Source organism: Ochotona curzoniae, unplaced genomic scaffold (genome assembly GCF_017591425.1).
Source record: "Ochotona curzoniae isolate NIBS_2020 unplaced genomic scaffold, NIBS_Ocur_1.0 contig_4105, whole genome shotgun sequence".
In the NCBI taxonomy this organism is placed as follows: domain Eukaryota; kingdom Metazoa; phylum Chordata; class Mammalia; order Lagomorpha; family Ochotonidae; genus Ochotona; species Ochotona curzoniae.
Window position 1 is genome coordinate 2,721,274 of NW_024466129.1, and position 66,510 is coordinate 2,787,783.

Consider the following 66,510-nt stretch of genomic DNA (forward strand, 5'->3'; position numbering starts at 1 on the left):
TTTCTAGTCCAGGATGAGTTGAGCTAGTGCAGATTTCCCAGGTACTCAAAAACTTGTGCTCCCAGACCAAGTACATGGGTCAGAGAGCCTAGAGTTTCTTGAGGCTTTAGTTGTGTATCTGTGGCAAGAGCGAGCCAAGGAAGAAGGAATGAGTTTGCCAGTCACATTTGAGACTCTGATGCCTCATTAGCTACCCACCACCCTCATTTTCCTTCATGGTTCAATGATGTCTACCCTATCATCTAGGGACAGAATGTCTTCTTAGAGATTCCATTGGAAAAATCCATCATAATGCAGTTTTTGCTAAAACCCAAAGCAGTTCTCTCATTTGCTTGTGGTTAATTGCAAAGGCAGAATGAGGTCATAAGGGAACCAGAGAAAACCCCCGAGTTTAAGTAAAAAGATCTGTAATAGTGGCTAGAAATTGGTAACTCCTTTCTTTGATGTAAATTGTGTTTTGTTTTTCCTGGTGGAGGGAGTGTGTTCTTTTGGAGAAAATGAGGTGACCTAAAGACCATCCAGGTCTGGGGCTTGGGATTCAGAGTCCATCCTCCTGACATGGCCAAGGTCATTCCAGAGAAGTCTTGGCGATGTTAGGGTTTAAGAAAACACTACAAGGCACCATTTATCCCTGACCTTTAGTGTGCCTCTGCCCTCCTTCTCACCCCTCTCCATCCCTCTCTAGCAGTCAGAATTAAATACATGATCAGCTTTAATAAAACCATGATTTTGGGGGATACTTGGGTTCCTGTTACCTTTATGTAAATGCCCTTCATCTTGCGCATTATGAATCTTTCACCCCGTTTTCTGGGAGAAACTCCTCGCTAGAGTCATCACCCCTCATGGGAAACACATTGTCCTGCATGTTTCTCCTATGAAATCTGGGGCTGTATGGACCCCTCGTGTCTCTCGCAGAGAGCAGCCTGTGGTGTACTGTGAATTGCAAAGGAGATGATGAAGTCATCTTTTCCTTAGGCTGGCAACCGGGAAAGTCTCTCCTGCCACGTGTTCCAGCGAGAGCCGGCGCCTGGCTCCTCACATTTGACCAAGAGTGTGGGGGATGTCCCTGTTCTCATCCTCTTTCGATCAATCACCTTGTCCAAGAAAGTCTGAGCTCAGAGGGTTGAATCTGAGAGACTAGCATTAATCGGGACATCTTGCTGCAATTAGGAAGCGCAAGCGGTCTCCAGGAGGACTTTTTCCAAGAGCTTCTGGAGTTTCTCATGTTCCAGTCCTCTTCAGGAAGACGGGGCTGTGGCAGCCTCACTGTGGTTTATGGCAGGGGTCTGTGGTATTCTGTATCCGCTCAGAACTTTTTCTGAAAACCATCTGCACTCCATTTATGTCTGAATGAGTGCGCCACAGGCTGGGGTTGGGGCTGGAGTGTAGGAAGGAATGCAAGAGCTCATTTCTTTGAGTCCTGTTGTTGCTTGGAAGGGGACCCTGAGCAGGGAGACTTGTGTGCTGCTGTGAACACAGCAGGCCCTTTAGAGAGCAGTGCTTGTTGTTAGTAAGGATGCAGGCACACAGAGCTGAGGCTGTGAATCTGCGGCCTCGCAACCAGTGGTAGTATGTTCAGAGTATGTTGTTCGCTGCCTGTGAACCTCAGTTCCCAGCCTGGGGACTAAGTGACATGGTTGTGTATGACTGTTTTGGAATGAACATTTTAGGTTGCAATATATCATGACTTTCTTTTTTTTTTTAAAAACATTTGTTTATTTTTATTACAAAGTCAGATATATAGAGAGGAGGAGAGATAGAGAGGAAGATCTTCTATCCGATGATTCACTCCCTAAGTGAGTGCAACGGCCAGTGCTGTGCCGATCTGGAGCCAGGAGCCAGGAACTTCCTCCAGGTCTCCCATGCAGGTGCAGGGTCCCAAGGCTGTGGGCTGTCCTCGACTGCTTTCCCAGGCCACAAGCAGGGAGCTGGATGGGAAGTGGAGCTGCTGGAATTAGAATCGGCGCCCATATGGGATCCCGGTGCGTTCAAGGCAAGGACTTTAGCTGCTAGGCCATGCCACTGGGCCTCATATCATGGCTTTTTAATGCTGTACTTACCTCTAATTCATTCAGTTGGTCTCTCATTGCTACATCCCATGACATAAATCTCAGATTCCTAAGCTTGGAGATTGGCTCCGGGGCAGCAGGCATGTGGCTCAGTCTATGGCTGGGCCTGAGTGTCTGGGTTGAGTCTTGACTCCTCCACTGCTTTAGCTTCCTGCTAATGTATCTAGGGAGTCAACAGATGATTGCTCAATTGTTGGGGTCCCTGACACCCACACCCACAACAGACTTGGATTCTGTTCTGGGCTTCTGGCTTGGGCTGGGCCCAACCCTGTCTGTTGCAGGATGAATGGAAGACCTCTCCCCATCTTTCTGTGTGTTTCTCCTGTGGGTCATAGATTTTCTTCTCTCTTGGCTCATGCCTGGTGCTGGAATTGCAGACAAGTACAGGGCAAGATCGGTGTTGAGGTGACTTCTTTTTGCTACTCCTCCCTGACTTGAACAGCTGCTTCAGTTGTCCCTAGCTGCTACCAGGGGTGGAATGAAGGTAGGGAAGATGGCAGAGCTGCTGGTGTATCTCTGATCCTGTGGCAGTTCCCTGTAGTCACCAGGTGCCTAGTGGCAGCAGTGGTCTTCCTAGTTGGTGCATCTTCCTTGTGGGAACCCTGTGTGGGGTCTTCAGGGATTCTGTATTCTAGTGTGGCATCTGTTGCTGTAAGCACAGTTTGCCGCTGAGGGAGCATACGCTTGCAGCTCTGGGAGCCTGCACTACAGCTTTAGCCCAGCCTTACTCTGGGTGCCTCATTTTTGTGGCACCCACTTGGCCTCACCAAACTCCGGGTGCAGGCCTTTCCTGCCATGGCCAAGTAGTTGCTGGGATCTGGTGAGCTCTCCTGTGGTCAGCATCAGTAGTAGCAGGAATTCACAGGAGTGGGAGGGTGAAGGGGTAATAGGAAGGATGCTGCCTGGTGCTGTCCTGCTGAGTTCACAGTGCTGGCACAGCCCTTGGGCGCAACATATGGCATTTTTTCCCCCAAATGATAGAATTGCCTATATATAGCTAACTCTACCAATTTGAAAAAATAAAAAAGAGGCAGCACTGGGTGGAGGCTTTTGGAAGTTTGTGCAAGAGACTGGCCATGTTCTATTGCATAATGCTGGTATGGTTATGTGGGTAAAGCTGTATGATTTATCTGTGTGCTCCTTTCACTCTGGGCATTGGAGAAGAAAATGAAGGAAAGGAAGACATTTTTAGCAATCGACTGAAGGCACAATAAACCTCAAGAGGTTTACTGAGCATTTACATGTGCAGGGCATGATGCCAAGTGCTGGTTACACACCTAAGCAGTGTCACCCCCACTTTGGAAGTAAGGAGGCTGTAAGGATATATTCAAGTCATCGCATGGATCTCGAGTTGCCATAGACCCATTGTCAAGGGACATCTGGGAGGACAGGTTTCTGGGCCTAGCTGTGTGAGCTTAGCTGGGTGTGCCTTTGTCACATAGGTTCCTATGAATAAACGCAAGGCAAAAATGAGGTAACTTGTGATCTGTCTTATCCTGGTTTGTTAGTGGTCAAAGAATGTGCCACACCAGGCAAAGATTCGGGGGACAAGGGAAATGGATTGAGGTTAGGAGTCCTTCTGCCCTTCCATAGTGGTAGAGACCCAAGTCTCCTGTTGGCCAGGGAGGCAGAACCTGACCTCCTGCCTGGCCCAGTCTCCTTGCCTGACTGTGGATCAGGAGTCCCTTTGTACCAAAGGATCTGAGGAGTGACTACGTGCTTTTGTCTTAGGACTAACGAACAACAAGAGAGGCTGATAACCTACAGGGGGACGAGCTATGGACAGGAGTAAGTGTGACAGGAGATGGATCATCAAGACACCAAGAGTGTGGGCTTGGCCAAGCAGCTGGATTTCTCTGCAGAGCAGGAGCTCTGGTTTATAACTGGAGCAAGGCAGGGAGACTGGAGACGAGGCTTCCTGGAGAAGACAACTTCATGAGAAACATTGCTGGTTCTTATATGGGGATTGTGAGCAGGACACTGGCCTTGGAGACTGTGGGTCTGGGGATGGGCCCTCCCTTACTGACGGTGTCGCCCCAAACACCTATGCATGTGCTGGTGGTTGCAATTGCTGGGTCAGTTCTGTGTCCAGCCCTGTCTTCCACTGGAACCAAATGGAGTTGCAGTCTGGCCTGATTCTGCCCAGCACACACTTGGCCCTCGCACAAACCAGTGGGAACTGTAGTCAGGTTGGAGAGACCCATAATAACCCCCATCAGGCCCACCCCCTGCCCTAGTTCCTGTGCTTGCCAGGATGTGCAGCACACTGGTCCATCTGTCCCACATCTCATTCAGCTCTTGTACATGTCAATGGGCATTGAAGCCTAGTTGAACCCAAACGGCTCCACTATGCAGCCCACACACATGCTGGCAGGTGCTGTTCTGTCTAGCCACCCCTGCGCCAGTTCTGGGTAACAAGAAACACTTTGAATGGTGGCATTCACATGTCAATGTTGTTATTTTTAAGGATCAGGATAATACTAGGGTTTATGTGAAGGTTACAGGCCACAAGGATCAGATCCTGACACACAGCAGGCCCTCAACACAGGACATTTGCTCTTCTTAGCGTGCAGGTGAACCTAGAAGCAGAAGTGAAGAGCATTCTAGGTGGTGTGAACAATATAGGCAAACAGGAGGCAGGGATGGTCAACTGTGAGGCAGAAGCAGGACATACTTCCTGAGGATCCAGGTATCAAGCCACACAGGATGTAATCCTCTCAGTATCTCATCTTCCTGTGGTTGTCTAGGGTCCAGCTTCCCCTAAATGGTCCCTGATTTGTCTTGCATTTGTTTGGGATACAGGTCTCCTGGAGCACCTGCTCCCTGTCTCTCCAATGATGGGCTCCCAGAGGATGTTCAGCCTCCCCTTGGGGCTCCTGCTTGGCTCTGTGCTCCTGGCGGCTTCGGCCCCAGCCACACCAGAGCCCCACAGCTGCAGCGGCAAAGAACAGCAGGTGACCCTCAGCCACACCTACAAGATCGACGTGCCCAAGTCAGCCCTGGTCCAGGTGGAGGCTGACCCTCAGCCTCTCAGTGATGAAGGGACTTCCCTGTTGGCCCTGGGGGAGGCTGGGGAGGAACAGAACATCATCTTCAGGCACAATATCCGCCTTCAGACGCCACAGAAGGACTGTGAGTTGGCGGACAGTGTCCAGGACCTCCTGGCCCGGGTGAAGAAGCTGGAGGAGGAGATGGCAGAGATGAAGGAACGGTGCAGTCCCCAGCACTGCTGCCAAGGAGCTTCTGGTGAGTTCCCCACCTGATATTCACTCAGCAAGCATGCAATGAGCACCTGTGTGTGCCAGGCGCTGCAGCAGCTCATGAACAGAGTCTGGAGCATTCGCCCTTCTCACCCTGGGCTTGTCCAGAGGTGGAGTTGGGTATGTTCCTGCTGTGTATCTGTTTATCCAGTAGTCCCAACTCCAGGAGGCTTCTGGAAGCCTGAGCAGTGAGGGACCAGGAACCCATGAGAAGAGCCTGGATTTCGGAGGCCAGCACTTCATGTGGGGCTACTAAGGACTCTAACTTATGGATCCAGAATGTATGCAGAGGGAACAAACAGAGGCTTTGGACAGGGACAGGACTGGGTTTGAATCCCAGTTCTGCTATTTTTGAGATGTGCCCTTGGACCAATCCTATAAGGGGATAATTGTATCAGTTACTGTAGTTCTGGAAACCACACATGGTGTATTTATGGGCTCCTAGCCCACAGTAGATGTTCAGCAAATTACAATCATCTTATAAACAATAAAGCACACAGTTTGATTTTACAAATTATGAGGGTTGCTTTTCTTCATTCTCATCTTTTTGAAAGCATAAGCTGCCCAGGCTGATGGCTGATCCAAATGGCCATGAGTGAAACTTTGGCATGGGTTTTTACACTGGAAGGAATCACAGAGGTTAAGAGTACTTCCTAAAAATGCAGACACAGCTTGGCACCACAGATGCTGCCATCTGTGGAATCGTCCTGGAGGAGGCCTCCACTTTCCCAAGTGTTTTTAGAAAGAAAAACTTTTCCAAGAAGTAAGAGAAAGGGTTGTTCTGGCCTGTGTTCCAGGTAGAAGCCGTTTGCTGTCTTGGGTTCAAGAAGGGAACCTGATCCAATCTCTTCTCCCACATTCGGGCCCACAGCAGAGCTGTGTGTTCTTCAGCTTGGCCTGTTGTTATTGTTATTGCTGTTTGAGATTTATTTATTTTCATTGGAAAGGCAAAGTCGCAGACACGAGGGATAGTGAGAAGGTCTTCCACCTGCTGATTCATTCCCCAGGTGGCCACCGGCAGGGAGCTGGATTGGAAATGGAATATCAGGGACATAAACGGGTGCCCATATGGGATGCCAGCATTGCAGATGGAAGATTAGGTCGCCATTCCCCTGCCCAGGCCTTCCACCAGCATATTTTGCAGACACCTGGCCTTTGTTTCCAGCTCCTGCCAGCCGGGATAAGGCCAACACTCCACCCACCCGGCAAAGGCGCGCTGTTCCTTAGTGTGGCCTGGCCAGCAGTCCACCAGGGTGGAGCTTCTAAGGCCGTTTCATAGAAAAATCAGTAGTAAAGGAAAGGAAAATGGCTTAGATAATGCAACCTGTCGGGTGGAGAAAGGAGGGAACATGTCTGGATCGCTCTCTCTGTGTGGTTTTCTCCCTTCCAGACCTGAGTCGCCATTGCAGCGGCCACGGCACCTTCTCCCTAGAGACCTGCACCTGCCGCTGCGACCAAGGCTGGGAAGGCTCAGACTGTGAGCGGCCTTCCTGCCCCGGAGCGTGCAGCGGCCACGGGCGCTGTGAGGACGGGCGCTGCCTGTGCGATGCGCCCTATGTGGGCGCCGACTGTGCCTACTCCGCCTGCCCCGAGAACTGCAGCGGGCACGGCGTCTGCGTGCAGGGCGTCTGCCAGTGCTACGAGGACTTCACGTCGGAAGACTGCAGCGAGCGGCGCTGTCCTGGCGACTGCAGCGGCCATGGCTTCTGCGACACGGGCGAGTGTTACTGCGAGGAGGGCTTCGTTGGCCCCGACTGCGCGCAGGGTGAGAAGCGCGTCTCCTACCTGTCATCTCTCTGAGATCCTGGTACCCAGTGCCCCAGCAACCGAGCGTCACGTCTAGGGGACTGGCCCCCTAAGCCCGCTCAGAATCTCCTCAAGTGCATGTTAACACAGCCACTGCAGGGCCCCATCCTGTGTCTGAGTCAGCAGGTCTGGGTGGGGGACAGAAGTGTGCTTTTATAATAAGTTCTGCAGTGATGCTTCTGCTGTTGGTTGGGGGCCTGACTTTTGAGGATCATTGGTATTTTTTGGGAGCTAATGGCTGTGTGTGTGTGTGTGGTCAGTTTTTATTCTCAACCAGAGAAGTTTGAGGGGTCAGAGGAGAGTAAGAATGGAGCCTTCCACAGGTCTGCATCCTCTACTCTCGCCATTACAGTGTTCAGTGACACTAGCAGCTCAGTGGATACTCGTCTGATTCCGGCCTCCCTCACCCTCTCCTTCTTGTCCTTCTGTAGTGATTGCCCCCCAGGGCCTGCAGCTACTCAAGAGCACGGAGAGTTCCCTGCTGGTGAGCTGGGAACCCACCAGCCAAGTGGACCACTACCTTCTCAGCTACTATCCCCTGGGAAAGGAGCTCTTGGCGAAGCAGCTCCAAGTGCCCAAGGAGCAGCACAGCTATGAGATTCCTGGTCTGCAGCCCGGAACCAAGTACATCGTCACCCTGCGTAACGTGAAGAAAGATGTGTCCAGCAACCCCCAGCACCTCCTTGCTGCCACAGGTGAGCAGGCAGCCAGGCACCCCATGTCATGTGCTTTCTCCCACATTCCCCAAAAATAATCCTTGCAAAAGTCAGTCTGTTGTCCCGCTTTGGGGGTTTGCAAATGTACAACTGCTGCAGTCCCAGGTTCTGGGGAGAAGTGCTTCTCCTCTCTCCTCCCCAGCTCCCTGACGTTGCCTGCTGGGTTGGGTTACAAGGATTCTTTCTGTCTCTGAGGTTAGGAAGGCCTCATTGCTTGCACTTACACTCAAGCAGCCACAGGGGACACTGGCATCTCCAGCTCCTCCCTGAACTTCTGAGGCCATTCAGCAGCAGATTTTAATCAAGAGGGGTGTGTGTGTGTGTGTGTGTGTGTGTGCTGCAGCTAGCTGGATCACTCTTATTTCGATAGGAATGACACAAATCGAATAATCAAAGAAAGTTTAGTGAGAAGGTTGTTAACAACAATGTGGGTTTGCCTGCTGGGACACTCTGCAACTGACTTCAGTAGAGACCCACACTAGCTTGAAGAGGGGTCCAGGATGGATGCTGATACTGGACTCAGAGAAGGCTGCAGGAATACATTGCCCAATGGGATGTTTTTGTTAGAGGCATGCAGATTTCACAATGCCCCTTGGGAGAATGCCGTCCTAGCTTCTGAACTGCTGGTGGCTGAGTCAGAACATGGCCGGGGACCCTGGCTGGCTCTGCTCCCAAACGTCATAGTCTGAGATATGGAGCAGAGCAGGGGGTGACGGAGGTTGCATGTGGAGAGGTTCTCCTGTATGCTACAAGGTGCTTGATGGAGAGGGTCTCCTGTACGCTACAAGGTGCTCAGTAGGACAAACATCACTACTTCCTCTTCAGAAAGGCTTGTTTGCTCATGGAAGCAGCTTGGGTCTGAATGGGTCTGGATAAACCTGATTCAGTGATCCATTCCCTTACTCAACGTATTTTGATTGACACCTGATGTGTGTCTGGCACAGCACTGAATGATGATGACAATTTGCTGCCATGTCACCATGTCATTTTGCCCTGGGCCCCTTGGGAAAGGTTCGGGGAGATCCAATGGATGGGCCTTTGGAATACATTGTCTTTGCAGGAAGATCAGCTCTCTCTCTCTCTCTCTCTCTCTCTCTCTCTCTCTCGGTGGTAGAAATGAGTACTGGAAATGGTCATGGGAGACTTGGCATCTTGGAATTATTGACTTTGTCAGTGTCCTTCAGCCTAAGAATGCCTTAGGAATGGCCCATGTCAGGTTTGTGGATTATTTAGCATGCCAGAACCCATACCATTGTGTGCCATGATGTGTCTAGTGAGAGGATGCCAGAGGGACTGGCTAGAGAATTTGGGACAATTTAGGGATGGTTTCAGGGGCAGGAGTTTGCTGGGGCTTGGACGCTGTCACAAAGCAGGAGTAGCTTTGTGATTGGTTGCCTGGTGATTTTTGGCTAGAATGAGGGTGAGCAAGAGGGGGCTCATCAGTTGGTGGGGAATGTTCAGTCCTCCCCGTGGCTTGGATGATGGTCCCCATGCTTTGGTCTGTATTCAGACATGGTCACAGAGAACTCTTATGTGTCTCTTGAGTTTCTGCGGTCAGAGTGGCTCACGGTGTTGACACTCTGTGAAATGCTTTCTATTCAACTGGAAGACATCAAGCCAGAGAGCTTGGCTGCTCCCGACTGGCCAGAGGTCCGTTTCTTGCTCTCCCTTTTGCCTGTGGCTGCTGGTGCCTACAGAGGGAATCAAGGCCAGTCTGCCAGGGGAGGACAGGGACATCTGTCTGAAAGTCCTAGCAACACTGTGGCATCTTGCTTTAGAGATGTACGAAATCCCACAAGTGTGAGGTTCCTCCTTGTCTCTGATTCCAGTAAAATCCATTCTTATATGCTCCCGATACTGAGAGACAATTATCTCTGTCATTATCCTGAACATTCTCAGTTCTTTAAAAGAATTCCCAATTCTTTAAAACCATATAAGCCCTCTTCTATATCCTAAGGTCACTTTCATTACCTGTTGACCTGTCCCCCAGGGATTCCCATTTTTGAAGAGAATCTAGAAGCAGAACCTAGGCACTGGCAGGTGGGTGCAAGCCAGCAGCAAAGTGTCTGTGGGCTGCTTTATCTGCTACAGATTAATGCAGGGGAGAGGGACCACCGGGCCGCTGAGCTCACAGCATCAGCATGTGTAAATTACTTGTCCCACATTTGCGACAAGTGCTGATCCCATCTGGAGCTGGAGGGTGTGAACAAGGAAGGGGTGAGGCGGAGAACCTGGGGCACTTGTCATTATTGTGTGAAACTGGAAGCCTGGCATCCAGCTTCTGTATTCAGAGTGCTTCCCAAAGATCCCAATCCTAGCATTTTCCTCTGGCATCCCTGCCCCCAGTTTCTTCCTCATTGTACTGTCACATCTCCTTTTTCTGAAGAAAGGTGATTGTTTCGCTGCTGATACGTTATTGGGAATAAGTGCACGCAGTGACTGCTTCCTCACAGAGATCCGGCAGCAGGAGACCCTCAGGTGCCTGGTGACGTCCTGAGATTGCACAGAAGGAGCAGCATAGAAGGATACTTGGAAGGACCTGGTTCATGGTTAAGATCCACCTACTTTAGAGCTCTGCTTTGAGCGAATACTTGGGGGACAACTTGAGAATCAGGGACTGGAAGGTGGGGGCTGGAGGAGAGAGCTGGTTGTACTATTACTGTTCCACTCCAGCAAACTGTAAATGCAGTTCCCAGCTTCACATGAAAGGGCCTAGGCCTCTTCTCCTAAGGTTGTCGGGGACCCTGGAGCTCAAAGGAGGAGTGTCTAGCTCAGTCCTAACTGACTGGTGTGCCCCACTGGCCCGAGCTGACTCAGTGTGGACAGGGAGGGCAGCGTGGCACCCAGCAGGAAGGGAGAACAGAGACTTTCCCAGTATGGCCTCCATGGAAAATTGAAAGCCGACGGCACGGGCGCCAGAGGAGTAGCTCTGAGAGCGGCAAGGACCGAGGCAGCTTGCAGCCAACGGCCTGTGACTGACCTGCGGGCCCCCTGCTCTTCACCATTCCGTTTTTCCCTTTCTGTCCCCGTCCCAGATCCTGCTGTGCTTGGCACTGCTTGGGTCACAGAAGAGACAGAGACCTCACTGGACGTGGAGTGGGAGAACCCGTTGACTGAGGTGGACTACTACAAGCTGCAGTACGGCCCCTTGACAGGGCACGAGGTGGATGAGGTCACCGTGCCCAAGAGCAGTGAGCCCAAGAGCCGATATGACATCACCGGTAAGGGCTGCCAAGGGGCTGGGAGACGCCTGCCGGGAATGCTGGGTGGGGACAGTGTGCCTCAGAGTCCTGGGGCTTCAGACATTGACCCCTGAAACTCGCAGACCTGAGCCAGCTCTGGAGGCCTGCAGACTGTGTCAGATCTAGAGCTGGAATCCCAGGGTGCCTTGGTAACAATAGATGACCATGTGCGATGTTCTGCCAGGTCCGCTAGTCGGTAGAAGACCCTGTGGGGGCCTTCGGAAGGACTGAATGGTATTCAGACATTGCTCTAGGATGAATTGTGTGTGTGCGTGTGGTGGGGATAGGTGTGTGGTGCTGGGGAGGTATACTGAGATTGGTTTGTTGTGTTAGGAGGCCTGGGGGCTCCCGGTCCCAGATGGCTAAACTAATGCTGTTGAGGCTGAAGAAACAGGCATGTGGACATGGACCAAGTTTTTCAGAGTTTAATAAAAGTTACACTCAATTGTGAATGCCTAACTAGGTATTGGACCGTGGGAAGAGGCCTGAGCAGGTTGCCTCCTCTGGACCCGGGTCCTGTGGTCCCACAGCCCGCATTGAGACATGGAGAGCGAGGTGGGGTTCTGTTTCTGGGCACCGGACAATGAGAACATGGTCCTCGTTTGTATTTGCCTGCGTTTGCCACTGGGGACAGGAGCAACAACCATTCAAACTGCTTCTACAGAGGAAGAAGTTTAAGGGATGTGGAGAAGGAAAAAAAAAATCTTGGAAAGAAATTTTTAAGGGAAAAGGACTGTTAGGGGCAGGAAGACATTGGGGGGCATAAATAAAGTCAGGAGACAAACATTAGGTACCCCAACAAAGGATGGGAGCTTTTTAGATACCACCTCGCATGCTCAGGCCCTTCCTCCCGATTAACCAGCCGCCTACCCAGTGTCTTGTGTTCCGTGGGTCCCTGGAGGCCTCCCGCGGGGAGCAGCAGGGCATCAGGGCTCAGAGCCTGACCTCTCATCCAGCTTTGATGCCTGCCTGCAGGTCTGCAGCCTGGGACAGAGTATAAGATTACAGTGATTCCTGTGAGAGGCGACCTGGAGGGCAAGCCCATTCTCCTGAGCGGCAGGACAGGTAAGAACTACCTGCAGGTGCGGGGGACTCAGCCCGTTTGCATGAGCACCTTTCCCACGGCTGACTCCTCTCGGGATAAAAATGTCAGGGATCGGCACACAGAGATTCCATCCCTTCATGTCGGAGGAACGGTTTGGGGGCGGGGGCAGGGAAGCAGGAGCTTCCAGGTGCCCGTCTCTGAACACGGCTCCGTTTCAGACTTTGGCGGCCGCTGAGTCAAGCAAAGGCCGTCTCTGTCTCCTTCCTGTTGCACTGCCAGGTTGTTAGGACATGCACTAGCTCGGACCCGGGCGCCCTCAGGTCCATATCATCCACACACGGGGAGTCTATGCTCTTCTCTGGCCACATCTGTGCTTTCCTCATGAACACAGCCAGGCAGTCAAAGGATATTAAAGACCTCATCCAGAGGAATGGTATTTTAAGTATTTATTTATTGAGAAAATATGCAATGACAAAACATTGTGAATCAGTAGTTTCTGACAGCAAATTGTGATTTATTAATAACAGAATTAAAAAATATTGTGGGCACATATTCAGGATCTCTTATGAACATTTGACATTTTAATAGTGGCCCGCTTGACCCACGTTGGGAACCCGAAGTGTAAAACCTAGCGCCTGTGGTGGACACTCATGCTGGGGACTGCAAAAAAGGGGCCTTGGCTGTTTGAGCCTTGTTCGAAAAGATTGTTCATGCTTTCCTACTCAGTTGTGCAGGCGACGGATCGGGGTGCTGGGGATAATGGGGTGGTGGCATGAGAGTTTAGTTCACTATTCCAACTGCTTAGGACTGCACCAACTGCATTCTGGTGCAAGAAGGTTGTTACTGGGCAATTACAAAGGGCAAAGTATGGTTCCACGTGTAAATGAAGTACCACAGACTGTAGCCTGGCCAAACATGAGACTGGTGAAACGCATTAGTCTGCCTCCGCTTCCCCCGTCTTTCTCTGCAGCTGGAAACTGAGTTTACTGTGTGTGAGGCATCGTAGGCGCTAAGCACTTTTCATGTATTCTTGACTGAGTTCTCCCAGCTGCCCCACGACACGGGTCCTTTTATATTGCTATGGCAACTACAGGATAGCTGAGAGACTCAGAATCATCTGGGAAGGAAGTGACTGAGTTCTTTCAGGACGCACAAGACGTCTGCTTTTCCGCTCTTGTAAGAGATAAGCGCTTTCTCTTCTACAGTCTATGCCACAAAGAACCTTTGCTCTCTGATCGCCGAATGCATGGGGAGTTTCTCCCCATGTCTCTCCATTGGAGTGTCCCAAGGTTCAATCCCACGTCACTCCATGGGTGCGTCCTCAGGTTCAGTTCTGGTTAGATATGATCTACCCGAAAAAAAAAATAGTGTGTGGTTCCACAGGGAGTGTCGCTCCCTTTGGACCTTCTTTGCTTCAGATGCCAGTGCTAAGCCCTAGGTTGGCACCTGTGCTTCTGATGAACCAGTTGCAGATGGGAAGTTTCTCGGATTTCCTTCCTGGCTCTATTTTGAGTACCTCACGCAGTGCAGAGGAACATTCTGCTGTGTTTACCCTTTATGAGAGGTCTTCACAGAGTTTGTGGAAAATATATATTGTGAACAAACTATGTGTCGACTTCTTTTGAGCCCAAACTTAATTTCATATAAAATTATGTATTTGAGTTTTTGGAAAGAGAGACCAAGAAAGAGACAGGCATACCAAGGCCTACCACCTGTTGGCTCGCTTTCCCAGCTGTGACAGCTGGGCTTGGGCAGGGCCGGGCTAGGGATTCAATGAGAGCCTCTCACATGAGTGTCAGGAAGCCAAGCACTGAGTCATCAACTGCTCCTGCTGTGCGAAGCTGGGCTCAGGAGCAGAGCCAAGACAGGGACACAGGCCCTCTGAAATGGGGTGTGGATGTCCCAGGCTACCAGTACCCCAATTGCTGCAACAAGCACATGGCACACGTGGAGGGCACTGAGCTTGCATGCCCTCTCTTCTGAATGTACCACCCAGCAGGAATCTCAACATGCCCATCTCTGAACACTGCTCCTTTAAAAAAAGTCCTGTTTATTTCATTTGGATAAAAAATTATTATGTATTTGTCTTAAATTTTGTGGAATGCAGAGTAAGAGAGAGAGCGCGCACTTCCATCCATTGGCTCTCTCCTTAAAAGCCTGTAATGGTCAGACTGAGACAGGCTGAAGTCATGAAGTTGGACCTCTTACTCAGGCCTATGGGTAGCAGGGTCCCAATTACCTGAGCCTTCATCCGCCTCCTTTTAGCAGGAAGCTGGGTTGAAGCGCACCAGGATCCAAAGCCAGGGATTCTGATGGGGGATCAATGTGTTAATCACTGAGCTAAATGCGTAACTGGAACACTGTCTGATTCTTCCCGGGGCTCTCACTGTGTGGACTTAGGAAATCATCAGCCCCGGGTGATTCCATCAGCCTGTGTCACGCTTGGCTCCTCTGGCAACCAGCCCTCCATCCTGAAGTTAGCCAGGAACCCTGAGCCATACAAAAAGAGCCTTTTGACTTCGCGGAGGTTAAGGGTTTTAGGAGCTATGTGCCAGGAAGCTGGTACTGAAACCACAAATATTGTCTTATTATACATTATACTATCACACACCTCCCAGACTGCTGGCTCGTGGTTTCCAGTTCATTTTCAGGCTGTTGACTTTCTAAGAAGTGTCTGCAACTCCTCAGTGCCTGACGAGAAGGTATACAGTCAGCCCGCTGGACCCACTGCTCCCACCTCTGCTAATTTGAAAAAATGTACAGAAACATGGACAGATGGTGCTTGTCCTTTTCTTAACAAAGAGGTACAGCAAACAATAGCTATTTGTATGGAATTTACATTGATTAGGTATTATAAGTAATACAGAGAAAATAGAATATACAGAAGGACATGTGTGGATTATATGAGTTCCATTCTACCTTAGGTTAGGACTTGCGTGTCCTTGATTTGGTATGCCTAGGGGTGCTGCACCAACCCACCGTGGGTGCTGAGGCAAAGCTTTAGCCTCAGTGGGCCTATCCAACCTGAGCTGCTTTTCACCTCACTTCTCCACAGCAGACTTTCCAATAATGAGACTGTTTTCTGGGGTTTCCCGAAATGGAAATTTTATTGATTCCCGTTGGGTTTGTGGTAGTGTGACCCTTGCCTAGAAAAAGCCTTGGCTAATATCTCTAGCTATTGACTAATTCAATTCAGCAAACACTTATTACAGGGTACAGTTGCACAAAAGAGACATTGGCCTTTAGGGACTCTGAAGATGGGCGGGCATGGTCTCCGTCCTTCAGTGGTTTCACAGTATTTATGGCATCCGGGTGTATAGGCTCAGATCTTAGCTTCTCCACTGGGGCCTTCCATAACCGCATTAAATGTTAGCCATCATTGCCTCAGAGTTCTTGGAGCATTTAATCACTTATGGCCTTGAACTTCTAGTAAAACTTTCAAGTGTATTATCTCATCTGGAAATGTTAACTCTCAAGAAGTAGTGCTTTTATTGTTAATTATATCCTAAAACCAAGATGGCATATTTTTTATTGAATTGCATATAAATTTGTGTCATATGTTCCACTCACAATGAAGAAAAAAAAGGAGAAAGACTGTGATTTCTAAGGTCAGAAAACACTCTCAAACAAGGCTAGACTGCTAATTAAAAAAAGCTGTGTCTGCTTTCTCCAACATTTTGCATTCTGTGAGGTGGAAAACATTGGAATTTAAGAACAGCACAGCACGAGCATACCACACTTTGGGTCTTTTCCACGCCGCCACAAGAGGGCAGGAGTCAGCTGGAAATCCGCACCCTGGTCACAGGCTCAGACTGGACCTTGGTCCTTTCTAAGTGCAGCAAGCACAGGCGAGGCCGGAGACGCCATGGTCTTCAGTGGGAAGAGCCCCTGGGTTTCTTCTTACGTCCTCACAACCACACTTCCTACTTCACAAGAAGTTCGGAAATATTCCATGCGTTATAATTTTCATGCTATAGATGAGAAAATGGAAGGCTACAAAGCTTAAGAGACTCAGGGTAAACTACTGAAGAGCTGGAACTGCCATTGGGTCCCAGGGTCATTTGGGACCAAAGTTAATGCCCTGTTCTGGAAGTACGTTGTATGATACTAAGCTGAGAGGGGTTGGTCTCTCTTACACATTCTGTGTAAGTGGCGCCTTTTGAGTAACTTTCCTGTTACCTTGGAATGACAATAGAGGAGGCCTATGAAATTGAGGACATCGGACACAGAGAAACTATGGCCCAAAGGCACCTCTTTGGTGAGCCCACTTTGAAACCAGTGGCAGTGGCCCTGGCCCCAGCTCTGCCCCCAAGTTCATGTCCCTGTAGGTTTTTCTCCTGTATCAACTGGGTGGCCGTTATGGGTGGAGAAATCTGTTCCTACTGCCTGTGGCCACGAGCTGCAGTGGGCACTTGCTGTCGGGTGTTGCAGCTGAGCCTGATGGCAACCACGCCCCACCTAATCCTCCGGGGAATCCTGTGACAAAGTGGAGGAAACTCCCATGGTGTGAGCAGAGCTTCCTATTAATCTCTTCTTTATGTTCAGAAGAGATTTGACGGGGGCTCCTGTTTAACGCAAGCCTTCTAAGGTGCGTCTCACCCATCAAGCTTTACCAGCAGCAGGTGGGGAATTGCGGCCCGCAGAGGAAGCGGAGTTCAGGGTGCAGACCTTGTTTTGTAGTTGAGGCCACAGCTGCGACTCATCTATGCTTTGGCCGCCTGCTGCAGCTACTGAAAGGCTTATTAATTGAATGGAAAAAAAACCTGCCTCTTGGTCCCCGTGTCCCTTCTTGGCAGAGGGAGGCTTTGGTCTTGCAAAGCTGGCCTCTCCAGCACTATGTTCCCAGCCCTGAGGCTCTGCTCTCATTTTTCTATTTTGGCATCTGTCTTCCATCCTAAGAGCCTTGAATGGGTCTCAGAAGCGCCCCCTTGTGGTTTCATTTATTATTGTCAGGGAATTGAGAGAAGGAGAAAGGCTTCCAAGAGCTGTCAACTCTGGGTGGCCTCGCCTCCCACGGACTCTGCGAACCTGGAGAAGCCCCATCTCCTTTCTGAGCTTAACCATCCAGGTCTCCTATAACCCAGCCACGATAGGATTCCCTTTTCCCTTTCTTATTGCTCAGAGCCAAGGCAGCCTTTTGCAGGTTCAGCTCCATCCTTAAGTGTTCTGGAACTGCTGGGGAACGGAACTGCAAGAATAGTTGCGGTTTTGTCCATGAACTCATGTGGATGTCATGGAGCTCTCAGCACACACAGGCAGCACCAGCTCTGCTTGTTTAAAATACTTGTTTATTTATTTTTATTTGCCTGAAAGGGAGAGGGAGATAAGAGACTGATTTTCTATATATCAGTTCATCCCAGGGATGCCCACAAAAGCCAGGGTTGGGCCATGATGAAGGCAGTAACCCAGAGCCCCATCTGGGTCTGTGGGTGGCAGGGGCCTACATGTTTGAGTTGCCCTGTGCTGACTTCCTGGATGCATTAGTGGGGAGCTCTTTGGGAGACGAGCAGCTGGGGCTTGGCACTCTAATAGAGGATGCCAGGGTCTCAAACAGTGGTTTATCCCACTGTGTCACAGTGTCAGCCCCTCAACATCTTTTTTTTTTAAGATTTATTTATTTATTGGAAAGTCAAGATACACAGAGAGGAGGAGAGACAGAGAGGAAGATCTTCCGTCTGATGATTCACTCCCCAAGTGAGCGCAACGGCCGATGCTATGCCGAGCCGAAGCCAGGATCCAGGAACTTCTTCCAGGTATCCCACACAGGTGCAGGGTCCCAAAGCTTTGGGCTATCCTTGACTGCTTTCCCAGGCCACAAGCAGGGAGCTGGATGGGAAGTGGAGCTGCTGGGATTAGAACCGGCGCCCATATGGGATCCCGACGCTTTAAAGATGAGGACTTTAGCTGCTAGGCCACGCCGCCGGGCCCTCAACATCTTTTTTTGACAACACGATTCTATCCATGACGTGGGTGATCCCACAGCTTTAGGCAAGAACTCAACAGGTGTTTGTGAGACGAACCAGTGACCGCCATCTGCTGGCTCAGTGAACTCTGGAACTTTATCTGACCTCTTTGACTAACATATAGCGGATACCTTAAAAATGACAACCTGATAGTCCTTATTAAAGTTGCAAGCTTGTACATAGGAGATCTGACGAATGCCTTGTGTTGTGACTGTGAGATTTGATAAATTAACTTACAGAGAACACCTGACAGTATGTGTTCAGTAAGCGGCAGTTCATGTACTAAGTAGGATGTACTCTGGCCCTGGTGATGGAATATGCATGCTGCACCCGAGCAAGGTGCGTTGCAGCTGACAGTAGAGAATGAGACTCCGTGAAGCTGTGACTTCTCTTTGGAGAACTCTGGATGAAGAGAACAAGAGACACATGGGGAAGAATGGTGAATGTCTAGGAAATCTTCACCCAAAGCGCGCCATCTGTGTGTGGGTGGGTCTGGGGGCACCCTGCTTAATCTATGCTGTGCCCTCATTGCTGACCTTGGTAGAGGTACCCAGATGGTCTTTGCTTGTGTCTTCTCAAAAGATAAGATATTGGAAAGGAAGATTGGCATGCGGGGCCACAGACCAGGTAAAGAATAGGATTTGCAACATGAAAACAAAGCAAGGACAGATGTTGGGTGCAGTAAATGCATTATACATGCAAAGAAATGGGGACAGATGTGGTTCGCCATGGATGGCCTCAGCTTTTGGAGTGCACAGGTACTATTTGGAAAGCTTTATTTCTTTAAAATGTGAGGTCACTTCCAAAAGTTCATGGAACATGGAATTAGAAGCTAAATTTGTTTTTATGTAAAATAGTTTGAAATCCATGCATATGAGAGGCCTTTAAAAAGTTTGTGAAAGATCACATTATGAACATCTTTGTATGAATTTAGAACTTTTGCATGAAAACAAGCATACGCTTTCATTCGTTTTCTGTGAGCTCTTTGAAATACTCTTTGAAGAGGCACGTGGGCTCATCTGAGACCTCCTGAAGTGGGATCTGGTGGAATCATACAAAGTACCTAGGATTGACAAAGGTTAAACTCTGGGGTCAGCAGGGACAGGAACTCAGGGGTCATAACAGACAGGAACTCAGGGGTCAGCAGGGACAGGAACGGAACAAATGCAGGATTTCTGAGACCTTCCGGATGTGCGATTGGGAAGCATACCATCTGGGATAGCGTAACAAGTTGGCATGGATTTCTTTTTTTGTCTTTCCTTCCTTTTTCTTCTCTCTCTCTCTCTCTCTCTTTTCTTTCCTTTATTCCCTGGAGAGAGAGACAGAGAGAGAGAGAGAGAGAGAGAGAGAGAGAGAGAGAGAGAGAGAGAGAATCCACCTGTTGATTGATTCCACAAATGGTCACAGGGATGGGGCTATGCCAGGCTTAAACCTGGAGCCAGGAGTTTCCTCCAGGTCTTCCATATAGCTGCGTGGGCCTAAGCACCTGAGCCATTTTTTGCTGTTTTCTCAGGCTTATTAGCATGCAACTGAATGGAAATGGAACATCTAGATCTCCAGCTGGTATCCATGTGGGATACTGGCGGTGCAGGAGGCTGCCCAAGCCACTCTGCCACCACGCTGTCCTCGGTGGGGATCTCTGATTCATGAATCATTGATGCCACTGAGTGCCATTACATTCACTGGTACATAATGAATGTTTAATGTGTTGTTGTGAGATACATGAACTGAATTTAGAGTGTTTTTATTTGAAAAGGGCAAGAAAGGGGAATACCTAGAAGTGCCAGATCTAGGAATCACAATTTGGAAAGAATGGATAGAAGGATAGAAGAGGTGAGGTTTTTTTTTTTTTTTTTTTTTTTTTTTGTTGCTGTTGTTTTGTTTTTAAAGAACTAGAAAGTGGGAAGGAAGGATATAAGTCTTTTTAAAAAATTATTTCTTTGGAGGGCGGCTTGAAAGAGGAGATACAGCAAGTGAGATCTGCCACCCCCAGCCCCTCCCCACAGGGCTGTGATGGCCAGAGCTGGGCCAAGCCATGGTCAGGAGCAGTGAGCTCACTCAGGTCTCCCATGCAGGGAGACATACGCACCTGCTCCATCTGCCGCCACCTTCCCAGGTACAGTATCAGGGAGACAAACTGGAAGCAAAGCAGCTGGAACTCAAGATCACACTCTGATATAGGAGGCTGGTGTAATAGGTGGTAACCGCTTTTCATTGATGACGTCCAAGATGGTCTCCTGGGAGAGCAACTAGATGGATTCTGTATGTAGACCTAGGCTAAGCACATTTGAAGGAGATACACTTTGAGTAGCTATACCTGAGGGAGTTGGTTCTAACATGTTCAGTGAAAATGGATGGATTTCTTCTTTTGTGTCAGACAGCCCTTTCTCAGTTTGGGGGTCCACCTGTCATGGATGATGGAATGTCTCTTTTACCCAACTGTTGAGTGAGATCACTCTGATGAAACAGACCTTTTAGCATCTGTGACCCTGACCCGCCCATTGGTTTCCTTAATCTTTCTGTCTTGTGTTTTTGTGAAGAAATTGATGGTCCAACCAATGTGGTCACTGACAGAGTGACGGAGGACACGGCAGCTGTCTCCTGGGACCCCGTGAAGGCCGACATAGACAAGTACATGGTGCGCTATGTCTCCCCTGAAGGGGAGAGCAAGGAGACGGCCGTACCCAAGGACCAGAGCAGCACCGTTCTGCAGGGCCTGAAGCCGGGAGAGCAGTACAAAATCTACGTATGGGCTGAGAAGGGCAGCCAAGGGAGCAGGAAAGCCGACACCAAGGCCTTAACAGGTGAGAAGCCCAGGAGCAAGTGGGAGGTCAGTTTTTGAATCAGAAGGTCATTGCCACACGGCAGTCAGCTGAGTGGTTCACAGAGGTGGGAGAGAGGGATGTACAGCAATGATGTATTTCCTAATTATGAATTACTTCTCTTTTTAACCTCAAATGAAAAAGACCAGTACTTTATATTGGATTCAGAAGATCATATCTGGGCTGGAATTCAACATACAACTTTCTAATTTTCTTTTTTTTGTAATGAAAATGCGAAATGGGTGGCTGATGTGAGTTTGAGTGTTATCTCAGCTTGCAGTGGCTGGGTAGACTTTTTGCATAAAATCCGGAGCTGTCTCTCAGGCTGTGGGAGCGCTTTGCTTCCTGGATCAACATTCACTCAGTGCACTGATTCTCCTTTATCTCTATAGCCTCTGAACCCCACTGTTTTGAAGATTCATTTATCTATTTGGAAGGCAGCATTACAGAGAGAGGGCAAGTGATAGCAGATCTTCCGTCTGTAGGGTCACTCCTCACGTGGTTACCATGGCCGGGGCAGGCTCAGGCAGGAGCCAGGAGCCTGACCCTCCAAGCAGCTCTCTCGTGGGGGTAGCAGTTGCATTAACAGGGAACTGAATGAAAAGTGAAGTAGGCAGCGCTGTGAGAGGTCCTCATCCTGGAATCCACTTGAGATGCTGAGACTGTTGGCAGAAGATCAGAGGGAAGGTGTTCAGTTCTTGTCTGTCTCTGTCCTAGACAGGCAGTGGATGTGGCGACTCAGAGAAGCAGGTGCACAGTCAGGAGTACTGTTCAGGAGCTGACTGTCCGGATTCTGATCCCAGCTCTGCCATTCACTGCCCGAGTGGCTTTGGGCAAGTTGCTTCTCATTTGTGCCTCAGCTTTTGGGGTGACAAAGCGAGCTTACATGTTTCTGCACCATCAGGGTGTTAGGAACCCTGCATGAACTGATTTATAAAAAATGCCCGACATGTAGAAAGTGCTGCAGAAAAAGTGAGAGTGTGTGTTTTTTGGCACGTTGAGCAGCATCTGGCCTTCGAACTGCTTTGTGGTGCCAGCCTTCTAGGTCCACAAGGACCTCAGCAAGTGACTGCCCTGGAAGAGGAGAGGCTGGCAGTAGGAATGGTGAGATTGAAACTTGTGTAAGGACCAGATCAGGAAACTCCTTATAAAGGCACAAAGACTGAATATTTTCTCTCTCTCTCTTTTTTTTTTTGAAGATTTATTTTATTTTATTTATTGGAAAGTCAGATATACACAGAGGAGGGCAGACAGAGAGGAAGATCTTCTGTCCATTGATTCACTCCCCAAGCAGCTGCAATGGCTAGAGCTGAGCCAATCCGAAGCCAGAAGCCTAGAGCTTCTTCCAGGTCTCCCACGAGGATGCAGGGTCCCAAGGCTTTCGGCTTTCCTCGACTGCTTTCCCAGACCACAAGCAGGGAGCTGGAAGGAAAGTAGAGTAGCTGGGACGTGAATTGGCACCTATGTGGGATCCTGGCATGTGCAAGGCAAGGGTTTCAGCCATTAGGCTACTGCACCAGGTCTAAGACTGAATATTTTCAGCTTTGGTACCAGTCTTTGTTGCAATTTCTAAGTTTCTCCACTTCAGCATAAAAAGAGCCAAAGGCAATGCACTTAAATGAACTGACTTTTCTGCGTTGCAGTAACGTTTTATTTACTCAAACCAATAATGAATAGTAGGGGTCTGGTGCAACAGCTGAGACATCGTTTGGAGCACCCACTTCCCACTTTGGAGGGACTGGATTCAAGTTCTGGCTTCATTTCTGATTTTAGCTTCCTGCTAACGCACACCTTTGGGAGACAGCAGATGACTCAAGTAGCTGAGTGCCTGTCACCAACTGCCGAGGTCCACATGGAGTCCCTCCTGGCTTTGGCCTGGCCCAGTCCCAGCAGCTGTAGGATTTAAGGACTGAACCAGTGGGTGGAAGATCTGCCTGTCTATGTCTTTGCCTTCAAGTAAATAAATAGTCAACAGACATAAGAAGCCAATGGGATGTGATAAGTTTTAGAGACAGAGTCACAGAGAGAAGAGGGAGAGAGAGGGATAGAGGGATTTTCCACCTGCTGGTTCACTTCCAAACGACTGCAAAGGCCAGGGTGAAACCAGGAGTCAGAAGCTTCATCTGGGTCTCCCATGTGGGTGCAGGGGCCCAAACACTCAAGGCGTTTTTACTGCTTTCCCAGATGCATTAGAAGCGAGAGGGATCAGAAATTGAGTAGCTAGGAATGCAAACTTGTGCCCGTATGGGATGCTGGTGTTGCAAGAGGAAGCTGCTGTGCCACAGTGCTGCCTGGGGCGTGATATTGCTGCAAGTGGGAGATGCATGGAGCTGCGGCAGGAGCATCAAGAGCCTGACTAAGGCCTTTATGGTGTCCTCTGAGTGGAGAAGACAAGAGGGCCCAGCGTAATGAGCTGTGTTCTTGAGCAAACCAATGTCCCTGATTCTGTGGAGACCTGGTTGGGAGAGGAATCCTGGTGAGCTGTGGGGTGAGGAGATACCTGTGTAGAACCAAATGCTGAGGCTTCTAGGGTAAGAGTGTGGCAGCTCAGATCATCCCCAATGGTTTATGTGGTGTGCAGGTCTGTGTGATGTTCCAGCAGTGCAGGATGTTACGAAGCATTGCAGGAAGCTCAGAGTCCCAGGAGTAGAGTTACCTGTTTCTGCAGTCAGATGTGTGAGTGTATTCCAAACTCTGCTCCTTAAGGCATGCATCCCACCGAGTTGGCCTGTTGTGCTAGGCATGAGATGGAGTGCAAGCTTGAAATGCACTTGATTTCACAGAGAACTCACAATGTTAAAGATTTATTTTGGTTATTTGAGAAACAGAGTTACAGAGAGAGAGGGAGAGTCAAAGAGAGAGATCTTTCATCCACCGGTTGACTCCCAAGATGTCTGAGATGTCTGCAATAGCTAGGGCTGGGCCAGGCTTATGCCAGGAACCAGAACTCCATCTGGGTTTCCTACGTGGGTGTTGGGAACCCAAATGCTTGGGTCATCTTTTGCTGCTTTCCCAGGTACATCAGTAGGGAGCTGGATTGGAAGTGGAACAGCTGGAACTCAAATTAACATTCACATAGCCACTATGCTACACACACACACACTCTGAGAGACAGAGAGAGAGACAGAGAGAAATCTTTCGTCCTCTGGTTCATTCTTCAAATGAACACAGCAGCCAGAGCTGGGCCAGGCTGAGGCCAGGAACCCAGAGCACCATCCTCGCGTTTTTCAGGCTCTTGGCAGGGCCCCACATCTTGAGCCATCATCCACTGCTTCCTAGGGTACCCATCAGCAGGAAGCTGGAATTGGTACTGAAGCCCAGGCCTTGAACCCAAGTACTCTGATAGGGGATGTAAGACTTATTTATTTAGTAGAAAGGCAGAATGACACAAAGAAGAGAGCCTCAGAAAAATAGATCTTCTAGCTACTGGTTCACTTCCCAGATGGCTGCAGAAGTTGGGACTGGGCCAGGCCACAGCCATGAATCAGGAGCCGGAAACTCCATCTGGTTTTCCCACATGAGGACAATGGACCCAAGTACTTGCACTGTCTTCTGCTAGATTCCAGGTACATTAACAAGGAGCCGGCTTGAACGTGGAGCAGTTGGGACTTGAACCACCACTCAGATGTAGGATCCAGCATTGCAGCCAATGGCTGAGCCAGCCAGCATGGGTCCAGGAGGGAATTCTCAAAGCAGAATAAAAAAAGGCATGTCTGCAACACGCCCAATTACTTGGAGTTTGACTCTCTGAGGGTTCACATTTTGAGAAGAAAGTGATTTTCATGGCTTACATGCCTTCAGTAGTCATAACTTATTTAAGCATGGCCTGTACAATGTCTAACTCAGTATGCGGCCTGCTGTATGATGAGAAGGCAGAGACTTAAACTCCACATCTTATGCAAAGTGAACAGTCAGGAAACTGTGGCGAGCAGATCCTAACATGGTTTGATAACCTGGGAACTCAGACAGATTCTGTAAGTAGAACTATTTTTATTAAATAAGTCTATACCTCAGACACCATTGATCGAAGCCTGCTGGTTCCCTGCCACAGATATCATGCATGATATGGATATTTTCCTTTCGGAAGAACATATGAGAGCAGATGCAGGGATCTGTTGAATTGTTCAGGTGTAAGGAGCCAGGAATGCAAAGAATATATTAAAGAAATCCAAGGCAATGGAGAGATTTGCATGTGAGGACATTTTTTTTTTTTAATCTGAAAATAACTTGAGGGGGAAAGTTTATACGTGGAGTTGATATATGTGTTGTCTTGGTTGAAAAACTAGTTCATATTAAATGCTGGCAGATTGTTCTTGTAATTTCTGACCACTTGCTTAATTAAACCTTTAAGTTCCTTCAATCACTATCATGTAATAGAATGTGATTTATTGAAGACACTATTTTGTCTCTGTACATATTGGCCCTTCAGGAACTAGAAGGTGCTAAGAGCTATGGTGTTCTTTCCTCTGTCTCTTAAAGAAATCGACAGCCCCACAAACCTGGTGACTGACCGGGTGACAGAGGACACAGCCGCCATCTCCTGGGACCCGGTGCAGGCTGACATTGACAAGTATGTGGTGCGCTACACCTCTGCCGACGGAGAGAGCAAGGAGATGCCTGTGGGCAAGGAACAGAGCAGCGCCATCCTGACGGGCCTGAGGCCAGGCGTGGAGTATAAGGTCTATGTGTGGGCCCAGAAAGGGGACCAGGAGAGCAAGAAGGCTGACACCAAGGCCCCAACAGGTAACCAGAGAAAGATGGCTCTTTTGCGGTCAAACTCTATGAGCTTGTGGGTTTGAATGTGCATGGTGTTGGAGGCTGTGGCTTGAGCAGGCAGACTTGCAAGTCGAAGTCTTCAAGATCAGGGAGGTTCTAGGAGTCAGCGAAGAGCTGCTCACGCAACCACTGGGCCACTGGAAGGGAGAAAATAAAGCTGTGTGGTAGCAATTCTTTACCTGACTCAGCCAGGACCTGGATAGTACCTGGTCACTGCAATGCTCCTGATAAAACTTTTAGAACCCTGGGTTAAATAAGTCAGGTATTCTGACATCAAGCAAGTATTTAATTTGCATTCTTGAAATTCCAACTGTTGCTATGAAGATACTGTTCCTCTTACATGTTAGGGAACTGAGATTCTAGAAAGAGTGCCAAGTTCATAATGATTCTTCCTTTGCAATGGAGACCCAGGAAGTGACTTTCACCCACCAGAGCCTTGGGATGGAGCCCCTCGACCTTGTGCATTAGGGTTCTGGAGACTGAAAGTTATGATGATGGGGGTAGAGTGTGCTTCCCACAAGCCCCGAGTTTCGACTTTTCCCCACACTTCCTTTTTAGACATCGACAGCCCTAAAAACCTGGTGGTTAGCCAGGTGACAGAGGACACAGCCACCATCTCCTGGGACCCGGTGCAGGCTGACATCGACAAGTACATAGTGCACTACACCTCTGCCGACGGAGAGACCAAAGAGTTTTCTGTGGGGAACAAGACCAGCACGACCCTGACGGGGCTGAGGCCAGGTGTGGAGTACACAGTCCATGTGCGGGCCCAGAAGGGATCCCAGGAGAGCAAGAAGGCCAACACCAAGGCCCCGACAGGTAATGGAGCCTGCTTGTTGAATTTCCCTCCCTGACCTGGGCGGAAAGGGATGCCTTGGGGAAGAGAAGGTTGTGCATTTCCGTGGTGACTTTTGGCAGTCTCTGTTTCCTTGTGATGGCTTCTCTCAGGATACATGTCTCATACTGCCTGCTTCAAAGTGATCTTTAAAAGCAGCTGGTAATTTCTCAGGGCCCTCCCCTCCACCCTTCTGTGAAGCTTGTTGTGGTTCATATATTTCTAAATCTCATTTTAAAAATAAAATGTAAAAAATTATTGAGGGCAAGGAGAGAGAGCACTGACATCTGTTGGTTTACTTCTCAAATGTCAGTAGTGGCTGGGGCTGGTCTAGGGCTGTGCAACTGGAGCCAGGAACTGGAGCTTGGAGCCCAATTTTGATGGGGCATGCAGGTTTGCTTGGGGTAAATAGCCAAAATGCTCACAGCACATTCTCAGCTGAAACAGGATACCATCTGGCTACTTTTCTTTGTAGGACTGAAGGAGTGGAGATGCCTGTTTTCATGTAACAGCCATTCTCTTCTCCTTTGGCTTGGCTCAGCTGCCAACTTGTCTGTCCTTCCTTGTGCTTCTAGTACTTTTGTTCTAGCTTGCAAAGCACAGCTTCCCGCCCATATTTCTGGCTCAGCTTGGAAAGCTAAATTGTGGACGGCTGAAGGTCCAGGAGGAAGAGGAGAGGCAAGAGGCCAGGAGATGGGTCAGGAAAGGGGAGATGAAGGTCCAGGAGGAAGGCTGGGATCATGGACGAGCTTGCTCACCTGGACCAGTCCAGACTGCTTGGGGCTGGTTGTGGGGATCGATGGTGAAAGCTGTTCTCTCACTTCTGTGCTCCTTTTCCAGAAGAGTCCAAGACTCTCACTGCAGTCCTCACGTGGATAGTGCCTTTCCCTTATTGATTTCTTGTGCCCCCTCTTCTACCCAAACTTTGGGCATGCACCCCAGCACCTTGCCTCTCCAGGTGGTCCTGTAGGATGGCTTCTAACATAGCCCCAGGTGGGTCCACTTCTGCCCAGGAACAAATGTGTCTGCTCTGTCCGTTCAAGCGGACATGCAGGCCTTTTGCATGCCATAGACCCCTGGCTCTGCCTGGTCATGTAGGTGCCAATTGCCTCAGCCCTCAGCCTGCAGCATGTGTGAGAGAGGGAGATGGCTTTTGTGGCAAATTCCATAGAGTGCAGAAATGTGAATATTTTAGTGATAAATACAGCTTTTGAGTACCTACCTTCTCTGCATGTGTTACAGGGTATAATCGCTTGTACAGGTAAGGCAACAACAACCTGATTTTTATTAATAGTGGCAACGCGTGGTCCTTGGGTATCTGTTCAGTGATATGAGCTATCAGAGATGTGTTATCCACTCATTTCACATGCAGCTCCACAGGACAGAACATGTTATCTTTCCCTGCCCCCCACCCTTTTGGGGTGGGGATGGGTGGCTCTGGAGTTATAAGCGAATATTCCGAGGCTCCAGAGTAGTAAACCTGCAATACAGAAACATTTTCAGCTCTTTTCTTTTTTTCCTAGGATTTTTTCTTTTTTTCCCTAGGATTTATTAATCTTTTTTCTTGAAAGTCAAAGTTATAGTGAGAGAGAGGAAAGAGAGACAGAGAGACAGAGAGAAAACGATTGAGAAAGATTTTTAATCTGCTGGTTCATTAACCAAATGGCCACAATAGTCAGAGCTGGGCCAGTTCGAGGCTGGGAAGCAGGAGCTTCTTCTGGGTCTCCTCGGCAGGTTCAGGGTTCCAAGGCTTTAGAGCATCCTCTACTGCTTTCCCAGGCATAAGCAGAGAGTTGGATTTGAAGTGGAGCAGCTAGGAGACAAACTGGTGCCCAAATCGGATGTCAACACTTGCAGGTGGAGGGTTAGCTCTGTATGTCACTGTGCTGGATCCCCCCAACTCCCGTTCTACAGGGCAATTTTTGTCTTGGTTAGAGATACCTGAAAGATATGCCCGATAAGTATTAACAGCCCCATTTTACAAATGCAGAAATAAAAGTAAAACAGTTTGTTCAAGGTCATGAAACAGTTCAATAATTTGTGAAATTAGATGCATGTCTAGAATATTAATGCTTGATGAAACCTCGGAGAATGACACTATGGTGTAATGGATAAATCTGCCACATGTGGTCTGAGCATCACCTCTGGGCACTGGTTTGAGTTCTAGCTGCTTCCTGCTCTTGTGCCTGGGAAAGCAGCAGAGGGTCTGAGTACTAAGGTCTCTGCACTCACATGAGAGACTCAGAAGCTCCTGGCTACTGGATTTAGCCTTACACAGTGATGGCCATTGTGGTTCTTTGGAGAGTGAGCTATCAGATGGTAGATATCTCTCTGCCTCTCCCTCTGTATCTCTGAAAAGCAGACAAAAAAAAAGTGGGGGGGGGGGGAAGAAGAAGAAAGAAATAAATAAAAAAGAAAGAAAGAGGGAAAGAAAGGAAGGAAGAAAAAGATAGCTTAAGTTCATCTAACCTGAATTCCACACTTTACAACTGAAGAAACTGAGCCGCAGAGGCAGCTGAGTTGTCCAGGTCATGGCTGGCCAAGGACAGAGCTGGGATTCCATCCCTGGCCTGCTGCCTGCAGCCCTGTGCTCTGTCTCTCTGGTCCAGGACTAGAGCCCAGGTCTTGGAGCTCTAGATTTAGGCTCATTCCTGTCTCCTGTGCTGCTTCCCTGAGGCATAGAGACAAGGGCAATGTCCATGGACCACCTACCTGGAGGAACATGTCTCAGTCCAAACAAGGTCTTTCCTTGTTGTGCTTGTAAATAGTGGATATTGATGAGTCCATTCTGTTTCAGATATTGACAGCCCCAAAAACCTGGTGGTTAGCCATGTGTCAGAGGACACGGCCACCATCTCCTGGGACCCAGTGCAGGCTGACATCGACAAGTACATAGTGCACTACACCTCTGCTGATGGAGAGACCAAGGAATTTCCTGTGGGGAAGAAGACCAGCACGACCCTGACGGGGCTGAGGCCAGGTGTGGAGTACACAGTCCACGTGTGGGCCCAGAAGGGATCCCAGGAGAGCAAGAAGGCCAACACCAAGGCCCCGACAGGTAATGAGCACAGCTCTTTGGGAATCTGAGAGCTTTCCTGCCATGCTGCTGGGGTCTTGTTTTCCTTCTCTGCCACTGACAGAAATCGATCACTACAGGGGAGCTGAGTGGTAGCCCTCATCATCCTGCTCACGCCTTCCCTCTCTGCTCTCCCACACGCCATCTCAGGACACAGACCTCACATTTGCAGCGGTATCTTTTAGCTTTATCAAGGTTAATGGTAATTGGTCAGTTGTACCCACTTTTCCTCCAACCGTACGTGTTGTTTGTAATCAATCCTTCACTCTTCTCCAAAGAGGAGAAATATAAAGAAACTGTATTTGTAGAATCTGTGAGCTGGATAGAGAGTGACTTTTGTCATGCTCTCTTCAATACAGAGTTGTTATTGCTTTAGTGAGCAATTCTTTTGAATACTGTATGCTCTGTTCCAAGGACCCTAAGGTTGTAGTTCTACTCAAAAGCAGCTCACAGTTTAAAGGTATTTTCCTTCTTCCTCACTCTCCTTCAAAAACAGCCTTAATGAGATATAATGTTCTTAGTGTAAACGTCCACTCTGATATATAGAATGCGGATGTTCCATCCTCTAATTCAGGGCATTTTCATTTTCCCAGTGAGAAGCCCCGTCCCCACTTCTTCCAGGTCAAAGGAACCTGTTTGCTTGTCTTTAGAGATTTTTCCTGTTATAGGCATCTCATAGAAGTAGATCCACAGCATGTGTGGTCTTTACTACCTGGCTTACTTGCCAAGCGTGTTTCCAGGCTTCTTTTTTGCTGTAGCACATAGCAGCGCTTTGAGTGTCACACATTCCCATTGCACGGCTACACCACATTTTGGTTATCCATTTGTCACTTTATCGACATTCAGGTTGTTGCTGCTTTTAGAGACTGTGAATAACGATGAGGTGAGCATTTGTGCACAGGTTTTGTCTGCTCATCTACTTTCCTCTTACCAAGGTGTCTGCCTGGAAGGAGACTTACTGGCTCATAGGATCGTTCTGTCTAGCCTTTTAGGGAACTGTTGAACTGTTCCCAGTTTGGTTGCCCTGTTTTCCATTCCCCTCAGCAATGAGAGAGTTGCTTTGCTCCTCAGAGGGATTGGTCGAGCTGGATAGAGCAGGAAAGAACAGCTCCATTTTGTAGAGGAGAAACCTTAGATACAGTGAGGGATGTAATTCCTATAGGTCACAATGTTGCTGCTTCATGGACTATTCACTGAATATTGTGGGAATTTGTGATCTATTTAATCTGAGACTTGCACTTTACAGAGAAGGGAGCTGAGACCCAGACAGAGGCAGCTGAGTTGTCCAGGTCACAGTTGGTCAAGGACAGAGCTGGGATTCCATCCCTGGCCTGCTGCCTGCAGCCCTGGGTGTTTCCTGTTCCTGGGCTCTGCCTTTTGGTCCAGCACTTGAGCCCAGGTCTTGGAGCTCTAGATTTAGGCTCATTTCTGTCTCCTGTGCTGCTTCCTTGAGGCATAGAGATAAGGGCAATGTCCATGGACCGTCTTAAAACTAATGTATGAGGCAAGAAATCTACAAGATCAGGGACATGTCTCAGTCCAAACAAGGTCTTTCCTTGTTGTGCTTGTAAATAGTGGATATTGATGAGTCCATTCTGTTTCAGATATTGACAGTCCCAAAAACCTGGTGGTTAGCCAGGTGACAGAGAACACGGCCACCATCTCCTGGGACCCAGTGCAGGCTGACATCGACAGGTATATGGTGCACTACACCTCTGCCGACGGAGAGACCAAGGAATTTCTGGTGAAAAAGGAGAAGACCAGCACGACCCTGACGGGGCTGAGGCCAGGTGTGGAGTACACAGTCCACGTGTGGGCCCAGAAGGGGTCCCAGGAGAGCAAGAAGGCCAACACCAAGGCCCCGACAGGTAATGGAAATTCACTTCTGTCATGCTAAGGCTATGCATGATAAAGTAATATTTTTCTGCTTTCATATTGGCAGAAAATGATCATTTATAGAAAATCAGTGTGCTATCCCTTTGCAATGGACTGCACACACCTTTTCTCTCTTGGTTTGGCTTTGTACCTTAGAAGCAGGTACATGTGGCTCTGGCCAGGCTGTGACCTGGCCATATAGGTCTTTGGCTATAGAGATTTTTATGATCTCTTAATGAGTTTGTGAGTGTGTACAGAAAATTAAAATCAAATGTTGTTACAAATAATTGTGCTATATATTGAAAATTCAACTTTCAGAGTTGTGTACTTCACATTTCTCTTATGGTTTATGTCGTTTAAAGGGACTCGTATCATTATTGTAATTTTATTTTGTAAGTGTGAGTTATGATAAATCTTGTGAAGGAGATGAACATGTTCATTTAGAGAACATTGGGGCACACGTATTTCTTAGATGAGATGGGCAAGCAGTAGTAGGATACACTTTGGCAGAAATACCCAAAAGGCAGTTGCTTACACAGCAGGGAAGTTTATTCTTGGTTTGTGGAATAATAATATAGCTGGGCTGGGGATTGGAGTGTCAGTTAACTACATTGTTGTAACTTTAGTATTGTGAAAGGAATGCATACAATATGTTTCATACAATAATTGAACCAGAATGACTATTGAGACCATAATATGCTGAAGAATAGTAAAACAGTTTGGTTGATACACTTCGTAACATGTCAGTATGTATCCTGTTTTCTACAAGGGTCTGGTAGACTGAGTGGCTGTAGAGTACTCTCTTTCCTGGGGAGTTTGCATCTGGATCTGGTTTTTAGAACCTTCTGTATGAAATGGGAGGCCTTTGTTGATATGAGGCCAGACACAAGATTGTCCTTGTTGGCAGAGACTCGGACAGAGTAGGGCCTTCATATGCTACCGCTAAGATGTAAGAGGAATATTTTGTTAAACTTTTGGCACAGTATAATAGCCCACATTTTCAAATTCTGTTCTGTTGTGCTTTCTACTCAATAAGTTGGATTCATCTGGAGAGAGAAGATATGTGTCTGTAAAAAAGGGGCTCCTCAGGCAGAGTACTGTTAGTTTCTGCACTCACTCATAATCATGCATTATGACCAACTTTTTTCCCTTTCAGATATTGACAGTCCCAAAAACCTGGTGGTTAGCCAGGTGACAGAGAACACAGCCACCATCTCCTGGGACCCAGTGCAGGCTGACATCGACAGGTATATGGTGCACTACACCTCTGCCGACGGAGAGACCAGAAAGTTTCCTGTGGGGAAGAAGACCAGCACGACCCTGACGGGGCTGAGGCCAGGTGTGGAGTACACAGTTCACGTGTGGGCCCAGAAGGGGTCCCAGGAGAGCAAGAAGGCCAACACCAAGGCCCTGACAGGTAACAGGCATCATTCTTTGACAACGTTGACATCTGTCATGCTAAGCCCATGGCAGTTCAAGTTTTGCTTGCCTTGTTTGACACTGATAGGTGATAGAATGGAAGAAAAGAGTTAATGGCTAATTACTTTGGGTTGATTGATTGCTGTTTTGGGGGATCTGTGACCTCAGAATTTGTAGACTGAGAAGACTGTGTCAGTCTACTCTTTGCAGTAAACTTTTCACGAGCGTCTTCTAAGTTCCAGGCCTGGGAATACCATGGGGAACAAAGAAAATACAAGTGTTGCTCTCTTAGAGACCCATGGGAAAGATAGAGAATAGAGAACACCATTGTGACCTGAATAAGGCCGAGTTCTTTGAAAGTGATGGATATTGTGTAGGTATAAAAAAATGGGCTAGATGTGTTTCTTAGATGGGATGAGTGAATTAGATAGCAGAATGAACTTTGAAAAAATTACCAAAATAGCTGTTCAAAAGGAGTAAGCTCCTTTCTTATTGCTGTCTGTGCAATGTTAGAGAGGAAGAGGGCAAGAACTGAAGTGGTAGCCCCTGATCCTGTCTTCTCTGTTGCTCAATCATCCCTAGGGAACTTCCCTCATCTGCACAATTGCACTCCATCTGTATTCTGGCTGGTGGGCTGGGGCATGGGAAAGGTTAGGATGTGACAAGAACACCACATGTGTCAGTTCTTCCGACTTTCCAATACCAGATTCAAGACATAGTGCCAGACCACATGACAAGGCAGGCTGGGAAATGAAGACTCCAGCTTGATGTCTGTGTGCTTAATCTCCATTTCACTGACTAATCTAATGCATGTGACTATTTCACTTACAGTTAATTAAAAATAATTAAAATTCAAAATGATTTTCTTAGTTGGGCTCACCATGTTCCAAATGATTAGTAACCACACTGTACTGGACAGTGCAGATTATAGAAACTTTTTTTTTTCATTGCAAAAAAAGATCTTTTAGATATAAGAGGAGATTGGATTTTGGAGAAAGATAGCCATTTCTGGAGAAGGAGAGGAGGTGGGTGATGGTGCTAAGTTAGATCACATAAGATAAAAGAGGAACTGCAAAGAGGCTGGTGCCAATGAAGCACAGTGAGGGAGCAAGAGTCCAGTATGAGATGAAAAGGGATAGGGGTCAAGTCAAAGGTGGCATGTGGGATGTAAGGACGGAGTGGCTAATGTGTAATACAGGAGTAACACGAAGCCAGGTTCGCTGGGGAACATTTAAGACAAGCCAGTGGGAGAGAGGACATAGAAGTGGGCCAATCAGTAGGGACGCCGGCGTGCACTTATAGATCCAATGTGACAGCAGCAGAGGCAGAGCAAAGGGCAGGGCTTGGCAGCTGCTGGAAGTATACATGACAAGACTTGCTGATGGATGGAATGTGGGATAAGAAGAAAATGACCTGTGTTTCTGATTTGAGCAACATGGAAGACTGGGGTACCCAGATGCTTACTGGGCACCAGCCTTTTTTTTTTTTTAAGATTTTTTTTTTATAATCTTACTTAGGTGATTAGGGTACAAAGGGTCAAGGGCTACAGAAAGTGGGTAATACCATTGCTTCCACACTAATAACATCATTTTTCAGCCTGTATCTGGGGCCAGGGGAGAAACAAAGGGAGAAGCTCCACCAAGGAAGAAGCTCCACCCAGCCTCCCACCCATCCCAGGTCCCCGATGTGAGGCATATTCCGAGGGTCCTGCTCAAGTGATTTTGATAATTTGACATTTCTGAATTGCTGCCAAGATATTTGTTTTTATTTGAAAGGCAGATTTACTGAAAGGAGAGACAGAGGAAGAAAGATCTTCCATCTGCTGGCTTACTCCCCAAGTGGCCACAATGGCCAGAGCTGAGTTGATCCAAAGCCAGGAGCCTGGAGCAGTTGGTTTCCCACATGGGTGCAAGGGTCCAAGTGCTTGAGCCATTCTCTACTGCCCTCTCGGGTCATAAGCAGGGAACTGGGTGGAAAGTAGAGCAGCCAGGACATGAACTAGTGCCCATGTGGGATGTCGGCATTGTGGACAGAAGATTAGCTTGCTATGTCACGGTGTCTGCCCCAGGGGGTATCATTTTGTAAGAGAGGAGACTGAAAGAGATAAATATGTTAAGATCTTTACATACTGAAGTCTAGATATGTGTGAGATTCATTGGTTAGTTGAATATTTTGTTTATTGATTTGCACAAATATTGCATATCTAGTATAAGCCGGGCCCTGTCAGCGATATGTGGTTGTAGATACAAGTCAGTGGCTCCGAATTGATTCACGAGCATTCAGCTAACAAATTGACTGTGGACGTGAGTGAGAGCACCTTGAGAGAAATGTACCAAGAAAGGGAGCTTTGGCCACTGCCACATTTGGAGGTTGCTCATAGAGGTTGGTGAGGAGGAGGCATCTGTGATTTTGGAGGGACATGTAGAGCTATCATAGAAGCCAGGGGCTTGTGAAGGGAGGGAGAGAATTGGCTCTGCTGATGGAAGTCAAAGCTGAGTAAAGTAAGGACAGCTGGTGCCTTGGTTGTGGCAATGTGGAAGCTGGTGGGAACCTGAACTAGCTTAGTGGCGTGGTACAGAAAGGGTGCCTGTGTGTGTGGTGAAATGAAGGTGTGCCCATCAGTTCAGGGGTGCAGAGAATAACATGGGGAGGAGAGAGAGCAGGTGATGGAGAAGAGGGAGTCAGTTTTTCAAACTCAGAGCGCGTGGGGTCCAGTAGGAGCATGGGCAAACCTCTACATTTCTCTGTTCCCTTTGTAAGTCAAGCAGATTGCAAGATAGGCTGCCAGTAGACACTCAATGTGAAACAAAGTAAGTGGAAACCATGGAGAGAGGAGAGGAGGTTGTTTCAGTAGCAGCTTGGGGTCTTACCCTGTGCCATGGGAGACTTTGATGTTGTGCACAGGACCGGAATATGGACAAGGTCTGATTTCTCTTCCCAACTGCTGGTTCATTTTCCATCATCCAGGAGGCCTCTCACTCTGGTGTCAAATGGGATGATACCATTGCTCACCAAGGGTGGAGATGCCCTTTCTGGGTCCTAAAGTCCAGTTTTTTTTTTTTTTCTGAACCTTTCTTTCTTCTTCCTTTTTTCTTCTTAAAGAAATTGACAGCCCCAAAAACCTAGTGACCAACAGGGTGACAGAGAACACGGCCACCATCTCCTGGGATCCTGTGCGAGCCAACATTGACAAGTATGTGGTGCGCTACACCTCTGCTGATGGGGAGAGCAAGGAGATGCCTGTGGGCAAGGAGCGGAGCAGCACCATCCTGACGGGCCTGAGGCCAGGCGTGGAGTATAAGGTCTATGTGTGGGCACAGAAGGGGACCCAGGAGAGCAAGAAGGCTGACACCAAGGCCTTGACAGGTACTGCAAAGGACTGAAACTGATGACCCCTACTTCACATCTATTAGGGAAGAGTCTTTCCAGCATGACTGATGGAGAAGGGACCAAGGAGGTTGCCATAAGCATGGTTGCCTCTGACCTTGAAGTGGTGACACACTGATATTGACATGGTGTGGTGATTGTGCCAGGGAGCTCCTTGCCCAGACCACGTGTCGCAGAGGCTCTGGGGTGATGGTGGAATGATTCCTCCATTCCATTCCCACTTGATGATCGTGGGTGCCTGGGCTGTGTGGGTTTTGCACATGTGGTGGGCTCTCCAGCTTGCAGACCCACAGTCAGGTCTTATCAGACAGTGTGGGAGGGGTTTGCCCATCCCTTCTGTGGTGCAATGCACCAAGTGTGGTTAAGAGGTAGAAGTGCCTTGTATATCTTCATTTGTGTTCACAATAAGCATTTTCAAATGAAGCAAAAGTGCACATTTAAAAACTCTCTTCTTTGTGCAACCCAGAACTCCTAGTACTAGTGTGACTGTCCAGGGGCAGCCAGCAACTGGGATCTCCCCCTACTATTGTTCCTTTGTCCCCCTGCCCCTGCCCAATGCTCCTTTCTCTCTCTCTCTCCTTCTTTACTTCTCTGTTTCCCCTTTACAACTCCCTTAAAAAAAGATTTATTTATTTGTATTGGAAAGTCAGATTCACAGAGAGAAGCAGAGACAGAGAGAAAGATCTTCCATATGCTTGTTCACTCCCCAAGTGGCCGCAACAATATAGCTGAGTCGATCCTAGAACCAGGAGCTTCTTCTAAGTCTCCCACTTGGATGCAGGGTCCCAAGGCTCTGGACCGTCCTCCACTACTTTCCCAGGCCACAAACAGGGAGCCAAATGAGAAGTCGAGCAGCTGGGACACAAACTGGCACCCATATGACATGCTAGTGCTTGCAGGTAGAGGATTAGCCAATTGAACTGTCGAGACTCCCCTTTCCTCTCCTTTCCTCTCCTTTCCTCTTTATCTTTTCTTTTCCCAAGTTTAAAGACAACGACAATGAGAATATTGCTTTTCTAGTTTATGAAGATTTATTTCAAGCACCCAGTGGGGATCCGTGAGTGATCGAAGAGGTGACAAAGACAAGCTGAAAATGCTTAAATAGTGATGATCTTGCTTTGAATTTGTGAGAAGGAAGTTCAGTTTCCCATGTGATGGACAGACTCCAATCCATGCCAGATGTTATGCTTTAGAATATCAAACCAAGCTGATATTACAAAAACTCAAAATTTGTCAAAACACCCTAATTCAAAACAACAGCTGTCTGATTTCCATTAAAATACTGCAATTCAGTTCCCAATTGAGATGCTACTGGGGAGAAAATAGCTTGGAGACATCTCTTTGGGAACTTCTAAATTAAAATTATCTTTTATGATCATGGTTTATTTTTTGTAAATGGAAATTTCCATTCATGTCTTATTTGGTTAAAAAAAAATGAGCTGCCTGACCAGTTATTACGATGTTGATGAGTATTTCTGCTCAGCATTATCTTTCCTGGTCTGCTGTGCATCCTCGCACACCCTCACGTTCCCTCTGTTGTTTAGGTAGAGAGGCATAAAGTGGAAGGATTTCTGCTGCCTGCTCCCCTCTTCTGTCCTTCATAGAAGGACTGCCTTCTCTTCTCTCTGCATTGGTGTGCATGGGGGGGCACAATTCGATATATATGAAACACAACTTTGTATTTTGATTATGTGTGAGGTCTATCAGTTTATTTTTCTACCAACTTACTTTCCATCATAAGCCCCAAGTTTGCCTGGTGCTAGGAAATCCCAGTCCTTTTAGGGTCACGCCCACTCCTTTGGGCTATGGGGCACAAGTAGTTTCCCAGTAGCAGGTAGGGGAGGCCCATCCACATTTCAGGTATACTCTCAGGTGGTTGCATGGTCCTTCCAGATCTTACCATGTCAGTTTGGCAGCTCTGCCAACTCTGAAAACCCATGACCGCTCTCCTCTCCCACTCTCTGGGAATCCTCTTGGGAGGTGGCATTCTGATTTGTCCCACTCTGGGACCCCTCACGTGCCATGTTCTTTAACCCTCGTGTCCTCAATGAGTGTACATTTAGAAACAAAGGTCAAGAAGACTGCCCGGAGAGGAAGGGGAGGGAGAGAAATAGGAAGCTGTGGATAGAGAAAATAAAATCGTTTTTGATATATTAAAAGTGACCTCTTATTGATTACTTCTTACCACTAATCATGACCTAAATTTTCATACACAGAAATTGACCCTCCCAAAAACTTTCATTCATTTGGCGTAACTCAGTCTGGTGGTGTGTTGAGCTGGTTGCCTCCTTTTGCTGAGATCGATGGCTACATACTGACCTATGAACTCCCTAATGGCATGGTGAAGGTATTTTATTTTCCTTGTCTTTTTCTCTTGAAGTTTTTTTCTTTGCAGCCTCTGAGTGAAGCAGATTGGCTTCATGGCAACCTTCTGATCCCTCTGTTGAGTTCTTATGCTCACCTGCTACATTCAGGGCACAGTGCTACATATAGTGGTCTCATACAGAGAACACGGTAGTCTTGCCACGAGGACAACTCTTTGTGGCTGCTGCCAGCTGACCATCACATATTCACTGGCTGTACATCAGCACCAGGTTGATTCACTTTCTGCTGGTTGAATAAAGGGGAGGGAACCTTTGCCTGGTTTGGTTATTGTTGTATATATAAATTACTGGAGTTTGTGCTAAGCACATGTGACATGCTCAGTGAACACTAAATGAACTGACCCACCCCTGTTTAATTGAATCTGTTCACCCTTGGAATCTGAATGCTAACAACATTTCCGAAATTTTATCCTGATAGAAAATGATCATTCTTTCTTCTTTGGTGAGGAAGCAAAAATGGAAACAGGCCTTTAATTTATTCATCGTCATGATTTAATGCTTGTGGTGGCTTAGCTAAGAAAGTTGGCTGGTAGGGGAAGTAAAGATAGGTTCAGAAAGGAGTCTCACTGTGTCTCAGATGCAATGACCCGTTTCACCTCCCTTAGTCTGCCAAGCTCTTGCTGCCCGTGGTGGCTTCAGTCAGTGCCCAGCGTTTATCTGAGGGTAGAAGTCTCAGAAAACCTGGGTGGTGCTCCTGAAGGGGCAGTGTTCTGAGCTGATGCAGCCATGGGTGTTGGAAGTCCTTGGTACAGGGCTCCGGAGAAGGGCCTGGGACTCCCAGGGACTCGGGGCTGCCACTGAGCCCACAGAGAGCATGGGCATCAGCTCTAAGCAGTACTGTCGACATCTAGGAAGTGATGACTTGAGTCATGACTGCTCTTTTTCTGATAGGAGGTACAGCTCCGAAGAGGTGAGCAGAGTTTTGAGCTGCAAGACCTGGAGCACGGTGTAACCTACCCTTTCTCCTTGGTCGCCTTCAGGGGTCATCGCCGAAGCAAGACGGTCTCCACCATCCTCTCCACAGGTACCCTGGGATCCTGCTCTCAGAATAATGGTGTAATAGATGGCACACGTGGGAGAGACCAGGCAAGGTGTTCTGGGATCTGCAAGTGTGTTTATAGTTAGGGATTTTTCTCCACAGGGAGACGTGAAAATGGGCTCTTGGGTTCAACAGAAGGCCACATCACAATGGAGAGATTAAGTGGGGATGGGGTGGTGCGGGGAATATAATGATGTTTTTTTGTGGGGGAGTTGTCTTAGGGGAGGAAATAATGTGAACCTGATCTGAATTCTGGTGCATTTAGAGAGTCTGAGGAAAGTAGAGTGAGCAAGACTTGAAGACATGAGTAAAGAATTGGAAGAAGCAAACTAATAGGAGGTTATGCAATGGTTTCCCAAAACTACTCCCGCTCTTCTAACGTGCTGTCCATCTGCTTGGCTCCCAGTTAAACCCGTCTTCCCACACCCTTCGGACTGCACTCAGGTTCAGCAGAACAGCAATGCTTCCAGTGGCCTGTACACCATCTACCTCAACAGTGACCCCAAACAGCCCATGCAGGTGTACTGCGACATGGAGACAGATGGAGGCGGCTGGATAGTGAGTCATGCAGAGTCCCCGGGAGGCCCTGTGCTGTGCCTTGTCAGCCTTGACTGGTCTGTGGAGTGCTTGGGGGGAGGGGGTGCTCTATTTCTACTTTTTCTGGGGGTGTAGGGAAACTGTGATGGTTTAGTTATTTCTAGGCGGATCTCAACCTACTGTGAGAACAGAGCCTCCTACATAACTGTCATGGAGCAGACTTGCATAAACTCAAGCTGCTAGCTAGGGAAGCTTGTGGATTTGGCTGCAGCTAACGTAGCGCCTCTGCTCTAGCCTCTACAAGTCACTTTCATCAACTTGACCCTCACACATTGCTGTCTTATAGGTAGGAAAAAGGAGGCTGACAGGCTATGTAGGTTAATTACAAAACCATAACAAGTTTTCAGGGATCCAGTGTTGTGACTCATTTGTCTTCCCAATAGGTCATCTCAGGTTATCCAAAAGATTACCTTTTTTTGTGAACCCAATCCTTTGAGTTGGAGCCGGTTGTCCAGCTTCAGCACCTTGGCTCCAGAGTACAGCAACTACACATTTGGGACTTTGATTTGAAAGACCAAAGCCTGGAAGAAGGGAACTTGGGCAATTTTTCTTCAGTGTGGAGGTCTTATTCTCTTGGGCCATTGTTGGCTTAAACTGCATGACACCCTCTTTGATTGCATCTACCTGATTCAGCTATATGATAAGCTGCCCTTCAGGTCACAATTCAATCCTCATCTTCCCCTTAGCCCTCTGCTTCCTGGGCCTGAACTGCTGGAGGCTCTCGCTGCCCCAAGCCAGCATGCAGCCTTCACCTGCTGTGCCTTCCCAGCTGGTGGTGGCAAGGAGGAAGCCTGATCTCACAGAGTTCAGACTGCATTCGTTTACACGCTTGCTTCGAGGCCTGGGAAACCAGACACACTTGAGCAGCCATGGATAAAATGATACCTTCTGATGAGCAGCTTTGGAGAAAGCTTATTATCTGCACAGCAGCCTTGATGGCTGAAAGGCAGTAATTGGACTGGGGGAGGGGAATTCCTGGTTGATTTATAACAGAACAGAGTACAGTGTTTCAAGGGAGATCTTCCACCTGACCAGACCGTAGGGCTGTACCTGCTGCTTTTCAGTAACTCGGATTTCTGTCACCGTAGACCCCAAGCCCAGTTTCTTGCCTTTGTGCCTGCAAGTGACCATTGGCAGGATGTTTGGACTGCTTGCTATGGCATTTTTGAAAGCCAGCTCACACTGGGATAGTGACATATGTCAAGAACAACCTTTAGAAAGAAATCTGTCAATCTGTGTACCCGGGAAACTCAAGATTCGGTACACAGTACTTATCGAGTGCTTACCATGTGTTAGGCATTTGAGATTCAGCCGTGAACCAGGCTCAGTCCCCGACCTCAAGGAACAACTTTTTCATATCCTAACCACACAACTAACCATTGCTCAGAGGTCAGTTCTAGAAACTACAATCCACTGTGCATTCTAACTAACACCAGCTGCTGACCCCACCCCAAGTCCTGTTTTCTGATCTAGACTTGTGGTGGTAATGCATAAACTGGGACAATGTAAAGTCATGTGGAATCTTGAACACTTCGGACTGCACTCAGGTTCAGCAGAATACATACATATATTTGTGTGTGTGTGTGTGTGTGCTTATTTTATATATAAATTATATAAAGTATCTATAATTTGTTTCATATAATTTGTACATATTTATAAATATATTTAAATACAGGTGTATGTTTGATGTGTATTTTAATGTATAAGCATATTATATAAGAGTATCTATCTATCTATCTATCTATCTATAACTGGTGTCAAACGCCAGGGCTTCAACTGTGTTTCCCATGTGGGAGGCACAGGCACCCAGCTGCTTGAGTAATAGTTACCTGCTTGCTGCTGGCAACTGTCCACACTGGCAGGAAGGTGGAATCAGGAATCAGATCTGGGACCCAAGGCCCTGACACTCTGATGCAGGCTTTGGTGTCTTAACCACTAGACTAAACATCCACTTTTCTCTACCAAATATTTTTCTGTCGGTTTCCATGGTTTGAAGGGTTCAGTTTCCATGGTTTGAAGCGTTTGGTTTTCATGGTTTTGGATCCTCCCATCACTGAAGGATGACCTATAGCACATCGCTCCTTTTCTGACTGAGCTTTTAACATCCTTTTAAGGAATTTTTTTCTTCCTCTGTCCCAGGCAGCAGAAACTCAATTTGATGAACAGGCCAGAAGAACTCTGCCCCGAGGTAGCTGAGGCTGCTGGCAGGAAGCCGGAAAGAACATCACAGAGCACTCACGTGTCTCAGATATTTCTGTCTTTGTCATCAGTCTCCAAAGTTGTAAGGACTGCATTAGTGGTGCTTTCCATAGGTGCTTAGATGCAATTGGACTTTTCCCTCCTTGATGTAGTCATTCAGGACACTGAGTAAGTTCTTGTGTGTAATGGCATCTCTGAATGTCATTATCCAGACATAAATACATCTTTCTTCCCCAAGGTATACTCATTAGGGACCTTTGTCACTCCTGAGCAAAGCTTGCTAGCTATCTTGACCCATTAGCATGGGAGCAGATGTGGTTCTGGGTGAGCCATGGATGGCTCCCTGACCATCCCAGGGGGTCAGTTCACTTGGAATCTGGTATAGTGAAATGCAAAGTAGCCTTTACTGAGATGATAATAGCTGATGTACATGTGCCAGACTCTGACCTAGAAGCCCTGCAGCTTACTATGATCAGTGACTTTGCAGAAGGGGCTGGTAATATCCTAATGTGACAGCTGGAGCTTGTCCAAGTTAACTAAGTGGTCAAACACGCATCTAGTCAGTTTAAAGCCGACGTCACTATCAGTTTTGAAGCTTCTTGGCTAAGCTGAAATCCTCATCTACGTGAAATCAGAAGCAAAACTCCTGCCAAGTGTGGGTGCTCTGATCTTTGGCTGGAGATGGAGACCAGCATCTTTGTCATGTGTCTCATCTAGGGTGGAAGCATTGAAGTTGACCCTGTAGTTATAATTTGACACAATCTTCATGAAAACAAATGCTGGTGTCACATCTGCCTAGGATGGTACTGGCTGTGACACAGAGTCTCAGAAAAGAAATAAAAACAGGCGTCTTGCTGGGAAACCAACAAATTCTCAGTTTCAGGAAATGTCATGTTGTTTTCCCAAAGTCATCTTCCTACATTCTGCCTGCATGAAGGTCGTATGTGTGACCCTTCCATCAGCTGCGGAAGAGTAGCTATGTGATCCCGGTTGTTTGCTTGTCTGGATGTTCACATTTCTCAAGAGGCATCATATATACCTGCCCCAGAGCCAACACACAGCGGGTGCTCAAAAGATTAAAATCACAAAAGTGAGTTAACAAATGAAGATGAAGAAATGAAGCCAGTAGAGGAACAGGTCAATTTTAAAAGTTGTGTGTTTGAAGAAGGCTGGCAGAGCAGAGCAGTGACGAGGAAGCGTGTCATCGTTTGCTGCATTGCGTTCTGCAGCTCTTTGCCCCGCAAACAGCATTTTTGCACACAACACCTCACTGGGTGCTGCCAGCAAGTTGCCTCTTCCTCACCTCTGCTCCTGTTTTGCTCTGCAGGGGCTAAGGCTCGGAAATGGGGACTAGGATTCAACACCCCCTGTAGGGAAAGCCTGTACAACTTTACCCTTCTTAGTTCAGCAGCTTTGGGCCAACTGACCTGGCCTGGAGTCCTGGAAGCAGTGCCTGGTGAACTCTGAGCATTGTATCTGGGTCACCTGTTCTTTCCTCCCTCCCTGCCTCTTTCCAGGGAAAAAAGTGTAAAGAAGGCATAAATACCAGGTGGTTTATGTTACTGAACTCAAGATGATGTGTTATACTTCAAGGCACCTGCTGCCAAGTGGAAATGAGGGAGACTAGATTTTGTGTTGGGGCTTCTCTCTTTGAATAGATGCTAAGGCAAAGGGGCAGAGCCTCTGGCAAGCAGGTGTCTGCTGAGTTAGCTGCCATGACATTGGGCTTCACTCTCAAGGTTTTGCAGGGTTATATGCATCACAAATTCCAACAGTGTACACAGGTGTGTTTAGCTTTTGGATGCTTTTCAAATTTACTGCGTATTAAGGAATCCAATTTACTCTGACTGGAACTGCCTTCCTTCTTCAAATTGAGAAAGTTTTGGAAAGAAAGCACAGCTTATATGCCTTTGAAATTGTACCCAGTTCTGTCTCCAGTTCTCACTTCCCACTCATCTCAAGCTTGTTCTGAGCTGCCTTCTGCACACACCTCTCATGAGCAGAATCCCTGACAGGGTCACTGGTGATGTCCAGGTTCCTAAATTCGAGGAGCAGTTGTGACCTCATGTCTGGTCGCCCTTCCTTGCATCACTGTCCCTCCTTTTCCCTGTGGATTTGGTGATTTCACAGTTTTTATGTTCCTTTTACATTTATGGTTGCTCCTCTTCTGTCTGTAATGAGCTCATCCTTTATTTTTTATGTTTTAAATTATTTTTTAAAAATTTACTACATTTTTTACTGAAAAGTTGGATATACAGAGAGGAGGAGAGACAGAGAGGAAGATCTTCCATCTGTTGACTCACTCCCCAAGTGGCTGCAATGGCTGGAGTCAAACTGAAGCCAGGAGCCTGGAGCTTCTTTCAGACCCCAAGGCTTTGGGCCATCCTTGACTGTTTTCCCAGCCACAAGCAGGCAGCTGGATAGGAAGTGGGGCCACCAGAATTAGAACCAGTGCCCATATGGGGTCTCGGTGCATGCAAGGTGAAGACTTTAACCACTAGGCTATCACGTGGGGCTCGACCTCATCCTTCTTGATGTGGTTGTTCTGTATTGGAGGTTCCCAAAGCTTGAGGTTAGACCATTTTCTTGTCTCTGATCTTTTTTTCTTGCCAGGTGTTCTCAACCTTTCTCATGGCTTCCATTGGTCCTCTTTACAACAGCAGCTGTCTATTGGCATGGAGTGGGTTCTACTGCAGTAATAAACCAATCTCAAATTCCAGGGATTTTTTTTTTTTGCTTGCATTGTCTTTTGTAGACTGAATGGCCACTGCTAGGATTCAAGATGTTTCTATCCTGTGGCTCTGCCATCCCAATGTGTGGCCTTCTCCATGGTCCTGGAAGAAAAAGAGTGTGGAGGGCCCCTGGGCCCTCTGCTTTCACTCACAGCGTTTGGCTGACAATAGTCAAACGGCTCCAACTTTGTGCAAGAGAGGCTGAAAAAGGCAGTCTTCCTGAGTTCCAGGGAAGAGGAATGTGAAAGGGGTCTGTGATCTCCCAACAGTGTCTCAGACCCACTCACTCTATACGAAGTCTAGCCTGGAACTCAGCATTCATCTTCACTGCCTAGGATGCCTTGGAACTAACTCATCCTCACCACCTGCACATGTGGGCTCATCATACTCTTCCAAAAGCCGTCCTAGTTCGGAATCCCTCATCTCAGATACCAGTTGCATGAAAATAATCTGTTCTTCACACCCAAACCATATGAATTATTCTTGACTTCCTCCTCTTCTAGTTCTACATTTTGTCTATCACCACAGCAATTTTATCTTTGTCTACTCGTGTCTGGCCAGGTGACTGTCCTCTATCACTGTTACTCCTCAGTGGTCTACTAATAAATCGTTTGTCTTTCACTTTTGTCCAGGGCCAGTGCATTCTCTATGCTGGAGCTAGAGAGATCTGATCAAGATGTCAACATGATATTGCATTTCCTGCTTAAAACACTCCAATAAACTTCATTGCTTTTACAATAAGTCAGGCTCTTCAACAATATCCATTAAAGTCCCATGAGGACTGTTCCCTGCCCATGTTTCTAACCTCCCTTCCCATTGCTTTCTAATCTGCTCATAACAGCTCCAACCTCCTGTCCTCCCATCCTCTAGCATGAGCTTTCATACATCCCACAACACTCAGCCACTTTGGAGAGGAGCTTTCCTGGTTCCTCGGTCAGGACTTCTCATTCTGTAGTCTCACCCCCTATTATACTATTCCATCACAACTCTCACCACAGTTTTAATGGCTTCTTTATCTGTTTGAATATTTAATTCATGGCTGGTTCGTTCATTTTGTAACATTGTCTTGCGTCATGCTTACTACATAAGTAGATGTTCAATAAATATTTGTTGGGAGAACTTTTTGTAATTATTAAAATAATTGCTGCATACGAACAGGGGAATTAAACTAAATTCCCATCCACAGACTGAGGAAAAGACAATATGTAAGTGTAGCGTGGCTCCACTGAGCTGAATAGATGCTGAAGTTTGTGGGTAAGAGTTAGCTGTAGTCCGGCATGCTCTGCCCTGCATAATCTTGCAGTTGCAGCCACATTGTCATATCCCCAAGGCTCTTCTTGTTCTAGGAGTGAAATTTCTTGAGTGTAGGAAGATTCTCTGCTCTTTGTTGAAATATTTCAATTTCTAACAAACTAACTAGGCACGTAAGGAACGCGCATTAAGATCGTATAAGCTGGGGCCAACATTTTGGCACAAGTTAGGCCTACTTGCAACTCCAACATTTCTTATTGGAGTGGCAGTTTCAGTTCCATTTGCTCAGTTCCAATCCAGCTCTCTGCTAGTGTGGCCAGGAAAGCAGCAGAAGACGGACCTAGGGCCTGGGCTTCTGCACAGAAGTGGGGAGCCCAGGTGGGGAGCCCAGGTGGGGTTCTGTGCTCCTGATCTTGACCCTGCCCGTTGTTGCAATCATTTGGGGAATGACCCAGCAGATGGGCCCTCCCTTGTCTTTCTCTCTGTCACTCTGTCTTTCAAATAAATAAATCTTTTTTAAAAGATGATATAACTAATATAGCAAGACTGCTGACAAATAAAGATACTTTCTGAGAGAGGAAGAGACGTGCTCCCTGGAGGAAGTCAGTACTTGCTCCCTGGAGGAAGTCAGTCCTCTAGGGGTTTGTAGCTCCCCCTTGTCTCCAGCAGCACCTTGGAAAGTACAGATTGGCCCACTCTGTTATGTCTGTTTAGTGTCAGAGTGAAAGGGTGCTTCTCTCTCCCCAGGTCTTCCAGAGGCGGAACACAGGGCAGCTGGATTTCTTCAAGCGTTGGCGGAGCTACGTGGAAGGCTTTGGGGACCCCATGCAGGAGTTTTGGATTGGTATGATCTCTGAGGATCCCGGGGGGCTAGATAATGAGGGGTGAGCACCCCCTTGATGAGCTGGTCAGCTTTCCACATACAGGGACTCAGAGGGGGCTCTCCTGACAGGGTGTTGGTGGGAAGGCTCTCCTGTGGAATGGGCTCGTGAGAGAGACTGTTGGGTCATTTCTGAGCTGCGTCTAGCCTCCTTGGAGCCTGAATTTCTTAGAAAACACACTAGGAGGCAGCTGGTTTTGGTACTCTGGGCTGTTATTGGAGGACACTCTAATAATCCCTGCAATTCTGCTAATAAAGCCAGGCATGATGGCATTCCACCCTTTCTCTCTGCTGACTTCTGGAGCAGATGTTCACAGAGAGCGAGACAGCCAAAAGCATCAGCTGGGAAATGAATAATTAAAAGGCCATGATCTGGATACTCATGTCTGACAGGGTAGCTGCTGCCTGTGCTTTGGAGATCTGAGATGGGGAGGTGAGATGAGCAGGTGGTAACTAGAGCTGCCTCTGTCTCTGACGGATGGGACCAATGGAGAAGAGAAAGCATTGGGAAGGCCCTGTGCTAGCAGCGAAGGGAAAGGCTAAGCCAGCGTTCAGGTCTGAAAGTGTCAGGTGCTCATGCTGAGGGCTCCCACCTTGGTTGTCCGGCTATTGGGATTCCATTCCTTGTTTTCAGGTCTGGACAAGCTGCACAATCTCACCACTGCCACCCCGACCCGGTATGAGGTGCGAGTTGACTTGGAGACGTTCAATGAATCTGCCTACGCCGTGTATGACTTCTTCCAAGTGGGCTCCAGCAAGGAGCGCTACAAGCTGACAGTTGGCAAGTACAACGGCACAGCAGGTAAGCAGTTGTGTCGGTGCTGTGAGGGTCCCCTGTTCTGTGGTCTGAGGATTGGTTTTCCATGTGCCTTGGGTCTGGGCGTGGAGGTGAACTGTCGTCAGTGACAATCAAGCCCTACTTTCTATGAATGAGCTATTGAAAGTAGTCCTCTTTGCTTCTCAGCCTTTTGGCTAAGATCAAGTGTAAGTAGTCCTTGACTACTATAATACTGAACTTAGGCCCTGCACCTCTGCCAGGTACAATCATCCTCTTGTGGTCCCCTCCAGCCCCCGTCCTGCCCCAATGCCAGCTGATGTTCCAGCGTTTTAGCTGAAGAGTCAGAATTATGAATGGTCTTGGCACCTGCACATCTCTCATTTGGCTTCAGAGGACAGCTGTCATTGTTGCCCACTTGACGATATGTATGTGTGTGTTATTCCTTACTCTGTATGTTGCTATAAATAAAGCCAGAGCAAAGAAAGTGTGGATTTTAACAACAGGAAGTATAGGTCTCATGAACTGATTGCAACACCAGCAACACAGCAGTGAGCAGTTCAGTCCAGCACTGGAGCTCCTTAGCCCCAGTTAGCTGCTTATTGGCTTGAAACCAGTTAATGGTATGTTCAGTTGTGAAGAAAAAGAACAAAATAAAGCAGCGTGACCACAATACCAGAATGATTACAGTGACAATTGGAGGAGAAGGTATGGTTGTTGTTTTAATACTATTATTTTAAAGCCTTTATACATTTTAAACAATAACATATAAGTCTATTGTTGACTTTTGGCTCTTTCTTTTTTTAAGATTTATTTTAGTTTTATCTGAAAAGCAGATTTACAGAGAGAGAAGGAGAGACACAGAGAGATTTTCCATCCTCTGGTTCACTTCCCAAATGGAGCTAAGCCAATCACAGTTGAACTGAGGCAGGAGCTTCTTCCCGGTCTCCCATGAAGGTGCAGGGTCTCAAGGACTTGGTCCATCCTCTGCTACTTTCTCAGATCATTAACAGGGAGCTGGATTGGAAGTGGCACAGCCAGGACATGAACTGGCGTCCATGTGGAATACCATCTCCAGAGGTGGAGGCTTAGCTTACTATGCCACTACGCTGGCCCCTTTCTTGAAGATTTTTTTTTTTTTTTTTTTTTTAATGGCTGGGGCTGGACCAGGCCAGAGCCAGGAGCCTGCAACTCCATTCTGATCTCCTATGTGGTTGACAAAGGCCCAAACATTTGAACCATCTTTTATTGCTTTTCCAGATGTGTTAGCAGGGAGCTGGATCTGAAGCAGGACTGGGGCATGAATTAGCACTTCAATACAGGATGCAAGAGTTGCAACCAGTGGCTAGCCACAAAGCTGCCCACTGGTCCTGCCTTTTGTCTATTTTTGACTTTGGTATCAGCGTAGGAATGTGTCAGCAGGCACATTGACTGGCTACATGAAGACACTGTCTCTTTCTTTAGAGTCATGCATAAGCAGGTGAATGAACTATAAGGTAACTTTTGCAGAGAGATACCTAAGTGATAAGCAAAGCAAAGTGCTGAAGAGAATGAAGAGTAAGTAGCTGGGGTAGGGGATCTCAAAACAGAGGACACGCATGGCCGCCAGCCAGGCAGGAGCTCTTCAGACCTGGGGTCGTCTAGGGCTGAGCAAGGACTGGACAGAAGAGGGAAATCATTCTTAGACTTATTAAGTTCTCAGAGTTACTCACTCATGGGCCCTGGTGGCAGACACTTGAAAAGAATCTCTAGGTTATGGGTCTTGATCTGGCAAATTGTGAATGTAACACTTTTTAAAATCTTTAAATTTTATCATCTTATTTTGAAAATTCTGGCTGGGTATGTGGCCTGTTAGGATGCCTGCATCCCATGTTAGGGTTTCTGACTCTGGCATTGGATTCTAGTTTCCCGCTAATGTAGACCCTGGGAGACATAACGATGGCTGCTACCCATTGTGGAAGGCCTGCCCTGAGCTTCAACTGCCCAGTTCTGGCTGGTGTTGGGCATTTGGGAAACGAACCTGCACTGGCAGGCTGGCTGGCTGACTGACTGGCTAATTTTTGTTGCTGTTGTTGTTGTTAAAGATTTATTTATTTTTATTTGGAAGTCAGATTTATAGAAAGAAGATATAGAGAAAGATCTTCCATTCATTGATTCATCCCCCCACCCCCTGTAGCCACAGCAGCTGGAGCTGAACTGAGTCAAGGCCAGGAGCCAGGGGTTTCTTCAGGGTCTCCCACATGGGCGCAGGGTCCCAAGGCTTTGGGCTGCCCTTGATTGCTTTCCTAGGTCATGAGCAAAGAGCTAGAAGGAAAGTGGAGCAGCTGGGACATGAACAGCGCCTATATGGGATCCTGGCATATGTAATGCGAGGACTTGAGCCATTAGGCTACTGTGCTGGGTTCATGGCTGTCTATTTTTCTATTCCACGGTCTCTCAAATAGATACATAAGAAAAAGAACTTGCCAGATAAAATTGAGCCAGGCATTAAAAAAAAAGGTCACATGAGTTTTTGCCTTTGGTCTTGTTTTTCAGTGTCTAGCACAAGGTACGTTGGTTCACAAAATCAAACAAAGACTTTCCTGTGTAATTTGTGGATATTTATATTTTAAATAGGAATCCCCAAGTCTCACATATTCTAGGGACCATTGAAGGGGTGAATTCAGTAGTATGGTGATATGGGAGGGGACAGAGTGCGATGGCTGGCCACCTACCAAGGTATAAAGAATTAGGGCACAAACAGAGGAACCTTGTCCAAGAATTCCAAGTTGTGAGGAAAAATGACCCTTTTTGGAAGGAAGGCGCTGCATTCAGAAGAGACTGGGATGGCGCTGGCCCCGGCCCTTCCTTCCTTGGAGCTCCCAGGTCTTCTCAGCTGGAATCAGGCTGCACTACAGCCGCTGTAAGTGTAAGATCCAAAGTAAAAGTCAGGCAATTAAAGTACAGTTGGGATACACATTTAAGATCATGTCAATGAATCATTCAAATAATCATAATAATACAGTCGTAAGTAATTTAAAGATGCTGTTTGGTAGGAATAATCTTGCAGCCTACTACTCTCTCCACCCTCTTCTCTAAATAAGACCAGACTACAATCTGGATGGCTTATTCCAGCTCTCCCAACCCTTTGCAAGAGACACAATCGAGTCTGTCTGGGACTCTGGGGCCTCCTCCTACCCCTCAGCCTACAAGGAGCTCGTGTGGTCAAAGCTTTTGCTGCCAGCACCCTGTCTCTATTCTTGACCATGCTCAGGAGACAGCTCAGCCTTTATTTCTCAAGTTGCAGGGTCTCAGTCTTGGCTGAGCCTCTTCCCAGACAAGAGCTGAAGTTGGGTGTTGACTCTTGCCTCTATGTCCCTTTCTGAGACACAGTGGTCCTCATTGGCCTCCTGCCTGAGGACCTCACTTAGGTACCCACTCTCAACCACTCCCTCCCCTTTTCTCAATCATGCAAATTTGCATTTTCTGAGGCTTGGTTTAACACAATCCAGGAAAGGAACTGACCAAGTGCTAAAGTGAGTCGGGACATGGGGCGGGGCATCAAGCTCCTAGATTAGTGTGAGGCCCCTCCCACTTCTATTTGCATTTTAACTGTGATCAGGGAATAATTTCTGTTCTGAGGTTGTTCAGGCCAACAGTGCTGGTCAATAGAGAACGCCTACTGTAGGAACCTTGGGAGACTTTCAGATCACAGAGCATGAAGTCAGCAATGTAGTCTTCCCGTGTGTGGCAGCATTCTGCTTTCACATTCTGAAGGATTGTGATAGGATTAGTGGAGTTGTAACTTCCCTTATACAGGCCGATTGGTCCACCAGGAGGGTTTTAAAAATCCAGGAAGCTTCCGGCTACTTGTGCTCAGGGGAAGGTGAACTTGCCGTTTGTGTCTGTATGCGTCACCTCTCCCCAGTTCCTGTCTTCCTTAGAGTTGATTAGACTGGAGAGATGTGCAGCCCTGCTGGGGAACGTGTGCTTTCAGACTCATCCCCACTCAGCCTCTCCACTGGGTTCCACTGAAGCCACCAAGAATATCCCAGCAAAGTCATGGCGTGGGGCTAGTTTCTGAGTCTTCCAGCAGAGCAACGAGGCTCCTGGGGGCTCTCGATTCAAGATGCCGCTCAGTTATTTAGCAATCAAAGAGAAGACCTAGTCATGTTCAGTATGATGCAGTGAGTTCCATGGCCTGATCAATCAGTTCCAGCTGATTTCAAGTCCCTCCTGACAGAATCTGGTGGTACCACTGCAGCCTTGGAGAACTGGGACCATGACAGGAACCTGCACTAGCGTTTAGCGGGCTGGGCCAGGGATGCTCAATACACACGATGAGGAATTGCTCTGCTCCAAATGCTAATGCCTTCTTTGTTCTGAAGTGGGTTTTTCAATTCTGGCTTTTGAGAAGCAAAAACATCTTAGGTCCCTGGACAAAAGGGAAAGCTAGGAATGGCACAAACTCCTTTTTTACTTGCCCACCCCTGATTCCTAAGGCAAAAGACACTGAACGTCCGAACAACCAACTGTGTCTTCTGAGGGATATGATAATGGATAATGGCTTCTTCTAGTCCCAGGTGGTACAGCTGTTGGCATCTTCTTTCCTGTCCCATGAAGTGTTGGAGCGCAGTAGGTCTCCGAGTGATGTTTTGATGAGACAGATATTGACTCTGAGCTTGTTCTGGTCAGCCCTCTCATGGGCTAACATTTCTTGCACTCAAAGCCTTGAGTCTAAGCTACATTGGCTTGGCTCCTTGACCCTATTCCAGGAGATAAGCTTCATATGTCAGCTGCTAACCACGCCTTAGAGCAAGGCCGCTTTCTGATTCATCAGTACTCCCACTGTCTACACTCTGAATATGAGCATGGCTTGAGTCTCCAGAAGGTACAATATCCACCGGCAGGGAAAGCCTGTCTCGTGCTTGCACCACATTAACCAGTGCCTAAGGCTGGAGAGCCATAAACGTTCTCCTGAGAAAAGCTTCTTACAAAGCAGCTCTGAAATCATATGTATTGAGGCAAGTCATGCTCATTAAAGTCCTGTGACTAAGGGAATGTTCTAGCTGAGGAAGCCAAGGGGAGGAGCAACTGTGTCCAGGATGCCTGACTAGAAAACACTAGGGGCACAGTTGTTTGTTGCAACAGTGGCCACCGCGGCAAGCTCTTCTTAAAGGAACCACTGTGTGAGCTGTGGCGTTAGAGGGGCCAATTCAACCTTCCCTTTGTACAGCACATCACGAATCCTTTGCTTTTTATTTATTTTAATTTTATTTTCAAGTCAGTGAGAGAGAGAGAGAGATCAGCATCTTCCATCTGGTGGCTTACTCCCAAATGGCCACAACAACTTGGACTGGGCCAGTCTGAAGCCAGGAGCTGGGAACTCCACCCAGGGCTCCCACATAGGTTGTAGGGCTTCGGGCATTAGGGCAATCTTCTGCTTTCTTCCCAGGAGTGTTAGCAGAGAGCTGAATTGGAAGTGTAGCAGTCAGGATATGAACCGGCATCCAGGTGGGATGCCCACACAACCCAGCAGTGTTTTTGAGTAATGGCCTCTCCATCGTTGCTTCCCAGGGCCTTGCCTGTGCTTATCCTCAATTATTATTCCCAGGACAAAGAAATGAATGAGGCTGAAAGCTAGAGGTTCCCTACTTTAAACAGAATCATTTGCAGGGATTGTGAGAGCACAGGTTGTAAGGTTGTCACCCCACAGGTTCCGGTTTGTGTCTGTGGTTGAGCGTTTCTAATGCTGCCACTCCTCTGGGGACCCCTACGACTGGTTGTAGACTGCCAGCAATGGCGCAGTCGTGGGTATGACAATCACATTGCATGCCAGTATGCTTGGATTTCAGTTCTGGGTCTACTTTCCATTTTAGACTTCTGTTTGCATCTGGGAGAGGGCAGGTGCAGCTCAGGTACTTGGGTCTCTAACAGATACCCATCTGAAGGGGCCAGAGGGAGTTCTGGCTACGAACTGTGACCTGGTCCAAGCTGTCGCATGCCTTTGAAGCGCGAATCAGCAGAGAGGAGGTATTTCTTTTTCCTCTCAAATTAATTTTAAAAGTGAAGGAAGAAAGAGGGAAGGCGGATTGGGGTCCCACAGATACCCTGGGCCAGGGTTTGAGTCCTGGTCTCTGGTTTGTGGACAGGTGTTGGACTCTGACTCTGTGAGGTCAGTCTCTCAAGGGACAGGAGCACCCCGTAGATGTGCCGGGAGAGTCAGAGGGACCGGTACACTCAGAGGGTAGGTGCAAGGTTAGACAACGCTAGTGCTGGAGTGGAACTGGCTGAGCTTGTGATGGTAGGGACCCTTATGAGCTGAAGCAAAAGGTAGGGTGATAGGAGGATGGCAGGTGTGGAAGGGAAATGGGTGGCCTGTAAGTAAAACCAAAGTGGACTCCAGAAGGATGTGGCAAAGCATTAACTGCATGAGTCAGTTCTACCAGTTCAGGGGTGTGTGTGTGTTGGGGGGAAGGTGATGAAGGGTTGCTGAGACAAACCTTTCAGGGGAGGAGGGCTGAGTTAGGCTTGGAGAGGTGGAGAGCCAAGAGAGGAAGCCGATGGAAGGTAGGCTTGCCCAGCTGCACACGTGGAGGGTGCTTGGTGGGTGTGAGGTTGTGCACAGGATATGGTAAGCAACAGGCCTTAAAGGAACAGGAGTGACCACCTCCCCATGATAGGGAGAGGGGCGTGAGGGCCCCAGATGGTGAGAATGGACATCTAGGCTTCAGAGGAGCTCGCAGTCCAGAAGCCAGACAGAAAGCTGTTATGTGGACTGGGCCGGAGACAAGAGGGGGCCTTGATGTCAGCCATTCCAGCAGGGAAAGAGGGGGTAGGTGAGGGCCCTGCAGGCAGAGGGCACAATGGGATGGCAGTCAGGATTCAGAGGCTTCAGATTCTGGTGCTTGGCAGTTTTGGGGACACAGGAGAGGGGCGGTCATTGATGGTGGGGACAGACACACAGTCCGTTTTGGGTATTTAGCATGCGACTCTCTGGGGTCGACACATGGCTCACAGGGTCCTGGGTATTTTCACACCAGGCCCTCTTTCAGCCTCAGGGACTGACTTCACCTGGGCTCCTGCCTGCTCTCTTCTCTCCTGCAGGGGACGCTCTTTCTTACCACAATGGATGGAAGTTTACAACTTTTGACAAAGACAATGATATTGCCCTCAGCAACTGTGCCCTGACTCATCATGGCGGCTGGTGGTACAAGAACTGCCACTTGGCCAACCCCAATGGCAAATACGGGGAGTCCAAGCACAGTGAGGTAGGTGACGGGATGGGGAGCGGGGGGCATGCATTTCTGTGTCAGGCTCTGCCCACCTTTAACTCACAAAAGAACACCTTGCTGGCTGGTTTGGGGACCCGTCTCCTTCCCCGGCTGCCAGTCTCCTCCATAACCCTCCAGCTTGAGGCCCTGGCCCTGCCCACTCTGCATCTATGTTTCTGTCCCAGTGCTGTTCACTTCTGGAATGCCAGGGGCATGGGAAACTTGGGCTGCCACTGTCATCTAGCGACCTGTGATGTAAGCCACATGCCGTCATCTTGTCCAGCAGAGTTTACAAACACACACACACACACACACACACACACACACACACACACACACACACAGTGTTAGCTCAGCCTGCTCGAACAACAGAAATCTGGATGCTGTGGACTCCGAGATCGGAGTGTGTAGATCCAGTGTTTGGTGGGGACACCTGCCCTGGCTTGCAGACAGATGCCTTCCTGCAGTGTCCTCCTGTTCTGAGGACCTAATCCCCTGGGGAGGGACCCACGCTGCGCTGTCACCTGAATGTAATTTCCCCCAAAGATCTCAGCTGAGTTGGGGCTTTAGCCTACGGTTGTGGGGATAGGCAAGCATTTAATCAGCAGACCTCTGTGTAACCTCCGGGTTCAACTCAGGCTTCACAAAGTTCGTGGAAACTGTGCGTCATGAAGACAACGTGCATGCATTTCCAATGCTCTGCACCTACATAAACCTGTATTGTGATTCTTTTTTTCCTGGAAATGCTCTGAAGGCCCTCAGTTATTTCAAACCCTTGGGTCATCAGGAGAGCAACGTCTTTTCCTTAGGTCAGACGCGGCCATGGCGCCACGTGACCCTGACTCACTCAGGCTCTGTCTGGAGCAATGGCTCCCACCAGCCTCTCCCTTTGGGACTGTGCACGGGGCAGAGTCACTGAGCCCCATCCCACATGGGACTTCTGGAACAATCCAGAAACTCTGTGTGTCGACTGTGACCTCTTCCACAATCCCTGTGTGTCATCTGATTCTCGACCCTGCTCCCTCACAGCTTCTTGAAGATTGCCTCTTGGTTCCTATTCATCTGCATCTGCCCTTGCCCCACTCTCCTGCCAGCTCATGCAGTCTGCCTTCCTCATTTTCCTGCTCAGTCCGGCCTTAACCTCCTCAAAGTCCCTTGATCTTTCTGCATCTCAGTGTTCTTACAGATATTAGCACATGGAAAGTCCAGAAATATTTGGATGCCCTTGACCCTAACCAGGCTCTGGGACCTTCTAATCCCTACGCAATGTCCCAAGGAAGCCAGGGAAAGGGGGGCCCCCCGATCATGGGCTGGCTCATGGAAGCCTGTCATCAGAGATCTGAAACCAGCAGCCTGCACACCCTAAACCGCCCCCAAGTTTGCTAATAAAAGACATTCATCTAGTTAATGTGCTTTCCGCAGCCTGCAAGGCATTTAGCTTCTTGTTTATTATTTACCTCACAAATTAAAATACATAAAATTGGTCACTGGGGCTCTTTATTGGCCAGGTTGCAAGGTTATTAAGTGAATTAAATATTATTGCGCTCACCAGTCAGAAGGCGTAAAATGAAATTTAGTTTTCAGCAGGCCATTTGTTACCCCAGAGCTAATATCTAAACAGCCTAAATTGAAAATGATTTTACACAATTGGCCAATTAATATGTTTATTTTGGACTTGGAGTTTTGGGGAAGGATAAGAGTGAGGCCAAGCTAACTTGACCCCACGTTTTCCTTGAAGGACCCTTCCCCATCTTCCAGCCTCGCCCCCATGGTCCTGCACCAGAGTGGTCCTCAGCCCGCCCGGCCTAGCCTGCCCAGCAGAGGGCCCCTTGTCCCACCTGCAGCCTTCACACCCTCCTGCCTTGCCCTCCACCAGCCGGGCTGGTGTCGCCTCTTCTTGATGTTTACCTTTTTCATGTAGGGGGTGAACTGGGAGCCATGGAAAGGACATGAGTTCTCCATTCCTTACGTGGAGCTGAAAATCCGCCCGCAAGGCTACAAACCGAAGAGTGACAGCCGGAAGAGCGGCCAGGGCAGGAAGAAGCTGGCGCCTGGAGGAGGCAGAATGTTCTGAGGGTTCCTTCGAGCAGCCGTCGCAGGAGCCGAGACCAGGGCGTCGGGGCTGTGGAAGCCTGGGGCAGGTGGGCAGCGCTGAATGGGGCATGACAAGTTGGGGGTCACTCACCATCCCGTGTGTCTGAGACCCCTGATAACCCACAGAAGAAATTGTGTTCCCCAAACTTCAACTCCTGCAGCTCCCTTCCCCCTGCATGTTTGCCTGTGTGAAAACATCACCGCAGCAGGCTGTGTGGGAAGAAGGAGCTGGAGCTGCCAGGAGCTTCTGCTTTTCTTTAGCGACACAGCTACTGGTTTCAGGTAAAGCCAGGCAGCACGTGGCAGCTGGCTCCGGTTCTAGAACTGGCCGCACCTCTCTGCTTAGAGCTCTGCCAGAAAGAAGCTGTTCTGATTCCCTCAGCTGCTGCTCACCCCGCTTCCCTCCGGGTGTCCAGGAACAGCCTGGGAACCTCTCCTCATCCCTCCCCCAGACTGATTTACCGGGAAGACACAGCAGGGTGGAGTTTCAGCTAATTGGCCAGGTGCAAGGTTCTTGAGCTGCCCCCTTTCCGGCCATTTGCGTATCCCCCTGCACAGGTCTGCCTACGTCATGAATAAATGCTCACTCATTAAAGTGATTGTCCTTTCTTGATGACTGTGCCCTGAAGAAGACACCTCTCCCTTCACACCCGCAGGCCCCTGCTCTGTCCTTCCTGGGCTCCCCCTCTTCCCTGGAACCCCTGGGGGGGAGGGCGAGGGAGGCTTCTGAGCTGCTCAGCACGGTCAGGTCTCTGTGCTTATTTCCCATCACCTTGGGAGGTTCCTGTAGCAAAGCCAGTGACCTCTGAAGTCACGTAACATTCTACTCAAAAATAAAAACAATAAAGCACTCGATGGACCAAACCTGCTGTGTGTTATTCACTCCCCATCGGCTCCCAGCAGAAGTGAACTTGAATCCTACACTTAACCGGAGTACCAGCAAAGGTACAAGCTTGTGCCTGACCTTGGAATGTAGTTGGCCTTGGCCTCTGACTGGGGTGATGGCGTCATGGCTTTTGGAATGCAAGAGATGGCATGAGTGACAAGAAGGGCAGTGGGAACCCAGAGGGGGAGCAGGTCAGACACGGCCGGCCAACCACTGTGCGGCGCAGCCTGTGCGCTGTCCTTCCCTAGCTCTCGGAGTGCACCGGTGCCGTCAAAGTGAACCAGATGTAACATTCCTGCCTCTGTGTACAGGGTCTCCTGGAGGGAGGCACCCGGGGGGTGGGGCGCTCTCCTGAGTTGGCGCTGTCTGCACGGACACCTGCTTGCCAGGCTCCCTCTGACCTGAACGCAGCTTTGTCTGAGCCACCTTCCTCGTCTGTGCTGAAGTCCCTCCGTACAGCTGCCGATCCCCAGTCCCCACCTCGCCTCCCCTTCCGTCTGGCTCTCTTCCTGCTTGCATGTGGTCTACTTGCCCGAGGTGCAGGCTCCGTGGCAAAGTAGCATTTCCTTGGCCAAGTGGATGCCACTGCATGGGGCCTGACTCAGCCAGGGGTGAGGGATGGTGGCCATGACAGCCAGCCTCTAAGTGCTCCTCCAGTGTGCTGGTTAATGCACAGCTGGGCGTGTGCTGATCCGCAGTCCAGGCTGTGTGGGACCAGCTCTGCAGTTACTCAGACCCGGGGGCTGCCCACATATTGCAGCCCTAACCTGGGTGCCTCACCCCATCTCCACCTGAACAGCGACTAGGGGCCCAGGGTGCATTTCTGCCTAGACCTGCCTGCCTCAGGCATTTGATCAGGCATTTCCCCAGGTGGTGGGGAAATGACCACTGTGATGGGACCCCATGCTGGTTGATGGGACCCCATGCTGGTTGATGGGCTGGAGAAAGCAGTCCAGGGACAAGGTGTTATCTGAACCAAGAAGAACAGGCCCCAGGCTGTTAGGGAGTCCGAGTGCCTGGAGGCAGCTAGGACATCTGAGAAGGAGAACCGGTGGAGTGTGGTGTGCCTGAGGCGGGACCAGGAAGCTTCGCAGTGGAGGGGGAGGAGCTGCAGGGAGCCCCGCTGGAGCGAGCAGGCAGCACTGTGGCTGTCCCCTCAGGTGCCTGCAGGTGCTCGCTGCTCCCCGCTTCTCCCAGGACCCAGCTTCTCTGCATCTCTGGTGAGCATGCGCAATGCAGCTTTGCAAAGCCCCTGGGGAAGTTGGGCAGCCATCCCCGGGGGAGCTCTGCTCGGATGGATGAGAGTACAGCCGGGAGAAGGACTGTGAGGCTGTGAGCCTCCAGGGACACGGCCTGGCCCAGCTGTGTGTTTCGGAAATGTCAGTGTGAGTGCAGGATGGAGCCTGGGGGAGCCTGACGGAGGTGCTGGGAGACGATGGATTGCTCCGGGCAGGTGTAGGGGCATTTGCCGTTCAGAGTGTGAGGACTTTCTCGGCCTGGAGCAGGAGCGGGCTGCTGTGAGGGCAGGAGACAGTGCATTTCACAGCCAAGCGCGGAGCTGGTTGGTGTTGTGAAGATATATTTATTTATTTGAAAGAATTGAGAGAGAGAGAGAGATCTTGCATTTGCTGATTCACTCCCCAGACGACTACGTTGGGCCAGAGCCAGGAGCCAGAAGCCAGGAGCCTTTCAGGTCTCCCAGGTGGGCGGCAGGGAGCTCAGCCTTTAGGTGCAGGACCCTACGACCTTGGGTCATCCTCAGCTGCTTTCTCCGGTCGTTATCTGGGAACTGGATTGAAAGTGGAGCAGCTGGCACACGAACCCACCCCCGTGTGGGATGCCAGATCTGCAGGCGGAGGATTGGCCTGCTCTGTTTTGAACTCAGAGCTCTCAGGAACCCAGAGAGAATTGGATCCAGCAAAACTGAAGGATCCAGGGAGAAAGCTAAGCTGACTCCTGCTGGGAGAGGGAGGAGGTGGTGGCTCAGCTGTTGGAGCGGTGCCCGCCTCCCTCCAGTTCAGCAGGGTTTGTGTTCTGGCCCCAGGTCTGGTCCCGATGACAGCTCCCTCTCAGTGTCGCCGTGGGAGGCATCAATGACTCACCTGGGAGACCCCGATGGCGTTACAGGCTCCTCCTTCAGCTCTGCCTAGCCCTGGCTGTCCTGTCTGATAGGATATCGACTGGCTGAGATGAAAACAGACACTGCTTGCAGAAGGAAAAGCAAGTATGCAGTGAGATACTCCTGGGAAAGGTTCCCCCCTAAAATAATCTCCCAGTCACTCCCTGAAAGCCTTCACCAGGACAGTGGAAATCATCAGGATGGGGTTCTTGTCATTGAGAAAGCAGGGGGGATTGGCAGCCCTGTGGCCTGCTATACTCTGCCTGGCCAGGAGATGGCAGTGCTGTCCTATGGGAGTCCCTCTGTGAGGGTGCTTTGAGTGGTCCCCATTCTTTGTCAGGCTTGGGTAGCATTGTCTGGGAAGCCAGCAGGAGGCCCAGCTCAGCTTCCTGCCTATGCCAGGTGGCGCTTAAACAGTGTTGCCGGTTGCAAAAATATCTAATTCCTTGAGGAATTGCCTGGTAAGCCAGGAACTCTGCCCCTAGACCAAGTCCTAGCGTAGGGTGGTGGTCTTCAGAAAGGTGAGGGAGGTGTTCCCAGTTTTCCATGTATTTCTGGAGTCCTCCTGCTAGTTGTTGCTATGGGGAGGTTGAGTTCTAACAGGAATGTCATACACAGAAACTAGGTTCCCAGGTTAGTCCACGAAAACCTGTTCGTTCTGCAAAACAGATGAACGGCAGTGCACTTGTCAGGGTGAAAACACAAAGCAATAATGCTGCAGTCTTGCCACTGGAGTAAGATAAGGAAACAGAATTGGATGAGTGAGGTTTCATGACCTCTGGGCTCACTGTGGGGGCATCCTCAGAAGGCGTGGGGCACTGTTGAGGCTTACAGGATGACACTGGACTGTGTTCAATGCGTTTCAAAGGCAGAGGCGGCACTGCTGCAAGTTCAAATCTGAGCACCAGGTCAGCTGGGGTCCAGGTCAGACTGAACAATCACAGGCAGGCTGGACTAGAGCCTTGGTCTGCATTCCAGAACTAGGGGGTTGGCTGGCCTCCCTCCATGGCTGGGACCCCATTTCCTTCATTTATAAAGTGGGGATGAAGTAATGAAAGCTCCCCTTACACGTGACAAAGCCCTGTGGAAGGGTAAGATAGCAGACTTGGGCTTTTAGTCTATGATTTCATTGAAACTGCTTCTGTTTCTTTTTTCCTTTGATGAACTTCTACCCATAGCCAGTTTAAAACATATTTTCCACCGATAGCATACATGGGAAAGGTATGGTTTGCGCATGGGTGAGAGAGAAGGGGCGAGGGACAAAGAGCATTTGATGAAGTTAGGCAGAGTCTGTGCATTTCACAAGAGGGTTTCCTTGGGTGATCTGATGGAGTTGCAGGCAGGAGCCTCCCCACACCCCATTTCCCAAACAAGGCCCCCCAGAAGCCCCGTTCCTCCAGATGTACTAAGAGAAACGTTCCACGGTCAACAAGGCTGGGAAGGAGGAGTTCGACCAGCCTCTCTGTCGCAGTACACAGAGAATCTTTAGTGTGACACCTGCTCGTGCATCCGCTGGGGCTGTGTCATACACTGTGTCTGTGAATGAACTTGACTGCATCGCCAACAGTGTTTGTCAAGGCGTGGGTCGGGGGCCGGCGACACTTACCTAGTGTGCTTGTTAGCAGAGCTGGTTGTCTGGCTTCATCCTGGACTTGATGAATCATCCGGAAGGGCAGAGAAGGATCAGGAAACCATGTTTTTATGAAACGGCTCGGTGATTATTTTCCCCCAATCAACACATTTATTTAACATACAGTAGTTGTCAAGTTCCATGGCAGATGCTGGAAGACGTAATACTGAACATGACAGCTATAATTCTAGGCTAGGTCTCCTGGGAGTGAAGAGGCACCATGGCAACGTGGCCAGATCCAGCCACGATAGGGAAGCCTGGCATGGCTGAGGAAGCTTTTAGAGGCACCAAGGCTATGTCAGAACACATCCCCCAGAGAAATATCTGTGACAGTTAAGTCTTGGGGTTACGGAAGCGGCCCCTCCGTGAAATAAACATGGCAGTCCTAAGGTTGACAGGTTTGTGAGCGGCACACGAAGCCCAGACTTGCACATGCAGTTTGGGAACCAGTGAACCAGCTGAAGGGATGAGCCAAGGAAAGCCCTGTGGGAGGCGGAAAGGAGTCGAACTCGCTAGATCTGGCCGCCAGATGGCAGTGTTGCCCTGGCGTGGCTCAGCTGTGAGCCGCGGAGTCAGAGGTGGAACAGCCTTGGTTCAGATCCTGACAGTGCTGTGCATGGTGAAATCAGGCAACACCCTTCACTGAGAAGGAAAGCAATGCGGGTTATTTCAATCCCTACCCCACTGGTCCCTCTGCATCACTAAACTCTAGAAAGGTCTTCTCCACGGACACAGGAAACACAACTCTCTCATGGTATCCGTCTAGCTGCCAGCACATGTCGAGCTGTTATATGTCAGGCGTTGTGTTCAATGCACGATGTGTAGTCTTTCGTTTACTCATCTGATCCTCATGACATTGGAGCTATCATTGGCTCTCCGTTTTAGGGCCCAGATCACAGGATTATGGAGAGTTGGAGTTGGTATTTGGATCGGGACAGTGCTGGTCCTAAATTCTAGCATACAGCACTTAGAGACCACACAGAGACCTGCAGGTGCCGGACAGTCCACCTCAGGCTGTTCCCTCAGGTGCTGGACAGTCCACTTCAGGCTGCCCCCTGTATTGCTGCTTCAACAGGAACTCCCATACTGCAGATCTTGTAAATGGTGCCTTCCCTCCCATCACTGGCTAGTTCCTGGTGATCTCCCCACAGCCTGCCCTCTGCCAGGCTTGGGGCACCGCTGTAAGGAGGCAATGAGCATGCAATGTTGGCATGGTCTGTTTGCTCATCTGTCCTCTATGTCCAGGCTGTGTGAACACTTCCAAGGCCACTTTGTCCCCACTGGCTCCTCGTGTGCTTGGCACACAGCAGTGTTAATGGAACGGGCAGCCTGAAGAGCAGCCGTTCCTGAACAAAGGCCCATAGAGGTGCTTGGGGGCTTCTTTTCCACTAGTGACAGAGGGCTGGCATCTCCATCCTTGAACCCTGTGGCTTTGAATTTGGGGATGGTGCAGAGGTTACAGGCAAGGGTGCTGGCTGGCGAGTTGAGGCTGCCAAGGGCTGGATGCATTGTTCAAGCCTGTGTTCACACCCTGAGGTCTTGGCTCAGCCTGGGGACACTCAGCTGGTGAAGAGCCACTTCTTCTGGTTGTCACAGGTGTGACAGGTGACGGGAAGGGGGCCAGAAATCCATTCGCCCTATAGAAAACGCCTTCCTGGGAAGGGCAGAGGTGAGATGGGGTGCTCAAGTGAGGAACCCCTTCCTTCCTAAACCCTCACCAAGTGCGGTCATCTGCGGTCAACGCTGAGCTAGGCAGAAATCGGAAACTCCACCCATGTCTCCCACGTGGGTGGCAGGGCCTAAGAACTTGGGCCATCTTCTGTTCCTTATTGGTTACATCAGCAGGGAGTGAGTTTGGAAGCAGAGCAGCCAGAACTTCAACTGTTGCTCTGATGGGGGGTGCTGACAATACAAGCAGAGGCTTAACCCACTGCATCGCAATGCCAGACCCTGACTTAATTTTTATGAATACATCAGGCCATTGCAGGCTAATGGTACCACACTGGTATGGATGTAGTGTTTCAGTTTCTGCAGAGGAATTTGGGGTCTCTAAATAATTTTGCTCCAGCCTGAAGGAATCCAGTTATATACACAGCAGTGTTACCTCCAATTCTTCCCCTTTATCCATCTCCAGTCTTTTGAGCTCTCCTGTTCCCAACAGCACATTTAACACACGCGTCTGCTTTTTCTTAAGTGTTTGTCACTCCCCACTGGTCACAGTGCTGCCTGCAATACCGGCCTTCCGCATCAGGGTGCTTGAGCACCAGCGGCTCTGCTTCTGACCCAGGTGTGTTCACGCACGTGGGAAGGCAGCCGCAGAAGGCCCATGTGCTTGGAACCCATGCCACCCTTGGCAGCAGACAGAATGGAGCCCCCGGCTTCACCCCAACAGACCTGGCTGCTGCGTCCATTTGGGGAATGAACGAGCTGCCGGAAGACCTCTCTCTCTTTCAAATAAGTAAGTCTTGTAAGAGAAGACAGTGGGAATCCATCTTTTATTCAGCAGTACAGATGCATCCCCAATGAAACTGTTAAACATATCTCGACAATAGGATGCTGGACTCTGCCATTGTCTACAATGTTATGATACACTTAAATAGCAGAATGATGGGCTTGTGACTGTTGCTAAAGGACTATTGTACTGTAACAATAAGGGGGAAACAGAGTGGGGAGAGGGCACTTGGGAGGGTGGGGTGGGAATCCCTGAGCCTGTGCTCCCTGCAGGGGAGACGCCCTACGTGTTGTCAAGGGACCTCATGGTGCTTGGCTGCAGCTGGTGCCTTGGAGGGACTCATCAGCTTTGCAAACACAATGACGAGGCCACGCTCCTGGTCTCTGTGCTGGGGGGAAGGTGCTGGGCAGCAGGGCTGGACGGGCCTCTTGAGGCCCGCTGTACCCTTCATGTCCAAGTGACAGAGCTGGCCAGAGCTGACAGCTCACACTAAGGAAGTTACAGTCAGGAGGTGTGAGGCCAGGCGCCCACTCTTTTATTGAAATAAATGTGTTGTTTGTGAAGTTTACAGAAAACAATACTGACAAATACTGTTCTGTTTTGATCATGTCCTTTCTCCTGGTAAAGACAGCTGCCCTTCCTCTGCATCTCTGCCTCCCGCTGCACCGCGCTCCCCTCAGCCAACGCCCCTGCAAGTTCAAAAACGAATTTGCAGAGCATGGGTGATGAGGCTTTGCACTGGCTTGGCTGAGTCCAGCCCGTACTGGGCCAGGACGCCGCTCTTAAGAAATCCTTTTTTGGCCCCGGACTAAACAAGGCCCAGTCCTGGGATCCCACCAGGACTGCCTGTGGTGGCTATGCTGTCGCAGAGAAAGTGGGAAGAGGGAAAGTGACGGAACTGGGGCAGGGCTGGGAGAAGAGGAAGCAGGGGAGAGTGAATCAGATGGCAAGGGAGGACAGCAGGAGTTCCCAGGCTCTTTTCACACACCCACCTACCCATTTATGAGGCTGTCACAAGCCGGGTGCTTCCCCGGGTATCGGGGTGGGAGGGACCAAGCTCCACTCAGGGATTGGGTTTGCTGGGCCAAAGGCTCAGAGGCCTGAGTTTCTTGTTTTATGCCTGGAGCTAGAGCGACTCCATCCAATTAGGGGACAGTGGGGACACTTGGCCTGGAGACAGAGGCCTTGCCACAGCAATGACAACTGAGTGCTATCTTAATTCAGACTGGCAACCAGTTGCCATGGAAACCATGTTACCTGTACGGTCCCTGGTCCTGACTGTCCAGTCTCTGGATTCTATCTGATGGCTGTTCTGGCTGTGGCCTCCACACCCCCAGCCATCCCCTGCAGGGGCACAGGGCGGTGGGGAATGGAGGGTAACTTTTGGTGATGAGCAACAAGGAATGAGGACATGATGGGTAAACACATGAGGGGGAATGTGAGCTGGGTGTGCACAAGCCATCCAGGTGACAAGGACAGGCAGTCACAGTGTCTCTTTCTCTGGTCTAAGGGTTTTAAGGATGCCCAAGGAATTTGGACCACTGAGGATGATGGGATGAGCCTGGCTGGCTCGTAAGCACAGGCAGGCTTGCATTATGCTGCACAGGCCTGCAGGACACCTGGGGAGCCGGCTGAGTACCAGGTAGCCCACATGAGCCATAGGAGGCCTCCTCCCATTAACTCCGTAGGAGGGAATTCAGGCTTTTGGTTGCTATTCATTTAGCTTAGCTATGTCATCAGACAGTGATCTGCCACCATTCACAACCACTTCCAAGGGGGAAAATATTTCAAGATACTCCCTGGGGGATTCACAGCAAACCAATAGAAGTGCCTACTGCCTCCAAGTTGGGCACAGACCAGCTTTGCGAAGTGGTCGCTATAAAGCCCAAATGCCAACCAGCTCGTCATACAGCCGGGCTGGTGTCCCA

At 48.9% G+C, this 66,510-nt stretch overlaps 1 protein-coding gene across 1 annotated transcript; it reads left to right on the top strand.

Annotated features, from left to right (window-relative positions):
* Positions 1-4,906: 4,906 nt before the first annotated feature.
* Positions 4,907-57,475, top strand: TNN (tenascin N). The gene is made up of 19 exons (XM_040984202.1): positions 4,907-5,315; positions 6,720-7,094; positions 7,567-7,830; positions 10,887-11,072; positions 12,069-12,158; positions 20,642-20,905; positions 25,403-25,666; positions 26,258-26,518; positions 29,332-29,592; positions 31,215-31,478; positions 32,642-32,902; positions 36,007-36,270; positions 38,508-38,638; positions 39,567-39,699; positions 40,121-40,272; positions 47,241-47,337; positions 48,008-48,175; positions 55,235-55,398; positions 57,323-57,475. Exons 1-19 carry the CDS (start codon positions 4,907-4,909, stop codon positions 57,473-57,475), a joined length of 4,161 nt encoding a protein of 1,386 aa, XP_040840136.1.
* The last annotated feature ends 9,035 nt before the right edge of the window (positions 57,476-66,510 follow it).

Excerpts from the sequence above, each read along its gene's own strand:
- TNN (XM_040984202.1), top strand. The coding sequence starts at position 4,907 with ATGGGCTCCCAGAGGATGTTCAGCCTCCCCTTGGGGCTCCTGCTTGGC. Across the intron at positions 29,593-31,214 it reads CAACACCAAGGCCCCGACAG|ATATTGACAGTCCCAAAAAC; the intron begins GTAATGAGCACA and ends ATTCTGTTTCAG. Across the intron at positions 47,338-48,007 it reads CATGCAGGAGTTTTGGATTG|GTCTGGACAAGCTGCACAAT; the intron begins GTATGATCTCTG and ends CCTTGTTTTCAG.